The 60948-nt window shown below is 44.1% G+C and overlaps 3 protein-coding genes across 3 annotated transcripts in view; 2 read left to right on the top strand and 1 right to left on the bottom strand.

Moving 5' to 3' along the window:
* Window positions 1–20078, bottom strand: part of fchsd2 (FCH and double SH3 domains 2) — a 51229-nt gene extending 31151 nt beyond the window's left edge. The window contains 3 exon segments of the mRNA XM_079732386.1: window positions 8707–8752; window positions 17307–17404; window positions 19815–20078. Coding sequence (XP_079588512.1) covers window positions 8707–8752; window positions 17307–17404; window positions 19815–19835 — 165 coding nt within the window. The 5' untranslated portion in view covers window positions 19836–20078.
* Window positions 20079–28164: 8086 nt separating this feature from the next.
* On the top strand, window positions 28165–31163 carry p2ry2.1 (purinergic receptor P2Y2, tandem duplicate 1; the record flags this gene model as incomplete). The annotated part of the gene is made up of 4 exons (XM_079733313.1): window positions 28165–28498; window positions 28826–28994; window positions 29200–29536; window positions 30963–31163. 4 exons carry the CDS (start codon window positions 28165–28167, stop codon window positions 31161–31163), a joined length of 1041 nt encoding a protein of 346 aa, XP_079589439.1.
* Window positions 31164–32038: 875 nt separating this feature from the next.
* Window positions 32039–60326, top strand: LOC307073361 (P2Y purinoceptor 2-like). Its single transcript, XM_079733147.1, has 5 exons — window positions 32039–32125; window positions 35475–35829; window positions 36162–36330; window positions 36938–37259; window positions 57669–60326. The coding sequence occupies exons 1-5, from the start codon at window positions 32117–32119 to the stop codon at window positions 57789–57791; spliced, it is 978 nt and encodes a 325-aa protein (XP_079589273.1). The 5' UTR covers window positions 32039–32116; the 3' UTR covers window positions 57792–60326.
* Window positions 60327–60948: the final 622 nt, after the last annotated feature.

Here is a 60948-nt window from a genome sequence, read left to right on the forward strand (position 1 = left end):
TCCATCTCTCTCCTGCCTCTCTACATATCCCTCTCCTGTCCCTCCATCTCTCTTCTGTCTCTCCATCTCTCAAAGTACATCTCCTTCCTTTCACCATCCCCCATTCCTGCCTCTCTCAATCTCCCTCTTCTACCAATCTCAATCTCTCTCCTGTCTCTTTCCAGCTTAGTCTTTCCAAATTGAATATGCTTCCTTCTCCTTGGCTGCTGCCGCGTGTCGTATCTCGCTCTCCCTCTCTCTCTAATCCACTTGCCATCCCCATTATCGTCACACACCAATCCCGTTGCAATTCAATTCCACACGCTTTAATCTGCGTTAATGGGGAACCCTTGATAAGCATTGTCCATGCCCTTTTCATTTTCTTCATCTCCTTCCTCACCTCCTTTCACTCATTATTGTTATGAAACTTTTCCTCTGCTGCTTATGATGACTTCTGCACTTTGTCTTGATTCTGCATACACAAACTGTACACTAAATATCATCTCTCATTATTTCCTTCTCAATGTCTCTGGAGCTCATTGCTTGGCCTGTTAGTGAGGGTCTGGCACGAGTTGCACAAGCTTAGAGAGGGGCCTATGTAGCAGACTATGGTCCCCCCATTTCCAACAACATTATGTATGTTCACACATACACAGACACACATCCCAGTACACATAGAAACACACACAGACAAAAAAAAACACACAGAAATAAGATGGCACAAACAAGTAGAGGTTGTGGAAAAAATGGATACAGTGTAGTATCTCAATATTTTGCGTGCTAATATTGTATAGATACACAGATACCAGCTATAGATTATTTAATTAATTCATTTATTCACTCACAATTATGTTTTGCCCAAGAATTTATCTTTTACTGCTAATACAAATTACTGGTAATATAATACATAAAAACCTGTTGCTTTTTCACTATCCCCTGATGAGTGGGAGGGATTCTGGGATTGATGAAAGTACGATTCACGCAAACAAAGAGAGAGGTCCGGGCTGGCCAGCATTTTTTTTGTAGAATATATCAGTTATAGGATGTGATTTTATGCATAACATTATTGAAATCCCTATCAATCAGAATTGACTATGGATACGTCAGGGTCATTTTAAGCTACAAGCTGCGACTTTAATTATGGGGAGTACTGCAGTCACGCAATATGTCTTCAAACGACTTGTGTCGTAACCCATGCATCTTGATACGTATACTATCGTGAGCTACTTGCCAAAACCCAGCCCCTCAAACAAATGTGAAACGCATGACAACAAACAGTCAACTTCCCTCACTCTCTAGGGAAGGGTGGAGTTGGTGAGAATGATTTTGGTTAAAGGGTGTGTCCACACGTGCGTGCGTGTGTGCATGCGTGCCTGTGCATGTACGCGTCCGCATATGCGCAAGCGGGAAGACTGAATGAGTGAAGGACAGCCATTGAAGGCCGGTGAGGCAGCCAGCCAGTGAGTGATCAGTAACAATCACCGGGCTCACTGATTGGCCAGCTGTGCTTTTCTACCTCCATCCTCTATAAACAACAGCAGCCTTTATATATTCACAGCTCCGTACTGTACCTGTGTTGCGAACATACCCTACTGAGACCAGAAGGAGATAAGATGACCTGTGTATAGGAGGGCTGATCATCAGGATTAGATCAGCCTACACAGCGGACCACTGTACAAAACGCCCACTGGCACTCCCTTTTGGTTTCTCCCTTCTCCTTGAAGGGAAGGGAGAAACCATGAGGTCAGATTCCTGAATCACAGAATAACAGAGTCTCTCCCCAATCCAAATATGGCAGAAGTGGATAGAGATCCCTCCCTGCACATTACTTAGGTCACCAGTTCTGGGAGACCATGGTTGGTTTGTGACATAGGCAGACTAGACCTAAATATAGCATTATAACTTTTTCTTACTCTTCTAATCGGGGCTACGCGATGAGGGAAACATGCGCTACGCAGTCACGTTGCATACTGCGATGTAGATATGACTTGTGATTTAGATAATGCATGGTTTAATAATTACAACATTTAAACCATGCAATCAGCACTACCATGGCATGTGTAAATATACCATTTATCGCAGTTCAGGCAATCAATTTCAATATGGTAATTTTATCACAACGACTATGAAAATATGATGCCGGTCATGATTGGTCAGCACTACTTCTAATACCTAATCCCAATACTGGACATGTGAGGATGAAACAATATTGACCAGTAGAAAGCACAAGCCAATTGTTTACTGTGTTAAGTGTTTTGTATCATCAGTCCCCTAATATTGGCATTTGATTCCCTCCCTGAACACATGAACCATGCCTCTACCACTTTGCTTTGAAACCAAAACTGTTTGATAAGGATCTGTGTCTGTCTACTTTTGCCCGTGTGTCTGTCCGTGTGTCTGCTTGTTAGTCAGAGTTTCTCTTTGTGTTTGTTGGTTTGTGTGGACGGTTCTTGGTTTGATCAGCCTCACCTGGCCCGAGTCAGACTGATTCAACGGTCTAACGCTGGGAAGATGGGTCGGGAGGTAAAACCTGCTCTTACTGCATCAATTCTACCAACTCCGCAATATATCATATAATCTGAAGAACCCTAAATGGCACGTGGTTCACTGCTAGTTTCTCTCTCTCTCTCTCTCCCTCTCCCTCTCCCTCTCTCCAACGATCCCCTCTCCTCAGTGCAGATGTCATCATACAACCACCTGGAAGGGAGGTTGCCATAGCAACCCCGTGCCCTTCCCTGTGTAGTCTAGGTGAGCCGGGGACCGCATGCTTTCTAAAGCACACCATTGTGAAGGCCTGCATGTGTGCAGAGATACAAAAATACACACATAGATATATACCGCAAAACATGTGCACACATGTGTCAATCATGCATCCACAAACGGGCAGGCACACATCCTGTTTTTATGACTCCAGTGACACAGTAGGTATTCAAACAGCCGGATATCCTGAGGTGACAATGAGAAAATGAGTGAGTGTGTATGTGTGTGTGTGTGTGTGTGTGTGTATGTGTGTGTGTGTGTGTGTGTGTTTATGTGTGTGTATGTTTATGTGAATGTGTGTGTGTATGTGTGTGTGTTTATGTGTGTGTATGTTTATGTGAATGTGTATGTGTGTGTGTGTGTGTGTGTGAATCTGTATGTGTGCACACGCTTGAGAGTGTTTGCCGGTGCAGCAGTGATAGACAAGATGTTGGCTAATTGACATTCAGCGAGATAAAGTGGCCGTCTGAACCCACTCAGACTATTGTCTGCCACGATCCTCCTCCTTTCTGTCTCCGACAAAACAAAAGCTTGTCGACCACCAGGCAGAATGCCAGCGTCTGCTGCTACAAATATCCACACTGAACGTGATCCGTCGGTGCACCGATCGAGCAGGAAGAGGAGGGAGGGAGCTCGTTCGGCTTCATAAATTTGTAGCTGTTTGCTGACCAGCCGCCTGTGGTTCACAGTGATCGGCGGAGAGGGGTTAAGACAGGGGGTGCATGGCTGGGTGTTGGACGATCAATCTCCATATCTCCGCCCACCGTTCGATCCTCTGCCACTCTCTCTGCCAGCGAACGGAGCCCCGCCAAGGCACTCAGCACAGTCACCTTGACGCCCTCCAGCTCGCTCCCTCTTGCTCCCTCTCTCTCTCTCTCTCTCCCCCCCCCCCTCCCTCCCTCTCTCTCCATCCAGCGTGGTGCATGCCGGGAGCAGAGGGTGTGAGGGAATGGCGGAACATTTCATTTTCTACCTCCTTGAGACACGTGATTCGCTGCATCGGGAACACTTTTTTTTTCCACCCTTACATACAATTGTTGTGTGATCGGTTTGTGGGGAAAAGTGCGACAGCACCGTTTTCAACCGGTGGTGGGATTCTGGTGGCACCCGTTCTCGACGTGACAGTGTAGCAGGTGTTGCCGCTTGCAGCTGGGGAAGAGAGCAGGGACAATATACAAGCCTATGCCTCCCGAGTTAATAAAGCTATGGTCGTTTTCGTCAAATAAATAGTTTTAGTTAGTAATCGAAAGCTGGGTGTTTATTCACGTGACAGTATCAGGTGTACTGACGATTATAAAAAATGTGGCGCTTGAGCAGGAGCTGTGGAGCCTTGGAAGGTGGGAAAGCCCGTTCAGAACAATTAAACTTGTTTTGCCGAAATCAAGGAGACAAGTGTTTATGTTTCTGGAAGACCCCATCGCAGACACTTCAAACACGAGGATCCAAATAATACCGTTTGCACGAGCACAGGAAGCTGGAGGTGTGATATCGAGCGGCGTGATCTTGCAAATAAAAAAACCTATGCACGCCCAACAGGTAAAACTAGGCGACAGATGTCTTCGAGTGAGGGTTGGAAGCGCAGCTACAGGTGGATCGGTGCGACCGCCCACACGCCTCAGCAGGTCATCCATTGGCTGAGGAGCCGTGGCCTCCAATGGGGGGTTAGCGGACCGGGAAGCCTCTGTGTAGCTTCCAGAGAGCAATTTAACCATCTAAAGCCCCAGGATGGAACAGTTCCAAACGATCCAGTATGCGATAAGGAGCAATGCGATGGGGTTTCAAACAGACCTCTGTGGAGAAGGTGACTGTGATACACAGTGCACCACAGCTCTGTTTAAAGACCAGCACCACTGAATTCTGGTTCCTGTCATGGTCTCACACTGGAGGAACTAACCACGGCTGATGGGCGACTGGCCTTGCTCTAGGGATCGATTGTTTCTTGATTGATGGTTATCTAAACAGATTATTTTTTACTTTTCTGGGAGCTCATCGGACACAACTAATATGGAGTTCTCCTTGAGTCCCATAGGGAGAGCCCACAGAGGAAGAACTGGAGGCCTGATGCCTTGCTCTGTGCGGACTACAAGATGCTCTCAAATTGTCCAACCTGCCGAATCAATTAATGGACTTGATAATCCATATGGACCAAACATACTGTGCTCCTGTCACGGAAGAAACGTGGATAATACTTAACATTCTCAGGGATCGATTTGTGTAAACTCTATGACATAGACATTGACATTCTGTCCCTTGAGCACAGAAAGATTCTGACAGAATGGATCATTGTTTTCTGCTTTTCACTCTCGGGGCTTTTCTGTTTTGTTTTAAGATCATGGATGGGAGTCTATTGCAAAGGGGGGCCTCATGTCTGGCTATGACAGGGGGGAGACTGAGCAGACCAGTGTCAGTGGAATGGGACAGGGCTGCCCACTATGAGGGATGCTCTGCAGCCTAGACCTCCTTTCAGTTCACAGACGCAGCGTAACAGGACTCTCACCACCAGTGCTGCGGCACAGCTCCCTTTTAAAGAACTGCTTATGCAGACATCCCCATTAAGACACAGGAAGATAGCAGGGTAGTGGAAGCCAGCCTGGGAGTGTATTAACAGGCCTCCTCAGCTAAGGTAAACGGGGTTATGAGTGAGGCCTTGCTTAGTGGACCACGGGGAGAGTTGGAAGTTCCCAGACTGCGTCGAAATGTGCAACGGCAGAAGAGAGGATTGAAATTCCTTTGGGGTTTTTTCGGGCACAGGTTAATAAAACAGTGTTCAGTTGTCTAAGTCTAAATGGATGCTGCCACAGATGTTTTAAAGGGAAAGTGTACCTACAGAACCCTGCTTGAGTGAGGTTTATTTAAGACCCAAACTTAGTTCACTGACATGGATGGCTAGATGGACAAATGGATAGAATTAAAGAAAGAGATGAGGGAAGAGTGAAAAGAAAGTGACAGTGAGCTGTGACTCACTGTCACTTTCAGTGACTCACTCTCTCTCTCTCTCTCTCTCTCACTCTCTCTCTCTCTCGCTCTGTGTTCCGTTCCATCCGTGTGAGAGAAGGGAAGAAGGATTGAGGTATGGAGAGAGCAGGGAGAGGAGAGAGAAGGAGGGAGGCAATCTGCATTGCGGAGAATAAAAGGCAGACATGTATAGTCCAGACAGAGGAGAGGAATTCAATACATCTCCATAAATCCATAACTTCATATAAATGAGTTAGTTGCTGCACATAAACAATATTTTTGGAATAGCCTCGGCACTTCTTTGCATTGTAAGAAGGAAGAGGAAATGAGAAGCGTTATCCAATACACAAAGGTACTTGATATTGTGAAACTCTGTAAAGAAAGTCCTGTTAAATGGCAACACACACACACACACAGACACACACACACACACACACACACACACACAGGAGTTTGTTTGGCAGAACTGCACTCACAAAAGCACAAAAGTGAAGACACAAACACAGACACACACAGAACATTCTGGCCTTTTCGGGCAGTCCAGTCGAGTGTGACCCCAGTGTACAACTATTCCAGAAATGTTGAGTATGGGAGGGGAATACAGCACACACACAATCACCATCACACAAACACACACACATAAACGCGCACACGCACAAACACACAAATGCACATTGACCTAAAGCCAGCAGTATCACAATAACAATGCGACGGGCAGGCGTTTGATTGACAGCTGCTTATCCCAGTTGGCAATGGAAAGAAGAATTCAATGACGACTTCAATCTTGGCTTCACTTCTCTGTTATCTTTGTGTCTTCCCAATAATGGTTGCATCTCTTGCTCTCTCATGCAAACTTGCCTCTTTTCCTTTTGCTTCTCTCTCTCTATCTCATGCCTAGGTCTCTTTCTGAAATGTCTTTTACTCCATCAGCGTCTTGCAATCTGTACAACTATTCATCTCTCACTTCTTCTATCCCATTCCCAATCTTGTGTACTCTATGGTTGTTCCACGTTATTTAATCTCTCTTGTTCCGTTTTCTGTCTCCATCTCTCTCTTCCACTATCTCAGTGGGTTCTCTGTGTGCTGTCAGGTGAGCTCACTGTTCAGTGATTTCCGAGTAAAACAGAAATCAGGGGAAAATTTAAAACAAAAATGTAACACCTTCTTCACCTTCACCAGTCATTCTTTTAATTCTCAGGGTGTAATGCAATATTTTCAGCATTCTAATTCATTTTGACAAAATGTAGAGGGAGAAATTGTTTTTTCTTTCATAAATTGTATTCAGTAAATAAGGGATTCAGGTCTGCGCGTGGGAATGGCTCATCTCAGTAGTTTGCATGACAGCATCTTAATTGTACATGTGTGAGGTTTTCAGTATAGGATATGCGTTTGGTCTCAGTTTGGCTGTCAGATGTTATGTGACAGCAAAAGTGCATATGTATGCAAGGTAGGTTTAGATAATGTCCCTTACGGCACATCATATCCTACTTGTATACAAACTTAATCTATACACATGACTGTCTACTTGTATACATATACACATACACACTAAACATGCATGGATACAGAATACATGGCATGCCATCAAAGACAAGCATGAAACAAATAAACACACAGTTAAACATACAGACTGCACACAATAAACAATACACACGTGCATGCGCACACTCAAGCACAGTGTGCTGAGAGAATGGAGGGGACAGTAAACAAGGGCAATTTGTGTGAACAGCTGCACACAGCTGGGAGTGGGTCTGTGCATGAATGTGTTGACAAATTTTGTTTTATGCAGTCTCCCCTGCCACCACTCACTCAGATTGTGTGTGTGTGTGTGTGTGTGTGTGTGTGTGTGTGTGTGTGTGTGTGTGTGTGTGTGTGTGTGTGTGTGTGTGTGTGTGTGTGCGTGCGTGCGTGTGCATGTGTGCGTGTGATTGCCAAGATTGACTATCTATTGGAATGTGCTTCGACTTAGGCTGGGTGCACAGCATGGTTTTGCAGCAGAGAGCTTTTCAGGAGTGCATGCGTGTGTTTGCCTTTGTGTGTCTCTACGTGTGTGCGGTCCTATGAATGTGAGAGAAGGAGCACCTTTGCTGAGCTGCAGCACCAGGGAGTCTCCAGGATGTGAGTGGTGTACAGTTTGGCTGACATCTGCTGCCACTGTACAGTGCGTCGCTCCAGTCTTCCCCCCAGTCTCAGCCTCTGCACGCTGTATACAACCCTCATCCATTAGGCCCACTGCTAGGGTGGTTTTAGACCATATTGCAAAAATCTATTCCCATTTGTTAAACTGGAAATATATGATCTTTCCGCATTGATATATACGGTGTCAAATAAAAGTGGATGGTATTTCATTATTATTGGATTGTTTCTCCTTAGCAAGTTAACGAGAAGCTAGAAGTGATAAAGCTTAACCACCAGGGATGTAAATGAACTCGGCAGGTGGCACAGCAGATGTAAATGCAGATCTTTAAGGCTTTTCTTGTCTAATGGCCCTACAGTTGGTTGGATTAGTTCACCTGTTTGTAGGCATCTCACAACCTTTTAAACCTGCTTTAGTTTCATTAAGTGTTAAAGGGCCAACTTTTTATGTGCCTTTTCAGGGTAAAGGTTTGGGTATCCATAGCACATAACCCGTCTACAGCCTTGTAACTCAATCAGTATTGGTACTCATCCCGGTACATTTCTATTAAGTCTGATGTTAATTTTCAGCTAGCCAATCTAATAAATTTGAAATGCAGTTGGCCACACACAGTCACAATCCTGTGCAGTAGTTGCCTCATTTCTGGTCAGCCCGCCAAATATCTTTGGCTATGTTTATTATGGCAATGAAATAGGGTAAGAATTGATTCAGAGAACTAGCTTTAGTGAGCTCCGCAATTATGTTCCACTGTTAAGATGACCGCCCCTTCAGCTACTTGGCAACAGCGTTTAAGAAACCCATCAATAATAAAATCGAATGTTTGATTGGTTATAACAAAGGACAGATCCAGCACCACATGTTTTGGTGTCTCTTACCTGGGCATAGTCTCTCTCCAGCTGTCCTTTCTTCAGAGTGTAACTCCTAAAGAAAGGGAGACAGAGAGCAGTGAGAGCTTTAGTATTTGTAAACATACAAATCCTTTTCTCGCACAAGAAAGGGCAAGTAAGGTGCATGCATGGTAAAGGCAGGGATGTAAAAACAAGGTGTGGGAAGTGGGTCGTTTCGGGCTAGCAGCCATACCCTTTCGGCCGGACCCTTTTTAGCTCAGAATATATATGGGTTAATTAAAGTTAGAGATCACTTTAATATACAAGAGAGTGAGCTTGGCCACCACCACATGACACAAGAAGGCAGGAAGTCCTGCCGATGAGTGTATTCAAAGAAACGCCGTAGACTGCAGTCCCCCGCCCTGCAGCTCAGTGTATCAGACAGCCCACAGCATCCGGGCAGCATTACCAGGTCTTATCTCAGCTCAGGAATGTCCAAAAGGGAAATATAGAAAGTATGGAAGGGGATAATTGTTGAGATCAAAGGACCAGACATGGCAAGTGGCTCCCATTTTGTTCTAAAGTAAATATAGCATTGGCTATTTCAACAGTTTGTCCACATTTGATGCTTAAGAGATCGACAAATTTCTATACATACGGTTGAATCAGTTTTCATATGGGCTTATAAAGACCTGGACATTGTGGAGTGCCAAAGTCACATTCCTCATGCTGTCCCCTCAAGAGGGAAAACATTAGTCCATGGCAAGAGACAAATAATTTTTTGATCCCGTTTGATTTGTGCCATGAAATACGCATATTGTGTTTGAGAATTTAACAGATCATTCGGAAAGTCAAGAAAGTCAGTTTGTCGTAAAAATATCAAAGAACAAGATGGTGTAAATATGACGCCTGTGTGTTTTTTGTGGATGTAGTTAAACAAGCCACCGGTTTTGCTGGTTTTCTTGATCCCCGGCTGATAAAGGGACCATGTAGTGCACTGAGTTATAAAACACAAAACAAAATGTTACTTTGTTGTTTGATGACAAACTGTAGCATGCAACATTTGAATTTGCAAAAATCATATTGTGTATCATTATAATGCTGGCACATGGCATGGCACAATTCTAACAGGATCAAAAAACGATTTGTCTCTCGCCGTTGACTACCATAAATATTTTTGCAGAAATAGGGTCCCATGGGACAGCGGAATGGGCATGAATAAGTACTCTATAGGGCTCCAGGGCTGGTCCTAATTGGACAATTTGGGAATCCCATCACCCACAGGCCGGCATTATTTCCAGAGCATATACACTCACTTCGCACATGCACAGTTAGCTCTCAGAAAATATAGCCAACAGTGCTACAAGTGGTTGTCCAATGTCTTTCATGTATTTTCTATCGACTCAGAATTAATCACAGAGCTGTGGTCTACATCAATACCCTCTTATCCTTTATTTTATCTAATTGGATATGTATTATAAATCAAATATAAGAAAATTTTGCCATAAAAGGCTTGCTTGAGAAATTACTTGTTTCCTCAACAGCCAGTTGGTTTTCCTTCTCAGACACCCTTGTAAAAACTGAATATATTTAAGAATAGGAGACAGAACATAGGTCACGTGGGTTTGGGGACGTATAGGGTGTGAAAGGCAACAATGGCTTTTTTTCAACTCTATTTGATTTAATTTACGCTATCAAGGCCATCAAAGTATACATCAGCAATCATCTGCGATGTAATTTACATTTTAATGAAAAACCTAAAGGCCAGCCTCCTGGTGCAAACAGTTCGGTCTATCTGTTGGTTTGGGATAATTTTTGCTTTACACAATGGAGATACTTTTCGATTGAACATTTTTGATAAAAGAAAATGTTGCTTGAACGTTGCATGTAACTTTCACCAATAATCAAAACTACTATCTTAATAAATGTTGATTTGTGTGGGCTGCAATAACATACAACCCGAGTGAACATAGCAACGTAAACATACAAAAACCTTTGTTGTTGAACAGGAAGTGCTTTCCTTGTTTGTTTGTTGTTTGTTGTATTCCTGCACCCCTGGTGGTTAGAGGTTCCCTTGGCGTGAGAACTAGTGATGAAGAGGCTGAAGCCTGACTTCTAAATATATCAAATGTGTGGCTCAGCAGAGGAGGTGGGAACAGCAGGGCATTAAAAATAAATAGAGGCCCTCTCAAGCTATACACAGACAGCGTAATTACCGTCAAACCCCTCCTTGCTAATTACAGCTCCAATGCAAAGAGGAAGCCCCTTTTATTGTGAACATATTCTGGAGCCCTCACAAATGGTGAATGGTGGAGCCTCATGTATATTAGGGTATGTTTGTTAAAGGGGAAATATTATACCACCAGGTGTGTGTGTGATTAGCCTTACAAGCCGTTTCGAAAATCGGCCCCATATGAGATCACTAGTGGGCGTGTCCACCTAGATCTTTGCTGGATAGAAGAGCAACGTTTACTTCAGTCAACTGGGTAGGCTGGTAGACTGATCTATCCAGCACAGATCTAGGTGGACACGCCCACTAGTGATGTCATATGGCGGGGCAGATTTTCAAGATGGCTTGTAAGGCTAATCACACTCACACCTGGTGGTATAATATGTCCCCTTTAATGTACGCTAATGTATTTAATTATCACGTCAAATCCCGGATAACCAGGTGGGCAGCAGAATGGCAGAGTGTCTGCAGTCCTTTTTGCGTTGAAGGGTTGCAGCGTGTGCTGTGCACATACTTCAGCAGTCAGATGAAATTTGACTCCTCCCTTCTAGTGGGCTCCCCCAACATCTCAGCTCAACACTCTGAACCCAACATGCTTCACTGAGCGCTCAGGCCGTGTTGGCACAGTAGGCAGAGCGTCAGTCTCGTAAGCTGAAGGTTGTGAGTTTGAGCCTCACACCTAGCATTTCTTTTAATATACATAAGTAGCATTTTGTGTAGAAAATGGCAACTAAAGCACAAACATGCATCGTCTACTTGACCCTGAAATTACACTAAATGAAATTACTTTGGACTCCATGAAGTATGTTAATGAAGTAAATATAAAAAGAAATAAAATATATATAAAGAAATAAATATTGTCTATTTTCATGTGAATTTAGGCATATATTGTCTCACACAAATATCTTGAAGTTAAGCTAAAATATATTGTCATACACAACGTTCAACATATTTTACATAGTATGGAGTAGGGATGCAACCATCATGATACCTCATGGCCGATTCCAGTGGCCGTTTCTTAACAAGCAAATACATGCCTTGTCCTAAACGGGGTATATGTCTAATTGTATCTTTATTGAGGGTCAGGTCAATTCAGGTCAAAAAAAAAGAGGAATTTGCAGGAAAAAAAAGACAATTTTAAATATAATAAATCATATAAATCATCACCTGACCCAAAAAACATAAATGTTTTTTGGGTCAGGTGACCGCGTCCTTTTTAAGATGATGGTCACAGATCACGTGTCAGGAGCAAACAATCGTTGACAGTGGGCTGACCGGTGCATCCCTAGTATGAACGAAGTATCATAAAAAGTATTAGTAGAAAAATGTAGTTTGTATGATGTACCAAATCAACCAATATAAACAGCCAGGCTGTGTTCAATCACAGATTGATGGTGATTAGCATTGGCCTCGATTTCGTGCACTTAAGTCACAACAGCAGCTTTGGAAAAGGCTCTGCTGGGATTTGAACCCAGGATCTCCTGTTTACTAGACAGGCGCTTTAACCAACTAAGCCACAGCGCCTCCTATGTTGCCCAGAAGGATATCACACTTCAGCCAGGAGGACAGGCCTTCAGGCTTTGCTTCAAACCTGGCCTACGGATATTACACCATAATATCACAGTAGGCACAACAAACAGGTTAGCCCAAAGATAAGCAATTAACAGACAAAGTTAATCATGTACAATATTATATTTTATATATATTTTGTTGAAAAAGTTCTGCTTGGATCAAGGCCATGATATGCCTGTCCATTTGACAGGCACTTTAACCAACCAGGCCAGAGTCCTGGCTCACCAAAGCGCAACCAGAGTTCATAATCCAAACCATAATATTTTACTCAAAGTCTCCCATCAAACTACACAAAATGATATATCCCAAGAACATGCCCATGCCCTTTTGGGAATATCACTAGCTCAAATGATGAATGATGAAAATGATAAACTAAGGAAATCTGAATATAAATATACCCAGCTTGACTGTAATCATCCTAAACCTGGGAATGTTTTTACCAAGTATGCCTGCCTTACCCTGCATGTACGGTTACTTTGAATGGTTGTACAACACTCTCACTGAGTGAGTTATCTCTCAAGGGGCCAAAACAAGTAGGTTTTGGCTCAATGCAAGAAAAGGCATATTCATCGTAAATATCCTCCCTTCGTGGGGGAAAACATTGGATAACTTAAAATACAAAAACTTATGTGTGAGATCCAAAGGTTAGCTGTGGTTAAAACCCAACCTGGAGGAAGAGAGGCATTTCTAGGTTCGCAAAGGCAGCAAACACACAACAGTTCCTCTGTGAATCCGCCCGATTGCTGCTATTTATTCTTGCTAAAAACATGTTTTAAAAAACATGTTCGAACATGATGACCAGGAAACATCTGATAAAATGAATGCTAATGCCTGTGTTCTTTCATTATTTCAGGATTTCTCTATTTCTTTCTATTCACAAAAAATATTCTACATGTACAAGAATGCACACTCCACAGCCCGACAAATTGCTACATATTCTAGAGGTGTTAAGTGAAAAGCTTGTCTCAATGCTACCACAACAACCCAGTCTGTAATTATAGGTTCATAAAACAAGCCCAGAATTATGGAACTTGTGTGCATGTGAGATTTAGTCAAATATTTATATTAATCTGCTTTGAACAGCAGGGATTACAGGTGTGGGCAGCAGTCATCAGAAGTCTGAAGATTTAGATATTTTACGTAAGCCTCGTGTGCGATGGATGGCAGAGGAGAATCAGGCCCGTGGGCATGTTGGCAAAGGTGAAACAAGCCTGTTCACACCTTTCCACTGCAGGGTTGACACACACACACACACACACACGTGTGGCTCAAGAAGCCCGATCTACCATTTAATGAAATGATAGGTGTGCAGAACACGGTGAATCAGCCAAAAAAGAGTCATTGTTCTTGCCTTTCCAGGCCTATTTCTTTGCACATTACATATGAACTATGAAATGTGACAACACATATGACATGAGCGCTTGTGTAAGAAACAGAAATGTGTGGGTAACACATTGAAAACTGTGAAGAGGAAAACAATGTAAGCTACACAGCAACAAACAATGGACCACTAGTGGGAGAAAGAAGCAGGGAAGGAAAGGGAAGGACAGAAGGAGATGGAAAAAGAAAGGAGGAAGCCAGAATGGCGTGGTCATATTTTCGTGGCGACACATGCCAAACAAAGTGTGTTCTCACCATCTCCTCGCCAACAAGGGAAGGAGCCACGCGTCATAACTATTGCAGCCTTACCTCCACCCTTCCAAGTGTGCATGCCATTATCATGTGCACTGCATAACCAATCATGGTACCTGAACTTAAGAGTTCAGCACATAATCTTGAATTTAAAGCTTTATTTGGCGTGAACCAAAGATTAACTTTAAATTACCTTATTTGGCCTGAACCGACCAGACATGGCCTTTGTGTTGGCAGGTCAGGGGTTGGTCAAAAGAAAGCTGTGTTAAAAACACAACAAGGGGAACTTAAACGGAAGTTGCTACAATATTCTAGGAAGTGCCTGCTCTGGTCAGTATTACTGATTACATACTGCTGATAGTGATATTGTATCAATCTATTCCGTCTAACAAATTAAACAAAGCCAATACTATTGGACATTTCTTCGAACAAATATGAGATTGCGCTCATATTCTGAGAGGTCTAGATGGCAAGACAAAAAGCAAATTGCTCGGTTGAAAAATTAAAGTGGCACAGATTCAGGGCAAGTATTTATGAGGTTTCTTTCATGGGGTTAATTTACAACCTTCATAAGACAAGCATCAGAATGTCAGCCCACTAGGAGGAAATCCTAAGCGCTTTTCTTCCAGCCGTCCAACAACGCTCATGACAATCTAAGACCACACCACATCTAACCTTACAATCTCATTTTATCCTCCTTGATATCAAAAGGGAGACCGGGTCCCCACGTTTAGGGAGAGTGATAGAGTTTATATGTGTTTGAAGGAGAGAGGGTGTGTGCCCAAAGTGAACGGTTGTCAGGGCAGACATAAGGGTATCAGGGATTCAACTGGATTGAGGACGTTAAGTTGACTCCCTCTCTCTGACTCCCTGCTGTTCTCTCTCTCCCTCCCTCTCTCGGGATAAAGCTCACTGCCCCCCTTTCTTCCTGAGTTTTCTTTGCCATCATGCTCTATGGCTATAGAGTATGCCAGCCAACCGGTAGGCCCAGAGAGCCACATTTACATTTGGTTAGAATATATATATATAGTTTGTGTGAGTGTGTGTGTGTCTTGGATTCAAGAGTAAAAAATGACTGTAGGTTTGCCCCCCCCCCCCCCCCCCCCCTTATGAAATGAAATATTAATACTTGCTTCACATTTTAACTAAGATCGGAGGAGCTAAGGTAATTGACAGCGGCAAGATTGAACTTTATCATGTCTTGTTTTATTAAGCTAATGGAACCAGAACAAGTGGCCCAGCGCAGCGCCGGACAAATTGGTTTCAATGAAGCTGCTGTCCCCGTTATAATCCACTGTGAGGATTGGTGAGGGATTTAAGATCAGGGCAGATACTGGGGGGACGGAATGGAAGAGTATTGTCTTTAGTTGTAATCCCAATTGAAGAGCCACAATTTCATGGTAATACAAATGGACAATTCTGTATTAGTATGCAAATAATTCAGTGTCACATCTGTTAAGATATATTTCACTTTCCTTTCTGTAGAAAAGAAAACATTGTCTTAAGCAAAGTGCGATGCATACACATCTGGAAACGACCATTCCTCTGTAAATGCATAGAAAGATGGTTGTGTTCACACTCCATTGACGATATGGTTAACGCGTCTCCCTTCCAATGTGGCTTTGAGTCATGAGATCTTCCGTTGCATCTTGTATGTGTTCATACCTGTATTTATAGCAGTTTGGGTTGAATTCACTAAAGACGCCAGTTTTGGTCCCATCAGGTCTGTGCCAGAACCGGAGACGAGTCAAACCAGACATATGGTTTCCCCTCTTAGCAAAAAGTGAAGCCAACACTGAAGTTGGCTGCACTCCCTCCAACCCTTGATCATGTTGTTCGGTTGATGTATTGAAATTAACCAACGTGGGAAGTTCCCATGACGGTTCATTCCAATGCATCAACATCAATAGTAATAATACAGTGTTAAAGACTGAAAGCCAATATCTATACATGCAACAGGCATACTGCTTTGCCCCCAAGTATACACGTAGAACAGACATAGGCATTTGTATGAATCCTTTTTTCCGAATCATTTGTTTCAGAATAAAGACTGAATGATTCTGTGCGCTGTAAATAGACAGAACAACGAGAACCGAAAGAGCAAAAATTATGAAGTGATAAATGGAGAGAAGGAGGGTGAGGAATAGAGAACTGAGCATTAGAAGTATACTGTCATAAATAATCAACACTGGGACAGCAAGGGAATAAAGAAACACGGTTTCCCCCACTGCCAAAAACAGGAATCCGCCAGATATTCATTGGACAGCACACAGAAAAATGTACTCAAACACACGTGCGTGCGCACACACACACACACACACACGAACACACACACACACAAACGCACAATACAAAGGGGGAATGAAGAATAAAAACCTTACTGATGAGTTTAAAATAAAGCAACATGATGAAAGTGACACAAAAAAATGAAAACAAAGGAAAGAAAGCAAAAGAGAGACAGAGACAGAGACAGAGACAGAAGCAGAGACAGAGAGAGAGAGAGAGAGAAAGAGCAGGAAGAAGACAGCAGGAAATTCCTTCGTTGTTTCCCCCGGTCTTGTGTGCTTAAGTAAACTGGAATGAGAATACTCCTCTCTTCCCCGCTGCCTCTCTCCATACACCCCTTAAATCTCAACAAAACTAAACTATGACTGTCGACTGAAGTCTGTGTGTGTGTGTGTGTGTGTGTGTGTGTCTGTGTGTGTGTGTATGTGTGTGTGTGTGTGTGTGTGTGTGTGTGTGTGTGTGTGTGTGTGTGTGTGTGTGTGTGTGTGTGTGTGTGTGTGGTGGAGTAATAACAATAACATTGTAATAATTACAATAAACCTAATGGTCAGTCATCACCAGTAGATGGCCAAATGAAGTTACACTTTCCTCCTTCATGTCTTCGTTGTAGATAATTGGGCAGTGTGGGTATTTGAGTGTTATTTGCGACAGACGAGAGAGAGAGAGATGGGTAACAGGATACTGGGATGAGATTCAGAAAAGTTAATTCGTAAAGTAAACCTGCATGTGCTTGCTGGGTGTGTGTGTGTGTGTGTGTGTGTGTGTGTGTGTGTGTGTGTGTGTGTGTGTGTGTGTGTGTGTTTTGTTCTTATATACAACATATATATGTTTTTCTCTGTGCCTGTTTCTCTGGGCATGTATGTTTCTCAGTGTGTGTGTGTGTGTGTGTTTGTGTGTGTCTGTCTGTGTGTGTTGGTGACTGTTGTACCTCATATCATCGAGCAGGTCGCACTCTGTCTGGTGTTTGAAGTGCAGCCTGGTCATCTGGTCTGTGTGCGTGTTCTTCAACTCCTGCGTCACTTTGACCTGAACAACACAACACAAAGTGGTTAAAGCACCCTCGTCCTTTTCATTAAGTCTTCATTCTCAAAGTTTTTACTGTTGAGATGTTTAGCCATAGTGAGTTACAGTGACTTAGTTCAAAACCCATATCATGAAGAAGCCCGTAGGTGTCATCTTGCTTGATAACGCCTACAAGTAGACTGAAGTCATTGGGGTTCAAACCTAGAAACTGGGGTCAGCTGGACAACAGTTTGCACCGGAGCATCTTTAGTGTGTGTGATTAGGAACTAAAGAAAAGCTGATCGGGACACATTCTCAGCAGATCCATGACTGTTATGATCTTCTGGGTGGTTCCCTCCATTTTTACATATACTCAAACGTTGTCTTTTTATTGGCATTGAAGGTTTTGTCTCTGTGTAGTGATGACGTTGTTTTAGACTCCTGTAGTCAGTTTCAAGTAAAATGTATTGCTCAGCTTTTTTTTTTTTTTTTTTTTTTTTCAGGATAACAGTCGGACCAGAACATTTTCTGTCAATGTTTTTTGGTTCTTAGTTTGTTGGCTAAGAAGCTGATAGTGTAAGGTTTCAGGGGCCGATTGATCTTTATGATGATGTGCACAGTAGCTGTATGAACAAACAACGTGCACACACCTGCACGTAATACACAACAACACACAAGCTGAGAGTCACTGGGAAGGTCATTGTTAATTGTCGGGAGAATTCCATTGACTATTCACAGCGGTAACAGTGGGAAATTCATGACGGTTCTAGAAAAAACAAAACACATTACACACACAAACACCCACCCACACAGCTACATAAATTAGCACAAGTATAACCCCACATACTGTGTCAGTTAGGCCTACACTCCCAGGAGACATTACATGCTGGCAAACACACACACACACACACACACACACACACACACACACACACACACACACACACACACACACACACACACACACACACACACACAAACACTTCCTTTATGTCCTTTGCTTTTGAAGATAAGTATGGGGTGGTTCATAACATCATGAAGACTTAAATTACTACTTGGTATTTTGTCTCCTTCAGAGGAAACTACAGGTGGAGTGGGGGGGGGGGGCACACGAGAGAATTGGTCAAGCAAAATAAAAAAGAAGAGAGGAAGAGCAAGTGAGAAAGCAAAAAGAAGGAAGTGATGGCGTTAAACAGACAGATTGAAGCAAACAAGGTTAAAACGAAACAGAAAGACTGGGTTCTCAGACAGAGTGAGTAAGGGTTGTTTTATAGAAAGGTGTTGAAGTTGGAAGCGAGCAAGGTTTAAACATATGAATCACTGCTATTCATGTATAATGAATCATAATGTAATACATTAACTATGACACAACAGAATATGTTACTATACACACGGTGTTGAAAGGAACTTGAGTCAGTATACATATATATATAACCTTTGGTTACACGTGGGTTAGGGTTAGGGGGTGTGCATGTGTGTGTTGACACATTAATAATTCAGTCTGTCACACTCAAATAAGAAAAAAGGAAAGAAAATAGGATGTGCATGTCTTCCTGTGTGTGTGTGTGTGTGTGTGTGTGTGTGTGTGTGTGTGTGTGTGTGTGTGTGTGTGTGTGTGTGTGTGTGTGGTCCATGCAGACTCACACACGCATGATGTGTCACGCTTTTGGTTATTCAGTTTGCAGAATCTAGAGGCACCAGTGGGACTAACTCCTAATTAACAGAAAGCCCAGCAGAGGTGCCACACAAGGGTAATTAGTTATCCTGCATGGACCTATCAAACACAAAATAACATGCATGCGGGTAACAACTGAGCTATATTAAGATTGTCACTTTTTGTTTTGTTCTTATCAAGCAACGCCACCTCAATATACACAGGGCCTAGATCAAATACGATTAGACATTTAGTTGTCTGGGGGGAGAGGGGGTGTTTTCCCGACCTCATGTACATTTCACCGATGAGCATCGCTATGACATTAGCGTTCACGTTATTCTGAGGCTACTGTCTTAAAGCGCTGTTTTCGATTATGTGGATTTTTGAGAATGTGTCTTATCATATGTCACCTTTTGTTGAGTAATTTATTTGCACTGCTGTTGCGCTGTGGCTGGAAAGGTAATGGGACGACAATCACAGCATCTTCTGGGTATTGACTGGCATGTCGTGGCTAAAATAGCTTCAGTAAACCATCCGTGATATTCGTGGATGATTTGAGTCAAAACGCTTTTGATTGTATGCACATGCATGTGCCGTTTTGACTACTACGTTAACTCAGCATAGCTAGCGAATTTGGCTAACATTAGCTAGAAAGGGATATTATCTTTGGCTCTGTGAGCAACAGCAGCATCACATTTAGGCTGAAACACGTCAAATACTACTACTACTACTACTGAAACACGTCTGCACGGTTAGCGAGAAACACTGAAAAAAACTCACCTTCCTCGGCGGTGGTTGCATTTTGGAGTATTGACATGAATGGTATTGCCCCTGCGAAATGTGTTATAATTCCAAATAAATCCAGCTTGGATCCAGTGTTAGTTGCTATAAAACCCCCCAATATAAGGGAGGAAAATAGGAAGTCAGATTTTTACACCAGCGTCCATGATCAGTGATAGATGGCTTTTTTAAGACCAAAAACTGAAGCTATCACGGTAGACTAATCACACTCTGCTTAGTTGCCTCTACAGCCAGAGGACTGTGTTCCACTGTACCGTGTTGTGAAGCTGGATGACAGAATCGCGGAGAAGAAAAGGCAAAGGATATGGGTAAATTAACGGGGAAGCCCACGTCAGCTCAGCTCAACAGCACCACGCTGTGGTGATGGACGAAATAACCTCCGGCTTCCCTTCAAAACGGAACAGATTATCTTTGTTTGCATCTGGTGTCCCATGGTGTCATCATAACTCGAACCACAATCATTATCGTGTTTGAGTAACTCATTTTGACATCAAAATTACGAAGCAAGGAGATGCAATGATCCTTGTTTGGTGTTAATGGTTTTCTTTGTCGATTCATAAAGACGATTGACAGGAGACTGGGTTCCGCAGACCTGCATAGCAACAAGAAACCGCAGTCGATCACTGATAAATCGCTCGATGTATCCAGACAATCCCAGCTTCTTTGGTAGTTTGAGTTGACAGTGGGTCAAAACTATTTTCAGTTCTCAGCTCAAACATTACATTTTTATGTAACACATCTCTTCATTTATTTCAGTATTTTTTGCATCGAGAGTAGGGAGGTTGGAAGGTGCTTCGAACGTTAACAAGTAGGCCGAAATGTAAAGCCCACTTAAATTACACCACATGGAGTCAATCAGCAAGGGCTACAATTAAAAAGGATAGTAAATTATTCACAATGGAAGTTTAACCCACCTATTAAAAAATCGCTGTATTTAAGAACTTAGTGCCTGATGCCTCCATCCCTTCAACCAAACCTATGGGACTGCAGGCGCGTCTCGCGAGCAGGCGGTGAAACGCAGTAGCGCTGCGCCAGGCTGGGCGCAAATGAGGCTGTGAACAATTTCCTTATTTAATAGGGGGTTAATAGGGGTAGTGGCCTAACCGGACCCACTACCCCTAACCCCTACCTTAATGCTATATAATAATGCTTATTATTGCATTCATAGTTCGTTGCTTTCTTTCTAAAGATTAAGGTTTGGTTTGGCATATGCTCTGCGACCAACTCAAGATGCCTCTTTATTTCAAAGAAGAAGTATGGAAATGTGCAAAGTGTTCAGTCATAAATGCGAAGCAACATTTTTTTTTGAGGCTATTTACTAATTTGGACCGATCAACCGGTGTGTGTGTGTGTGTGTGTGTGTGTGTGTGTGTGTGTGTGTGTGTGTGTGTGTGTGTGTGTGTGTGTGTGTGTGTGTGTGTGTGTGTGTGTGTGCACGTATAAAGGGTAAGCTAATAGCTAGTTCACTGTCAAATTACTCAATTGTATATTTTTAGACAATATTCAGTTAGACAGCTCCTCCTAGTTTGTGTGTATGATGTAGCATGGAAGGTGTTGTGATAGGTTGCTGTTATTTTTTGCTTTATAATCAATGTTAGATTGTCTATGTGCACCAGAGGAATCAAGTCCATCCCAGATTCCTCTGGTATGCCGAGAGGGCCAGCAATCAATCATAGCGCACCGAAGCTAAGGTTTAGTTATGGACCATTCAATCATTAATACAAAAAACTTCTGGAGCATGTAAGACATTAAGCACACTCCCTCGCCTCACACAACCACACAGGTATTTGCAGAGATCCAATACAACACCCACGCACTGAGCTTTGTTCCAGTTGCAGAGGAGAGCATAATGGCTGACAGGACTGTATACTCTTTGCTATAAATTCCAGAATGTTTTGATGTTACAATTTATCAACTGCTTGTCAGCCACAAGGAAAGGTAAGAAACGATTTAAGTAAAACTAATACTGCAGCACAAATACGAACATTACAGATGAGATTATTCATTTGGGGTTCCAACTCAAATGTGATTTTAAACGGTTAGCTTATACAAATCAGCCCAATTTTGTTAAATAGTTCAACTTTGGAAGTGCTGCTAACCATATGGGTCATATGGCTCTTCAGACCACTAATTCAAATTTACAATAAGTTTTTGTCAGTGACTCGTTTAACATCCAGCTTTTTATGATGAGAGAGACAATTATTTTGTGGATAATGTACTAAATTCAGCTTTGCTTATATGCTCCTATTAAAATGAGCATATCTTCTTTGTTTTTTCAATGCACTGGCTTTGAATTTCATATAAACGTAAAAGTTTGGTTTGACAAGGAGCATCATGGTTTCATAAATAGGCCACAATAAAAAAAAGTATTTGTATATGTAGAGGTTAGAACGCTAATGCTAATAACCCATAGGAATGTCATCAGGGTTTGTTTTTTTTTACCCAATACACACTTAGGTACCAGAAGGAGATTCATTTACAACTACCATTGTATTTGTTTGGGGAGGGGAAATGTTATATGCTATGGAGTCCCAAGAAAAACATGATTATAGATAGACAGCGAAGAGTCAAATCAAACATCAAGGACAAACATTTTGTTAAGCAAACAGCCTTGCAGCTTGCAGGACTTATACACACAACACACACACACACAGCCAGTCGAACCACTCAAGTAACCCTTCTTCACAGTTACAAACCATCCGAAGCCCCTAAAGGGCAAACATGAGACAGTGGGAGTTCTAGTTTACAAATTTGCATGTTAAGTTTCTCCTTGACTGCGAAGATTCAAATGTTTGCCTAGTTACATGCATGTATTTTGGTTTGACAGTAAAGGACTCAATGCAAGGGAGGAAGGGACTCAAGCAAGCCATAGACTAAAGTGAGTTACAGTTACCTTTATGAAAACAAAATATTGTCTGCTTGGAAATTATACACTCTCCCCAGTCTTTATTCACTGGTAGATCAGGATTTGGAGGAAAACTTTTTTGCTAACAATAGAATGAGAACTTATTTAAGTCCAAAAAAAGGACACACTGTAATGGTTGTAATGTTTACAGTTCTGTCAGGATCACAAGACTATCACCTTACATGTAAGGTGATATTGTTGTGATCTAAAAATGTATAATAGTACACCTAGCCTACATGTTAATTTATTACCACCTGTTTACTCGCACACTTACCCAGTTGTATTAACAATAGCGGAAATGTCTGGCAAAGCCTCTATAGGCCTAGTACACGTGCCTAAAGTTGATCACATAAATGTTATTGTAACATAAAATCTATTGCAAAATGAGATGGGAGTTTGGAGCATTGAAGTTTCGTAAGATTTCGCGTAATCACGTTTGAGACATGCTCAAAGGCAGGACTGGAGACGTTCGGAAAAAGTCAGTAATGCCATGTCCCTCGTTTTCTATTTGCGGCAATACTTAATTCTTTGACACTTCATACCGCTTGTGTTGGCTCTCCATTTACTCTAAGCTGCATATACTTTATGAACAGCATGTTTGCTTTTCATAAGTCAGGAACATCAGTCATAATAATATCTATAATAATATAATAATAACTATAATAATATATATATACAGGGTGCGATTTGTGGAAAAAACCAGAGGGGGGGATAATTTTGAGAAACATTTTAAAATGTTTCAAAATGAAGACGGACCCTGTGTATTTTGGTTGTTAATTATTACGATGTAATGGTGAAAACACTTTGGGTGGGGGGGGATAATTTTTTATCCCCACCGAGGATAAAAATAATTCAGCAGAGGGTAGGACGTGTAAACCAGAGGGGGGGGATAATCCCCACCATCCCCACCGGCAAATCGCACCCTGTATATATACAATAATATCTTCTGTGTTTGTTTGTTTGTTAAGCCTGGTTTTGTTTTGATTTCAAATGTTGTTCAACCATGTGCCATTGTTATAGTTGTGTTTTAAGATCTGGTATCATGACAGATCGATATTTGAGATTCTTTTGTCCAAAGTGGATAATCACTATCTGAATAAAGACACAAAAGTTACATTAGTATGACAACGTTAGGAGAGTACATTTTGTTTATACTATTTGTTACTTATTTTAAGCACATAAGCTGCCCCCACATAGCCACAAGGAAGCAGGATCGAACACACAAGCTGCATTACCTCCACATAGCCGCAAGGAACAGGATCAAACATATAAGCTGTAATTACTAGACATAGCCACAGGGGGAGTACGACGCAACATACAGGCTGCATTAACTACTCCAGCCACAGATGGCAGCACCTTTAGACAGGTGAGGAAGCCGGAGCCAATACGTCACATAGGCCACGCCTACTTCACATAGGCCACGCCTACTTGATACAAACGGGGAGCGGGAGTCAGATGACACATATGGCAGACCCGTTGAGAGCCATATAGCTCTGCGGTGTTTCTCTCCACGCGTGTTAAATACAATTCCTTCCTTTTGCTTCATAGTTACCCTACCGAAATACTTTAACAAATAAAGTGAGTTAAGAGCGACCCGTATTAAACTACTTTCTTCAAGAACACGACATACATTTCTAAAATGAACAATATGAGATACAAACAAACATAACATGATAAAAAATTCTAAACCACTCACACACTAACCCATGCTAACACTATGCCGTGTTCTTTGGAAAACGTTTGGCGAGTCAGGATCGCTTGTAACTCACTTTATTTGGTAAAGGTTCGCTATATCTATGAAGCAAAAGGAGAGGAATTGTATTATGCACGCGTGGAGATACACTTAGTAGGGCATCTGATGGATGCGTTACCTGGAGCGTTCTGGCCCCCTGGGCTATGTGTTGTGACTTTAAAGGGGTAGTTCGGAATTTTGGACATAGGGCCTGATTCCCAAGTTAGCCTTGGTGTTCTTTATCATTGGAGACAGTTTTCAGCACATTTCATTCAGTCCTTCTAGTTGCAGAGTTCGCCCGTGCTAGGCTAGCGCACGGCAACGGGCAATACTAGCCTGCTAATAAAAAAGTCTTACCCTATCCACAGTACACCCGAGGTAAATCAATTATAAAGCCAGACTACAGATGTAAATGTCTGTGTTAGAAATGTAATGTTAGAAATCAAACTACCCTTGCATCGCATGAATCATCGCATTTTGAGGGACTACTTTCTCAGTAGCAGCGGAATATAACCTAGGTATCAGCAAGGGGTAAACAGAAAGATTATAAATTAGCCTACAGCATCCCAATTTTTTTTAATATATATATATATATATATATATATATATATACATTATGAATTTTAATAAGCCCATAAGTCTATTTTCGCACCAGCGATTAACAGTTCTTCCTCAGTGATTGTAACACTACAATGCACATCATATGAAAAGTGGCGACATCAGACCTATGCTTCAGACGTCTGTAGTTCACGTTTGCCCTTTTTCTTGCTGCGGTTGCGCGCGAAGCTAGCTAACTTTAGCTGCAAACCAAATGTAAACATGGATGCATGGCTAGGCAGGAGTAAACGTCCAGCTACCGCTACCGTCGTCCCGGATGCGGGCACAGGGGAGCAAAGCGAAAAAAGGAATAAAGAGACCACTACCAAACACCGGCAGTACAACGAGAAATACATTTTGTATGGATTTAATTGTACATCGTCTGATCCACCTCAGCCTCAGTGCTTTTTTTGCGGTGAAGTCCTGTCAAATAATTCAATGAAACCAGCCCATCTGCAGCGGCACCAGAGAACCAAACACGCGGGAAATGGAGGTAAGACCGAGGACTTATCAAACGAAAAATGTCTGAATTCAAGTCAAGCAAGACTACACCAAAGAAAGCAGCAAATGTGTCAAGCAAAGCATTGGAGGCCTCCTATGCTGTGTCATTACTTGTGGCTAAGTAAAAAAACAAACACATTCAATTGCTGAAGATCTGATTCTCCCTGCCGCTATACTTTTGGTTGAAACTATGCTGGACAAGAAAGCAGCAGATGCGCTGAAAACCGTTCCATTATCAAACAACACAGTCTGTCGTCGGATCGATGATATGGCCACTAATATTGTTGAGCAGGTGGTCAGTGAAATGAGCAGAGCAGGTCAGTTCGCTTTGCAGTTAGATGAAATGACGGATGTGAGTGGGGAGGCTCAGCTCTTGGCCTTTGTGCGCTATAAAGAAGAGTCGGACATACATGAGCATATTCTGTTTTGAAAGAAGTTGACGAGAAGGACAACCGGCGAAGAAATATTTCAGTTGATTGACAGCTTTTTTAACGATAACATTCTGGAATGGAAGTCATGCAGTCACATCTGTACTGATGGCGTGGCTGCAATGACAGGGAAAGTGCGTGGGCTGCATGGGCGTGTCATGATGGTGAACCCCGAAATTAAGTGGAATCACTATTATCCACCGGGAGGCTCTCGCAAGCAAAAGGATGAGCCCTGAGTTAAGTGCTGTTATGGATGACGCAGTTAAGGTGATTAATTACATTCATTCCAGGCCTATGAATCACTGATTGTTTCAGAGTCTTTGTCAAGACAGAGGGGCAGAGCACGATCAGCTGCTGCTTCACACGGACGTTCGCTGGTTGTCTCGCGGCAAAACCCTACGGAGGCTTTTCGAATTTCGCGCCGGAGTGTCTGCTTTCTTGAAAGAGCACTTGCACCCTCTTGCGGTTGTTTTTGAGAACACAGGCTGGGTTGCACGCTTTGCATGTCTTGCCGATGTCTTCTCCAAGCTGAATGAACTCAACCTGTCACTTCAAGGCAAGGACTCACACATACCTACCATGTATGACAAAGTGAATGGATTCATACATAAAGTCACCTTGTGGGAGAAGAAATGTGACAGTAGAGATGTGAGCTGTTTTCCACTCGTTGTTACCCATCTTGCCACCACTGATGCTGAAAAAAATCCTTTAGTCAAAATCATGAGAACGCATCTCTCCAAACTCAAAACTGACTTCAACCAGTGATTCCATGACATCGAAGACAAGTCAGAGCAACTGGACTGGGTGAGGAACCCCTTCAGAGGGACTGAGAGCAGCAGCAGCCTTCCTGCCAGACTGCATGAAAACCTGGTGGATTTTTTCTTTTATCGTGTGCAAAAGATGGCACATGCTGAAAAGTCACTGACTGAGTTTTGGTGTGAAGTTGAAAAGGAATATCCTGAGCTGGGGAAATGTGCATTAAATGAACTATTGCCTTTTGGATCAACTTACATGTGTGAAGTGACCTTCTCAGCCCTGACTCACATCAAAACCAAGCAGAGAAACAGACTGAATGTGGAGAGCAGCTTGGTGGTGGCTGTTGCCACACTTCCCCAAGAACTGTCAAAGCTTTTGAAAGACAAGCAAGCGCAAGTGTCTTATTAAACTGAATAAAAGATTTTTTTTTTCCACTCACAATTATTGTATGTGGTATTATTTAAATGAGCAGTTGGATTAGATATAAAGACAAAAGGTTAAATATAAGTACACATTAAGGCTAATAATCCACATGAGAGAGGGGGTACTTTTAACATGGAAACCAGCTCAAGGGGTACACTGGTCAAAAAAGGTTGGGAACCACTGCCGTAGCCTACTACCAGGAATATAACACTGTTGCTTAGACACAGCAAATCCCTCAAAATGCAATGCAATGCAAGGTTGGTTTTATTTCTAACATTATTCTGTCAACACAGACATTTACATCGACCGTCTGGCGTTATAGTTGATTTGCCTCGGGTGTACTGTGGTGTGGGTAAGACTGTTTTATTAGCAGGCTAGTATTGCCCGTTGCCGTGCGCTAGCCTAGCACGAGCAAATGCTGCAACTAGAAGGACTGAATGAAATGTGTTGAAAACTGTCTCCAATGATAAAGAACACCAACGCTAACTTGGGAATCAGGCCCTATGTCCAAAATTCCGAACTACCCCTTTAATACTGGGCAGGCGTGGACTCAGTTATGTGCTCTGATAGGCTAAGCATGGTGCTGAATTCCCGCCTCCTGGATACCCGTATGTGTACTCTGCGCTGATCCATTGTGGCTATGTGTTGGCATTGCAACTTGGTTTGTGGCTTGGTGCTGACCTCTTGTGGCTATGGGCGGGAATTACACTTGTTTTTGTGGCCTTGAGCGTCTGAGTTTCTCGAACACCAGGGCCGCTCGTATCTCTAGAATTGATACATGAATGAATAGCTTCTTGTATGAGCCGGACGCCTCCCTATGCTCTTCACATGAGAATGAAGCCTCTCTGGTCACCAAGGACATATGTGGCCTGTTGGTATGAATGTGCGAATTATGTCACAACTAACACACACACACACACACACACACACAGGTGCTAAAAGCGAGATGATGACTTTTCTCACTACAGGGGGTCCCGGTAGTCCAGGATGAATTTCAGCAACCAGTCCGCTGTGTTGAACGTGAGCAGCCTCTACTCATGTCGCTTCAAAGAGGACTTCAAGTACCTGCTGCTGCCCATCAGCTACTCTTTGGTCTTCTTATTCGGCCTCTCGCTGAATGCCATGGCGCTATTCGTCGTCACGTTCCGCACAAAGCGCTGGACCCCGTCCACCATCTACATGCTCAACCTGACCGTGTGTGACACCCTGTACATCTTCACGCTGCCCTTCCTCATCTACTACTACGCCGATGCCAACGACTGGCCCTTCGGCGAGCCCATCTGCAAAATCATACGCTTTCTCTTCTATGCCAACCTCTATGGTAGGCTGTACGCATAGTAAACTGTTTTTTTATTATTTTGACCGCATAATAACTACATCTCATATAACTGATAGAGTAGCTTACACCAATACCAATTTTGTGCCTAATTCAACACAGAAGAGCTGTGTTGAACTGTGCAAGTCAGAGATGTGCTCAGAAAACTTGGCTACATAATATTGTGGCACAAAAGTACAACGCACATGTCACATTACCACATTTAAAATGTTAGACTCTACGATTAGCACAGAATCGAATCATGTCCCATCACGTGGTAAAACAAGTTGGATGCATGCTAATGCAGTGGTAACACACCGCCTGTGCCTCCAGGCTCCATTCTTTTCCTGTCTGCCATCAGTCTGCATCGCTTCATTGGTATCTGCTACCCGGTCCGTTCCCTCAGCTGGCTCAGCGTTAAACGCGCCAAGCTGGTGTCCGTGGGCGTGTGGGCCTGTGTTCTCTCCTGTCAGGCACCTGTTCTCTACTTCTCCAGGACCAGGTGAGGAATACACACACACACACACACACACACACACACACACACACACACACACACACACACATAGTTAAGGCAATGCCTAGCATTAGGGAACGTTATTATGTTAAAAGGTTACTATTAGGTCTGCAGATGCAGATGTCTTACCCAGATTAAGATGAGTTGTTTTATTCCTTATTCCTGCATCTGTCATCTAACCATGTACTAGGAGGTATGGCAAAGGCTTGGTGTGCTTCGACACCACGGGCCCGGAGCTCTTCGATGACTTCCTGGTCTACAGCTCCGTGATCTCCGTGGTGATGTTCGCCCTGCCCTTCATGATGGTGATGGTGTGCTACGGCCTGATGGTGCGCAAGTTGCTGGAGCCCAGCTGGGGATCAGGGGAGGGCCAGCAGGGGCCCCGGGCGGCCCACCGCACCAAGCAGAAGTCGGTGAAGATGATCATCATCGTGCTGGTGACGTTCATGTTCTGCTTCCTGCCCTTCCACCTCACTAGGAGCCTGTACTACTCCTTCAGATACCTCAGGAATAGGCACCCAGAGCAGGTCAGTGATGCACACCTCACACCAATTCCTTCTCAACCATGGCTGAGATAACCCCCACTACGAGTCTCGTTGTGGAAATACCAGAGTCGAGAGTCCGACTTGCGTTACAGTCCAGGAGCTCTATATCTAAATAATATAATATAATACATAGATATCTATAAAACATATTATCACAGACAAAAGCTGTGTGCGCCTCCAGACAACATTATGAATCACAAACGACTGCGTCGGGTTCTCCGACGTCTCTGGTTCTTCCACGTTCACGTCAATCTGAAGTAGACTGAACCACGACATGGAGGAGAAAGGGATTGTTGACCGCGTTTGTCTCCCGCCGGAGCCTCGCTGCCGAGGGACCACCGCCTTGGCAGCAGGCAGCGCTTAGGCACCACCGCCTCCTGCAGCGGGCAGCGCCGAGGCGGTGGTCTCTCGGCAGCGGGAAGCGGGGCTCAAGCGGGAGACATTCGCGGGCAACAATCCCTGCCTCCTCCATGTCGTGGTTCATGTACTTCATGGAGTCAAAGCCAATGTTCCTTTCCCCCAATTCCTTCTCAACCATGTCTGAGATAACCCCCACTACGAGTCTTGATGTGGAAATACCAGAGACGAGAGTCCGACGTGTTATGCGCCATAACACCAACAGCAGAACGGTTATCCAAATAACAAAGAAGTGTACAACACTTGAATTACAGTGTGTGTAATCACACACACACACACACACACACACACACATGTGGCGCTCGCACGGTCGTATCTCATTGGAGGGCCAAATTCTCTGGGCTGGCAAGGCAGAGAAAGGGGAGGCGGCATGTCCCCTTATGACGACAAAACGGCGCGTCTGAGCTTCGTTTTTTCAAAGGCGGAGCAGAATGCCTAGCGCTCGTTTTACACCCAATGAAATTTCTACCTACTGGGGGAGCATAGGTAGGCTAGGGGAACTCATATTAATGTTAGAAAACCTCAGAAAGTGAGATTTTCATGGCATGGGATCTTTAAATAGTTGCAGTTTTCAATCGTCCTAACAGCGTGACAGCTTGTAACATAAGGATTACTATTTTCCTGAAAAATATTCATAATCTTCATAATAAGTTTTAAACAAAGTTTAAATGTTTATTTGTTCATTTACCGATACTTTACATTTGATTTAAGTAAGTCAATGAGTGTCAAATCTTATTCAACATTCTCCTCTTTGAGATTTTCATGCCATGGGATCTTTAAATAGCTGCAGTAGAGAAGTAACATAATGCAGGTTTAACCAAAAAAATTAAAACTCAATCTGATGGGCGTTTTTTTACGAGATGACAGGTGATAAGTGATTGACAACCACTGCCACTAACTCTCACTGTCCTGAGAGCCATGCCTCTCCTCATTCATGTGAAATGCTTCAAGCATGTTTTGTTTTGATCTTCCGTCTGTGTCTCTGGATCAGATAACCTGTAAACTGCTGGAGGCGTCCAGCATAGCCTACAAGGTGACCAGGCCGCTGGCCAGTGCCAACAGCCTAATCGACCCATTCCTCTTCTTCATGGCTGGTCAAGACTTCCGTAAAACCATGAAGAGGAAGAAGCAGAAAAAAGCAGCAAATGGCCTTCCAGAATGTGCAAACACAGCGTTGACAACATCCCTGTGATATTTTTTTTATTTGCTGGTTTCTTGTTTCAGTTTTTTCTTATCTGCTTTATGTCACACATTTGCTGTAATAAACACAGAGTGCTTCTGCGTTGGAATCAAGAAAACAAACTGGATCAACTGAGATTTTTCTCGATTTTACCCGATCTAAAAAGCCTCATCCTCTATGAAAAAGCTCTATGACTAGAGCAGTGCTAAAACTCCTGTATGGATGCAAATCACTGCCATAATGTTTTTAATTTTAAAAGCCATTGAATTTTGTATATGGAAATGTTTTTAATTCATTTCATTGAATTTATTCTACTTTGAAAACAAACTCATCTGTATATGTTTGTTAAGTATTCACCAGAAATGCAAAAATGACATTTCAGGAAAAATCATGTTACAAATATTCAAAATAATATTCATTGTTTTCAAGTGGTCAAAATATGGTTTGTCTGTCACATAATCAAAGGAAACAAACGGCTCGAGAATTGAACCCAACAATGGCGAACATGGAGAACTATGATAAGTGCAGGTAACCGATAAGTTGTTTTAGTTTTATATATGTTTAAAATCCCACTTGTGGAGTTGCTGGCATGCGCAACCTAGAATGCCTAGCCGGTCCCGCCATTATTGTGTTGTACATGCAATACCGCCGGTCGCCACATGAGTGGAGGGTTCACCTGTTTATGCGCGTTGTTTAGCGCGACTCCGTTTTCTTATTTGTAAATATATATTGTTTGCTTGTGTTATATAACACATAATGAGCAGCAGAAAATAGGGTATCTGCTGCAGGCGGACCAGGAAATGCTCAAACCTTGTCTTTTATGTTTGCTGACCCATGTGCAGCCAATAAAACCGCTGCACCCAATGAAGAGCGTCCGAGTCAATGCTTCAAGGAAAAAGCACAACGCAGGTTACACAAGGACGAACTAAACGGATAGAAGGACAAAGAAAATTCACCTCTTGTTTATGTATATAGTAAGTATACTCAGTTTTCAATCGTTTTTACAGCGTGACAGCTTGTAACATAAGGATTACTATTTTCCTGAAAAATATTCATAATCTTCATAATAATAGGTTTAAAAAAAGTTTAAATGTTTATTTGTTTATTTAACAATACTTTAAATTGGATAAAAGTAAGTCAATGGGCGGAATCCTCAAATCGGATTCAACATTCTCCTCTTTGAGATGCTACACCTACGTATTTTCAGGATTAAGAATAATTACAGTTTACATTTTATAGTGCTTTCACTCCCTTTCTGAGTAAAAAAATGGGTGTGTATTGCACTGCTTTGAGTGTGCGATGTCACCAACTGATCTAGTGCTGCCTTTCTGCTTCTCAATCAACTGATTTTTTCTTCAACTCTCACTAACAACTTTCACTTCTCATGCACAATTTATGCATCAAAACGTAGAGAAATGTATTCAAGCAGTGGGACTTATACTTTTCGAATTATAAGAATGCTTAAGAAATGTCTACCTTATAGCGCATGCTATATTTGCTGTGAAACCTTTGGGTTGAAATGCAAATATGGAACTTTTTAAACTTTTTTACCTTATCCATACAAATTCCATGCCTAAACTCTTAAGGAAACTCTTCCGGTGGTCATAGTGAAATCTATAGCAGTATGTCCTACAGGTTTTGAGCTATGGTGTTTGAGTGGTACATCTGTATTCTGATGTTATCTGACGTTATCACCAGTTCAGCTCAACAACTCATCATATTTAGGCTCCAGATAGAGGAACACAACTGATTGTGGTTGGCTGTGTGTGCCTCTCTCTCTCCTTCCGTCTCTCTCTACCTCTCCCTCTCTCTGTCTGTCTCTCCTTCTGTCTCTCTCTCCCTCTGTCTCTCTCTTTCATTCCTTCTCTCTCCTTCCGTCTCTCTCCCTCTCTCTCCGTCTCTCTCTCTCTCCCTCAATTTCTGTCTCTATCCTTCCCTCTCTGTCTCTATCCCTCTCTTTCTCTCGCTTTCCCTCTATCTCTCTCTTTATCTCTCCCTCTCCCACTACTACTACTACTACTACTACTACTACTAATAGTAGTGACATCGCTTCTGCTACTACTACTGCTAAATATGGTGTTAAGGTAGACAGGTTGGTGGGCTTCGGCTTAGTTCTGATTAAGTGAATCAGTAAGTGCGAAGGTGCTCTTTGGTATACAAAAACATAGTTTCTAAAAAGATAAGCTGACCAAGACACTCTTCTTAAAGCTTTAATAAATAGGCTAATTCATAATTGAATTCTTAGAAAGTTGCCAATATGTTTTGGCCATTGTAGACCTTCATCAGGGCATGAATAATTCAAATTATAATAATCTAATTAAATTATTCATGCCCTGAGTGTTAATGAAAAAATACTGCTTAAGACTGTGATAATTGGTGTCCTGATACCCCATTTTCAGTTCCGATACTGATACCGCAGCCTTGGCTATCTCCCGATGCCGATATCAGTCCGATACTTTGTTTTACTCTTGAACAAATAATGATAAAATGTATGGAAGCACATTGCTCATGATGGACAATTAGCCACCTCAAAACATCTCACTAAATTTACAATTTACAAAATAAACTATATTCTAGGCAAGGCAACTAAAACTGTTGCCTTGCCTTGCCTATATCTCGGAGATGAAAAACATAAACTTGATCAACAACCTGGGTTTCTTTACTTCAAGCTTAAATATATTTCCTTATTTAAGTGGTTCTTAGCTCTGACGTGGGGTAGGCATCAAACATTTGAGTTTACTTGATAACTTAAATGTTTTTGTATCCAAAAATCAACTGTAAAATGAGATGGGTCTTAAGACAATTCTTCAAGACTTCATACCGCGCGTGTATGGCCTCCATTTTTCCCAAGCTGCATAGACTTGCATAGACTTAAAGCTAGGGTGGGTAATTTTGGAGAAAACAGCCGTTGAGATTCCGTTGTGTTCTCTCTGGTCCCTCCCTGCCACGCTCTACCTGCTGTAGCTCCTCCCTCCGAACGGCAGTTATGCGCGTTCATGTGAATTCAGTTACATTGATAGGAAGATGAAACACCATTGCAACAACGTTATAACAATACATGGAATATCATATGCTACACTTCCCTCACTGTGCTTATCTTGGCAGTTGTGTCAAAGTAGCTTTTACACAAACGTGACTCAGACATTATCCACAGTTGCGTTGAGGCCTAGGCGACGTGTGAGCACAATCTCTGTGTTATTCCGACAGGTTAGTGTGACCATAACTAACACATAAAACGGACCGGAAAAGAACCATGGGCCGATGCAAGACATCCTACGGAACCGTATTGAAACGGTTACATTACAGAACCGTAATGTAACAGTTATCGTGGCTCTGCCTAGTAAAAAAAACATACCAGCCGACAATTTACATATTCCTCACAATATACCATGGAGAGATATCACTATTCCTTACCTGTCTATAAGAAATGTAGCCATCTCAGCGTCCGATTTTACGTTTCTCAGGTCACGTAACTCTCTCCATCGCTCATAAGCCACGCCAATGTTTACTCTGGTTTTATTTCGAGCTCCGCCTCCCTTTTAGTAGCTGTCCTTTCAACAAGTGTCTTTCCTCTTTTTTCGCTGTCTTAACGGTGTTAGTTGTTGGTATCCGGGGAATGGGAAATTTAGGGGCCGTTGATGAAGACATTGCTATTCATTTGTTGTCGCCGTAGTAGTGCAAAACTGTCAGACTGCTAGGCTCGTGAACGCTCACGCAGGGACGCACCAATGTCGTTTTCAAGGTGAACGGACAGTCCAACAGCCAATAAGAACGGAGAATCAGAGCCTCGCTCTGATTGGTCAAAGTGTACATGAGCGGTGGCAATTTTTGGGGGTGGCACACAGAGGCAGGGGAGAGCAAAGTAATGGGCAGATATTCTCAGAGCACTTCACCTACATATAGCTGACTGGCTATTATGACAGTTTTGCCAAATATTAAAGTAAAAAAATGACCCACCCTAGCTTTAAGTCAGGGACATCAATTACAGTTTATTTTGTGTTTGTTTGTTTAGCCTACTTTCGTTTTGTTCTAAAAACTTGTTCAACCATGTGCTACTTTTTTATTTGTGTTTTAAGATCTGGTATCACAACAGATCGACATTTGAGACTTTGGTCCAAAGTGGATAATCTGTAAACAATTAAAAATGACCAGTCACTATCAGAATAACGATACAAATTTTATGTTAGTATGACAACCTTGGGAGACTTTATTTTGTTTAAACTATTAGGCTTCTGCAATGAACAATATGAGATACAGGCAAACATAGGATAATAAAATTCTAAAATTCTAAAACACACAAGATGATGATTTTCCTCACTACAGGGGATCCCAGCATTCAGGATGGAATCTAGCAACGTGTCCGACTCAATGTACGAGAACGACTTCGACTCATGTCTCTTTGAACAGGACTTTGCCAAGTTCGAACAATACGTGTTGCCCGTCATCTACTCTTTGGTCTTCTTATTCGGCCTCTCGCTGAACGCCATGGCGCTATTCTTCATCACATTCCGCACAAAGCACTGGACCCCGTCCACCATCTACATGCTCAACCTGACCGTGTGCGACACCCTGTACGTCTTCACGCTGCCCTTCCTCATCTACGACTGGGTTAACGACTGGCCCTTTGGCAAGGAAGTCTGCAATGTCTTTAACTTTCTCTTCGAAGCCAATCACTATGGTAGGCAGTACGCATAGTAAACAGTATTAAGGCTTTCTTATTCTTTTTATTGTATTATGATGACTGCATAACTACATCTAATATAACTGATATTGTAGCTTATACCAAGTGTGTGCTAAATTCAACACAGAAGAGCTATGTTGAAATGTGTTGAAAAGTGCGATTCAGAGATGTGCTCAAAAAACTAGAGGAGTTGACTACGTAACATTGTGGCCCCAAAATACAAAATATGACACATTAGCATTAGAACAGAATGTATTCATGTCCCATCACGTGGTAAAACAAGTTGGATGCATGCTACTGCAGTGTTAACACCCCACCTGTGCCTCCAGGCTCCATTCTTTTCCTGTCTGCCATCAGTCTGCATCGCTTCATTGGCATCTGCTACCCGGTCCGTTCCCTCAGCTGGCTCAGCGTTAAACGCGCCAAGCTGGTGTCCGTGGGCGTGTGGGCCTGTGTTCTCTCCTGTCAGGCTACTGTTCTCTACTTCTCCGGGACCGAGTGAGGAAGGAACACACACTCACACACACACACACACACACACACACACACACACACACACACACACACACACTTTTAACCAAAGAGACCTCCAGTGTCCTTGCTATAGGTGATTAAAGGAATACGCAGAGATAACTGTAAATTGGCGAATGCCTGTCTTATCCAGGTTCAGACAAGTTGTTTTTAATTCTGTTTCCATTGACTTAATATTTGAGACCCATTGGAACTCCTTTAAAGTGAAGTGCATTCCCCTCACATGAACAGGAGCTGGGCTACTGTAAGTCTGCAATCAATAGAATTGGCCAACCGAAAGCAAATGCTAACCAGTAAACTCTCCCTCTGGACACGCAATTTGGAATCAAACAACTGGTCTGAATCTTGGCAAGAAAGGCAAACGCTTCTTTACAGATATCTCGGCAGTAAGGGTTAAGCATCACTCTCAAGGATGCCATAGGAAGGATTACATTGTGGATCGAACCGAGAACTTTTGGTCTGGGAGTAGACTGCGCTAATGCCACTGCACTATTCTACCTCACCCCACTGTCAATTATGGGTGCCCAAGAAAGCTACACTTGCATTCAACCACAATGCATCTGTTGTTTTCCAGGAAGCACGACAATAGCTGTTATTGCTATGACATCATGAACCTGGAGCTCCCCTGGTTCATGGTCTACGGTTCTGTGATCTCCGTGGTGATGTTTGTCCTGCCCTTCATGGTGGTGATGGTGTGCTACGGCCTGATGGTGCGCAAGTTGCTGGAGCCCAGCTGGAGATCAGGGGAGGGCCAGCAGGGGCTCCGGGCGGCCCACCGCACCAAGCAGAAGTCGGTGAAGATGATCATCATCGTGCTGATGACGTTCATGTTCTGCTTCCTGCCCTACCACCTGATCGAATTCTGGAGACACCTTATTCTATATGATTCAGAAGAGGTCAGTGCAGCACACATCCTTAATCCAATACCTGACAGGATTTGTTTGAAATTTGACACAACTATGTATGTGTTCCTGTTAGCATTCTCTAATTGCTTTAGTTGTAGCTACAGATAAAGCTATCTTATTTTCAGGAGAAAATACAATTATTTGAAGAGAAACATTTGCTGGAGGAATTAACCCATGGATCGGCACTTTTCATTCTTGAGGAAGCTTTTCATTATAATATTTTTCTAATTTTTAACTCTGCCCACTGCGTAATGTGACGTCGGAGTGACGTCTTTTCTGTGTCACTATTGGACGTCAAATTTCGGTCCACTAAAGGGGTTGTTTTGTAACGCCAGGCGCCGACTTTTTTTCGACGTCTACCGAACGTCTAATGTTGACAACCGGGGGACCTCCGTGTAAGGGCTATTTATAGTCCAAATGTGGTCGTTTGTGGACGTCTTTTCAGCATCAAATTTAGACTAATTTTAGACTTCTTTTTTATACTAGTTCTATCATTTATTTATTTTATTTATATGTTTATGGTTGTTGCCATCGGAAAACGAGAACCGGCGATTTATTTAAATGGAGTGTCGGAGAAATTATATGGACCCGAAGTGAACTGACAATTGCAGTTGTCCAATTGAGGAGCATAGTGTACTATGGCTTTAATCGGATTAAGGAGCTATATTATGCTGTTAAACATAGTATTTGAATTCCAGAAAACATGTTTTTGAAGCTGTTTGCTGGAAATAGCTTTTAGGAAAAAAAAAATCTCGCCTACCGCTATTCCTCTCTGTTTCAGTCCCTTCAGAATCCGCTGTTTCTGGTGTTTGCAGCCTTAATGCAAATGAGCTGCTGCCCATTGACCAATGAGCTGTCAGACTGAACCACAGCATGGAGGAGAAGGGATTGTTGCCGTTTGCGGACTCCTGGAGCTCTATATCTGTATAGTATAATATAATAATAATATTATACATGGGTATTTACATAATATTTTATCTAATATCACGGCCAAAAGCTATGTGCGCCTCGGATGATATTATGAATCATAAAGACTGCGTCTGACGTCTCTGGTACTTCCACAACAAGTAAAGACTCGTAGTGGGGGATATCTCGGCCATGGTTGAGAGGAATTGGGGGAAAGGAACTTTGGCCTTGACTCTCTGAAGTCAATGAACCGCGACATGGAGGAGAAAGGGATTGTACTCCGGGAGCTGAGCTGCTGGACTGCCGCCGAGTTCCCCGCGCCGGAGCTGCCCGACTGCTGCCGTCGTAGGAGGGGGCGCCGAAACTGACTCACTCGTTTGGTAACTGTAGGCGGGGTACTTTCAGAAATGCATATCTCACTCAAAAAATTGTGTAGGCCTACAGACTTTTTTCAAAGTTTGTATGCGTCCCTGGAAATCCCAGGAAAAGTGTTGTTTTCATAAAATGGCCCCTTTAAGCTGTGCATGTAAATGTACTGACTGGCACACTTTGAAAAACGCCCTTGATAAAGAGCTGTCCTCTATCCTTGACTTTAAAGTCAAATTCCTGCTGTTGGTTCGTTTGAGATCTCTCACTCTCTCTCGCTCGCTTATCCTTTATTGTCGATTATTGGGGGAAATTCTTTCCCTGCTTTTGACCTATCCGAGAGTGGGTGAAGACATGCACACCGGCATACCCGTAGCAGTGGGCAGCCACAGTGCAGCGCCCGGGGAGCAGGTGGCCACAGAGTGGCCAAGGATGCCCACCACAAGGGCTGGCATGGCGTCACAAACTTTTCCCACAAACTGCATTTCCAAATAAATAAACAGATAAATCTATGCATAAATAAATAACTTGATAACTTAAAATAAATAAACCAGAAAAATGCATAATAACAAAAAACATAAGAAAAAAATATTACATCATTTATACATTTCCTGCACCTGTCATAGGCGTCCAAATGACGTCCAAAAAATGTAGGCTACCCAGTTCAAAGGTCAAATGTTGAACGTCAATATGACGTCCAAGTTGGGTCATGGTTTGACATCCAAATAGTGGACCTAGTTTGGACGTCAAATAGATGTCCAGAATTGGTCATGGACCGACGGACCAAATATAGACATGATCTGCACGTCTATCTGACGTCCAATGTTAAGTGGGTGTGTTTTCACGAGATGATGATTGACAACACCTAACAATTACTTTCACTGTTTTGAAAGCCCCCCCATGCCCCTCTTCTCACTCAAATAAAGTTGTTGTTTTTTGAACTTCCTTCAGACATGTAAAGTGAGCGAAGTGTTCTTCATAGCCTTCGAGGTGACCATGCTGATGGCCAGCGCCAACACCATAATGGATCCCATTCTCTACTTCATGGCTGGCCAAGACTTCCGTAAAACCATGATGAAGAAGAAGCAGAAAAAATCTGAAAACACCCTTCAAGATTGTGAAAATACAGTGTGGACAACATCACTGTAATATTTTACCAGATTCTACCCAATCTAAAAAGCCTTGTCCTCTTTGAAAATTCTCGATGCCCAAACACAGGTATTAAAGCAAATCTCTGCCATAATGTTTTTAATTGTAAAAGCAGGGTTTCTACAGGTCCTTGAAAAGTCTTTAAATGTCTAAAATCCAATAACCTTAACTGTAGGCTTTTAAAATGTCTTAAATACGACTCTTACAGGTCTTAAAATGTAATGGATTATGGGACCAATAACCACTAATGCAAATTGTGCAACCAAGTAAGGACAGTGACGTGCAGTCAGGGGGGGCAGGTGAGGCAGAGCATCACCTGTCATCATGAAAAGAAAAAACTAATTATGATAAAAATTAAAAAATGTAAAAAATATTATATATTTGTATTTGTCTACTAATCTGTGGTCTAAATGTAATTAATGTACGATTCCAATAATTTAAATCATTTTTATTATCAAAATAGCTGAATTTGCCTTTTTCCTGAGGGGAAATACGCTGCCTCACCGAGAATTGCGCAATCCCTCACAAACTGGGTAGAGCGCATGCGCTCAACCCAGTTTGCTTTTTCACCGTTGTCACCAATGTAATTGTGGTAACCCGAGGGTAATGACGCACGCACACTTGGAGCTCAGTTAGGGTACTTTACTGGAAAACATATCACCGTACAACAGCCCAGCATGGACCATGCATTCCTTAGACGGTGCAACACTAAAACCGGCCGGTAGAGTACACGGGTAAAGGCACAAAGGTTCCGGGGTGCAATATATAAATGAATGCAACATTAATTCAATCTATAACACTTCTCCCCCTTTAAATAAACACTTAGAATACGGTTAAACAAATAAACTGACTTTGCATGTATGTACCCTTGTAACCAATACATAAATACTATTGCACTGAAACCAACTCCAATTCACATTTCACAACAAGCCATCAACAACATCCGGTATTGCACAACATTTTTCTTTAACACAACAGGCAACAACGACCGATATGGCATAACACTCTTTTTCTTTTAGTTTAACAGTTCAGTCTCTCTGGAGGCTTGTGTTGCCTCTCTGACCTTCTTAGTGAAACATTAGAGTCCACAGCCTGGGCAACAGACGGTGCTCCACTGGGAGGAAGTTGGGCAGGGGCAGGTGAGGCAGTCTGCTCAGACAATTCCTCAGGAGGCAGCAACCGTCCATCAATGCACACCGGTGCCACACAGTCCGTAGAGCCGCTCACACTGTCCTTGTGAGCAACACTCTGAGACCCCTCCCCCTCTGCATCAGTGCGGGCCCGCACGTGATCCTGGTGCCGGCGAACCTGCCTGCCATCAAACAGGTCCACCACAAAAGAAACTGGACCAGACTGGCGGTGAATAACTCCTGGCAGCCATGGTGAGCCAGCGGCAAAGTTCTTCACATACACACAGTCCCCCTGCTGCAACAGCCTCTCCCTGGCATGTTGGTCCCGTCTCACCTTCTGGTTCTCCTGTGACCGGGCAACTTTTGCCCCCACATCCGGGCGAAGGAGGTCCAGATGAGATTTGGGCTTCCTCCCCAGCAACATCTCTGCTGGAGGCAAGCCAGTGGTTGTGTGTGGAGTAATCCGATACTGGAACAAGAAACGTGCAAGCTTTGTCTCCAGCGTGTTCCCCGACATTTCCCTCAGTCCATCCTTCAGCGTCTCCACAGCACGTTCTGCTAAGCCGTTGGAAGCAGGGTGGTATGGCGCAGACCGTATATGTCGGATTCCATTCTTCTCCACAAACTCTTTGAAAACCTCACTGGTGAAAGTGGGCCCGTTGTCACTGACCACTGTATCCGGTAGCCCGTGGGTGGCAAAGATGCTTCTGAGCGTGTCAGTGGTAACAGGGGCTGTGATATTTGACATGATGTGTGCCTCCATCCACTTTGAATGAGCGTCCACCAGCACAAGGAACATGCGACCCATAAACGGACCAGCAAAATCCAGGTGGAGCCTGGACCAGGGACGGACCGGCCACTCCCATGGGTGGAGAGGCGCCGGTGCGGGCATCGTCTGGTTACTTTGACACTGTGAACATGCTTTGACCTTTTCTTCCAACGCACCGTCCATCCCTGGCCACCACACAAACGACCTGGCGAGGCTCTTCATCCTTGACACCCCAGGGTGGGCTTCATGCAGCACTTCCATTACCTGAGCACGACCCGCAGGTGGAATAATCACCCTGGAGCCCCAGAGGATACAGCCATCCAGCACACTGAGCTCCAGCTGACGCTGGACATAGGGCTTGAGCTCCTCCCGCTCAACTGTTACCGGCCAGCCCTGCAGTAGCCACTGCTTTACTTGTGACAGTGCCGGGTCTCTTTCAGTCCACTGTTTGATCTGCTTTGCGGACACCGGAGAGTCAGACAGCCTGTCTAACAAAAACACAGTCTCTGGAAGGAGGTTAGCTTGGCTCGGTGACTCTGGGAGGGGAAGACGGCTGAATGCGTCTGCATTTGCATTTTCACTTCCTGCTTTATACACAATGTGATACTGGTACGCTGACAAAGTTAATGCCCAGCGCTGCACTCTTGCTGACGCCATGGGTGAAATACCTTTAGTCTCACCAAACAGGCCCAGCAGAGGCTTGTGGTCTGTGAAAATGGTAAATGGGCGACCATAAAGGTACTGGTGGAACCGTTTCACAGCAAAATCTACAGCTAGCCCCTCCTTCTCTAGCTGAGAGTAACCCCGTTCTGCTGATGTGAGAGTACGAGACACGTACCCAATAGGCTTCTCACCTCCGTCGTCCATACGATGCGAAAGGACCGCCCCCACGCCGTAGGGTGATGCATCACAGGACAAAACAACTTCCTTGTCTGGGTCAAAGTGCACGAGCAGCGTTGCAGAGTGCAATAGTCCTTTTACCTGCTGGAACGCTGTCTCCTGATCCTGCTGCCAACTCCAGGAACAGTCTTTGTGCAGAAGCTGATAGAGTGGAGCAAGCACAGTGGACAGTTCAGGCAAGAACTTCCCATAATAGTTCACTAAGCCCAAGAACGACCTGAGTTCTGCCACATTCTTTGGGCTAGGAGCCTCCTTTATCGCCCTCACCTTCTCCGTCATGGGGGAAAGCCCCTGAGCTGAAATCATATGACCCAGGTAGGTGACACTCGGAGCCTGGAAAACGCATTTACTGCGCTTTAACCGCAGCCCGGCCCCCTTCATTCTCTGCAGCACCTGGTCGAGGTTTTGCAGATGCTCCCCTTCGGTCTTACCCGTCACCAAGATGTCGTCTAGGTAGACAGCAACATGGGGAATGTTCTGCAGGAGGTTGTCCATGGTGCGCTGAAAAAGGGCTGGGCTGGACGCGACGCCGAACACCAAGCGATTGTACTTGAACAGACCCTTGTGGGTGTTGATGGTCACGTATTGTTTAGAGTCCTCGTCCAGCAGCAGTTGTTGGTACGCGTGACTCATGTCCAGTTTTGTAAACGTTTGTCCTCCTGCCAGTGTGGCGAACAAATCCTCCACTCGTGGCAGGGGATAAGGGTCCAGTTGTGAGGCTTGGTTGATTGTCATCTTGTAATCACCACATAGCCGCACCCCACCATCTTCTTTCAGCACAGGCACAATTGGGGCTGCCCAGTCAGAGAACTCCACCGGTTCAATGACACCTGACCGCTGCAGCCTGTCCAGCTCCGCTTCCACCTTAGCCTTCATAGCGTATGGCACTGTGCGTGGTTTACAAAAACGTGGCTTTGCGTTGGGGTCCACGGTCAACTTCACTGTTGTGCCCCGGAGGGTGCCAAGCTCATCCTTAAAAACGTTTGCATACTTTGATAGGATGTCTCCAACCACCCTCATGTGCATGATCTCCCCCCAATTGAGGCGGATTCTCTGTAGGAGGTCCCGCCCAAGCAGACTAGGTCCCTCCCCGTCTACCACTATCAGCTCCCCTTTAGCTGACTGGCCTTCGTACATAACGTCTACTTCTATAGCTCCAAGTAGAGGAATGCACTCACCAGTGTATTGTCTCAGTTTAATATTAGTCTTTCTTAAAGCGGGCGCCTTTCCAGAGCCCCACAACCTGCAGTAGGTGGTATGACTTATCACTGAAACTGAGGCACCCGTGTCCACCTCCATGGTCATCTCTTTTCCATTTATTTGCAGCGTTGTGCAGATTGGGGCTGCCCGGGGTTTACAGAGGTCCATACTGAACATGTTGAATGACCCTTTGCTCCTCAGGTGCAAATGATGCATTTTCATTTGGGGTTTTGACTCTTCCCACTCCTTTTTCCATTGCTTTTTAGCACCTCTGCACTTCTTGGCTATGTGCCCCTTTTTCTGGCAGTTATGGCAAACAGCATCTTTAAAACCACAGTCATTAGCGAGATGCGCTCCCCCACACCGGTAACACTCTAATGACTTCATCGGCTTGCCTCTCCCCTCCTTAAACAGACGGTGAACGGTGCTCTGTGGCACACTGGCATTAGCTGCTTGAATGTCTTTTGAGTTGTTAGCTGCCGTTTCCATCGCATGAGCGATCTCCAACGCCTTCTTGAAAGGTAGTGTAACTTCACCCAGCAATCGGCGTTGAATGCTGTCATTATTGATACCACAGACCAACCTGTCCCGTAGCATGTCGTCAAGCCCCGGTCCAAACTCGCAATATTCCGACAGTTGTCTCAGCTCCGCCACGAATGCAGCAACTGAAACTCCCTCTTTGCGTGAATGGGTGTGGAACTTGAAGCGCTGAACAATCACTAACGGTTTGGGGTTGTGATGCTCCTGCACCAGGGTCACCAATTCCTTGAATGACAAGTCACCTGGCTTCCGTGGGGTTGCTAAGTTGCGTATCAACTTGTACGTCTTGGCACCGCACACACTGAGGAGAATCGATCTCTGCCTTTCCTCCTCCTCAATGCCATTCGCCAGGAAAAAGTGCTCCAGTCTCTCGACATATTCAATCCAGTCACCATCCAGCTCGACGAACTCACTGAGCGTGCCGACCGTAGCCGCAGCCATGCTACAAGCTAAAACTACACGGAACTTCTTCTCTGACCCTAACCACACGACACTCCGTCATATATGTTTTAATCCTCGTCGCCAAAAGTGTGGTAACCCGAGGGTAATGACGCACGCACACTTGGAGCACAGTTAGGGTACTTTACTGGAAAACATATCACCGTACAACAGCCCAGCATGGACCATGCATTCCTTAGACGGTGCAACACTAAAACCGGCCGGTAGAGTACACGGGTAAAGGCACAAAGGTTCCGGGGTGCAATATATAAATGAATGCAACATTAATTCAATCTATAACAGTAATGTTTGTAGGCACTTTTATTGTATGATCGCCCTTTACTTAAACTAGTTAATGTATTTGATGTATGTGTATAACATATTTAGTCTTGCAGCAAGACTAAATATGCTGATCTGACATAAAACCGCGCTGAAAAAGCATGAAATGAGGGGGCTCACTGAAGGGGGCGTATGCGTGAGCCCATAGGGGTTTACAGGACGCTTCCGTTAACTTCTTTTAAGCAGTCAAGTGCATAACATCAGTTTGTTTATTTTAAAAAAAAAAACATTTCTGACTGCAAACATGGAAGATAATGATTCAATGCCGGTACTATATAACAATTGGGTTCATATATTTGTAAATCTGACTGAACAAGTCAGTGCCTCACCAGCCATGGACCTCACCGCACGTCTCTGCAGTTTGAATTTATCCGAGCACACCCAGCTGGTGTGTTGTGGAGGCTAGTGCTGTCCCCTCTCGTCAAAGAATAGCGTCTTGTTTCTGTTAACGTTAATTTCATCTACTATGGGTAAATGCATCTTCAACAAGATCAGGCTCGAGAACAGTGCTGCACCTTGTGCAAGAAAACGCTAAAATAAGGAACTTTAGGTAATGAGGCATTATAGTCACATGTGAAGTCAGAAAAACATTAAACTGCTGTAAAAAGCCACCGGCAAACGCCTGCCATCACACAATATTGTTCAGCATTCACATCAGGAGCATCAAAGTCCGGTCTCAGCACGACCCACCCCGGCTCCTGCAACTCTGTAAAGGTGCGTTCACACCAAACGCTAACATACAAAGTGAACGTAGAGACACGAATCGGGCGAATTATTCGCTAGAGAAAAGCTGCGACAAGTTTTGATTTGTCGCGCCACACTTTCGCCCTGCACAGGCGAGCGCGTTCACGAGGATTTGTACCGCAACAAATTCGCTCGAGTTTAAATATTTCAACTTTGCCGCGACATTCGCGTGGTGACAGTGGCCAGCGTTCAACAGCGTGGCCACTGAGTGACATGTGTACCGTAACAGCCATAAGCGTTCAACAGCGTGGCCACTGAGTGACATGTGTAACGTAACAGCCAATCAGCGTTCAACCGGCAAACCATTCCCTGCAGTGCAGCAAATTTGCCTGACAAAACTTGCACAGCGATAGTTTATGATTTGTCACGCGACAAAACTTGGGCGACAACGCGAACGGGCGACAAATGTGTCTTTTGGTGTGAACGCACCTTCATGGGACCCAAGCTATCTGGTTCCCGATCCTGTGCATGTGGCGAGCACGAGCATATTTACTGAGATTACCTAGATGAAGCGGAGCTCACATCAGCATATTCGTTGAAATTCCACAGACCCACCTTTTAGTTTGTATGTATCGTATCTCGTTATTGTTGTGAGTAGGTATGTCTTACAGAGTACTGCATTAAAGGCACTTATAACTCATGAATATATTAAGTATTTGTCTTCTTTCTTATTAAAAAAGGAGCTGGATTCGATCACGCTCTCCGATACTATAGTATAATGTTCAGGGCACCTGCAGGTGGTCCTACGCCAGCTGCAGGTGGTTCTACGCCAGCTGCAGGTGGTGATACAGCACCGAGACAACCTTAATACACCTGGTTTGTGTAATGACAAGAAGCCACATTACTATGGAGGGAAAAATTTTGCTTGGGCTTGTTTCAGACATCTGGTTACCTGTTTTCACAACGTTTTAGACTTTCTCTGACCGTCCAGACATACAGCAGCCGACTATAACAGTTAGATAATCACTAACTACAGACATTTTATGTCGTCTACAATGTAGGATCTATGTTTTTGTTCAATGAAGCATCGCATATTATACTTGTATATATTATACAACTGTGTACACACAGTTGTGTGTACTCTACATTTTGTTGAATGTAAATACATTTACTTACTTTGCAAGGAATTCTGAGACTGGAATTTTCCTTCATATCCTTCATACTTTTTTTGCCAGAATGGAGGTGAATTAGTTCTTACGTTGCATTCATAATGGTCAGAAACCCTGAAAAGCCATTGTATTTTGTATGAGGAAATGTTAACACCTTTGAAAACAAAGTATCTGAATCTGTTTGTTTTGTATTAATCTCTTTGAAATTCAAACATTGTATTTCAAGAAAAAGACGTTTGCAGATATTCACAGAGATGGGACAAAGTCACTGTTTGGCAAGTCCCAAGTAAGTCCCAAGTCTTAGCAGTCAAGTCCGAGTCGAGTCCCAAGTCAAGACAGGGAAAGCCAAGTCGAGTCCAAGTCAAAGTCACACCAAAGCCAAGTCGAGTCCAAGTCAAAGTCACACCAAAGCCAAGTCGAGTCCAAGTCCAAGTCCCAAGCTTTATGAAGTCTTGAACAAGTCACCATATATATTTTTTCTTAATAATGTCATTATTAGGCTATTGATCTTAATTTCAACATATCACTCTAATGTACAGTCATTTCTTATCAATACAGTTATAATATGTTCATTTTTTCTGTCTTCAAATGTGTTATGATATGCGCATGCGCCAAAATCTTATGTTGTTAAAAGTAGCCCAATAGGGTGGGAAAACCGACCAATCTGGCAACACTGCCTGAACGTCCTCAAAACGTATGCCAATAGGACGGTAAAAACGCCCAATCTGGCAACACTGCTGAACGTCCTCACCTCCAGCGTCAACGTAAATCAATGAGACAAACTGAAACTAAGCCAATATGAAACTTAAACTGATTCTGAAGAAAGCATGAATGATATCAAAATTCAGTTTGATTGAACGATGGTTGAATAATGATTTAGTTATGATGTCTTAAGTGTCAGAGGCTGGCCAGACGGCTTCAATGGGACCAACTCAAAACGCAGCTGATATGAAACAAACTGTTATTCTGAATAAAGTATAAATGATATCTATATTTGTCTTCGCTCGCTGTTTTTATTTTCATCTTGGAAGTGAATGCGTCTTGGGTGTCTAGCCCTCTAGGCGGGAAATAGGTTAGATATCTAAAACAATAAATGTTTTTGACTCAGGACATGTCGAGTCATTACAAGTCAAAGAGGCAAAGTCCGAGTCAAGTCTCAAGTCAATAGCAGTCAAGTCTAAGTCGAGTCGCAAGTCATGCGTCATTTTGTCAAGTCGAGTCTGAAGTCATCAAAATCATGACTCGAGTCTGGCTCGAGTCCAAGTCATGTGACTCGACTCCACATCTCTGGACATTCAAAACAATATTTATAACATATGGTGGTAACACAGTGGTCAAAACACAGTCTGTCCGTCACATAATTAAAGTAAACGGCTTGAGACTTGAACCCAACAAATCGCACATGGAGAACTATGGGTAGGGGTGTTTAGGGTTTTAAAAAACATCTTAACAAAAAAGCTATGATGACAACTCTTCCCTGTGGGTGATTATAACTATTGGCTAAATACTTGATTCAGTTATCAGGTCCAGTGGTATTAATCTGTAAACTAGCCCCTTTTTGGAGAATTTACACCTAGATTTCATTTCCAAATATATCAGCATAATTAATTATATATGAATATATTGTAGTATATTTAAGCAATCCATGCTCAATTATGTAAATTAATTGCACTTAGTTATATTTATATTACATTTACGTACAATAACTTTGTTATTGTACGTAACTGTGAAATCATTTTTTTTCCTTATCCACAAATGCCATGTCTACAGTCTCTAGCAAACTCTTACGGTGCTCAATGAAGCATGATGTCTTGGTTCTTCCCGCCGTTCACGTTGTGTACATTTAGCACACACACACACACACACACACACACACACACACACACACACACACACACACACACACAAAATAAGGTCGTTTAGCAGACAAGACACTTCAGTCACTTTTAACCAAAGCGACCTGCAGTGTCCTTGTTCTAGGTGATTAAAGGGATACGACATCTGTAAACTGGCTGTCTATGAAAACTGGCTGTGTCTGCGAGCAAAATCGTTAACTTAACGATTTAATTCATTTTTAATTAATTAATGCATCAATAATAAAAAAAATAACAAACACTTTATGTCTCTTTATCATGAATAAGTAATAATCTCAATAATACATAGCCGTTAACCCTAACGCTACCTCGCAAATCACAGCCGGGTACATCATTCCAAACGTGCCAATCATGGTCGGTGAGACATCGGTCTTTGAGAAACCTCCGAGGGATACGCACATTGATTCGGCGACACGGATATTGGTATTTGACCTGCTCTTTTCTTTCAACCATCTGTTTGGATTGACTTCCAATACACATCTGCTGCAGTTTCTACATTCGTTCTACATTTGTTGGGTTAGTTTTAAATAACGCCTATTTTTTCTAATTTAAAGTTGCTTTCATGTTAATGGAAATTGGGATTACTTTCGGTTTCTTGTAAACATTTGGTTAATTGATTGTCCTTTTGCAAATTCAGTTTTAAAACAAGCTCTGAAGGCAAGGAGTTGGCTCGGGAAACCATGGGCTTATGGCCCTGTTGTAGTGGTCAGCAAGGCGCTGTGCATGCTCATACAGGGTATCATCAGTGGCACCTTACGTTTCTGGATTGGATACCCTGAATAAATTCACTGGTTTCACGCAGAGCAACGAACCTCTGCAGTAGCTGATTGATAATAATGTCCAGGCTGGCATTAAAGACATTGACCCTGAAGTGGCTCTCACAGGATGAGCCCCTTATCCTCAACGCAGATAAATTTGCTTGAAATTAGACATTCCCCAGAAATTCAAGTTCAATTCAGCTTATATTTCAACATTAGACTGGTATTGGCTAAATACACTCATAATTACAACTTTGAAGGGTTTCACAAATGTGTGAAAACAGGAAATGCATAAAAAAGCGATTATTTCAGGCAAACTCTAAGATGAATGTTGCAATAAATAAAAAAGATGAATGTTGCAATAGTGTGGGGGAGGGGAGCTCCCCCACACTTACACATTTTCTGGATTTCTTATTCCTTACAAAAATACTAAACTAACAAACTAATCTTCAATTTCACTTAAATTCTATTCCTCCAGTGTTAGATTTGTCTCACAGTATCACATACTACAACACGCCAGGGCAACACACTAAACTAATAGACGTTTTTCACGCATTGCTGTTTTCACAAATTTCTGTTACCTTTCACAGTTGTAATTATAAGTGTATTTACTCAATACCAGTCTAATGTTGACATATAAGCTGAATTGAATCTGAATTTCTGCCAAATGTCTAATTTCAAGCTAACTTTTCTGCGGTGGATATTTAGGCGTTCCCCCTTTGGATGAGGACAGGGTGGAAGTCTCATCTGGGCAGCAGGGTGGAGTTCACAACTTTTGGGTGCGGAAATGGGGAGGCAGCTCTTAAGGGAGGGATGGAGACATCCCCCCCTTAAGGGCTCTTGTCTCTCTCTTTCCCCCTCTCTCTCTTTATTTCTCTCTCCCCCTCTCTTTCTGTGAATCATTCTCTCTATATCCTCGCCTCTATCTCTTTCTCTATCTCTCCCCCCCTCTCCGTCTCTATCCTTCCCCCTCTCTATGTATCTATTCCTCTCTTTATCTTTCTGTCCCTCTCCCTCTCTCACTACTGCTTCTACCACTACTACTACTACTACTACTACTACTGCGGCTGCTACTACTAATAGGCCACCACTTCTGCCACTGCTGCTACTATTACTAACATGTGTCTGCGAGCAAAATGGTTTTTGATTGCCTAACTTTTAATCAATCAGCCCATCAATAATAACGATTTTAAGATCAAATATCTAATATCTCTTTAGCATAAATATATAATAATCTCAATCATACATAGGCGTCCCCTCTCTCTGCTACACTGAAAAAAGTGACTTTTTGGTGCAGTAAACTCTATTAGAGTAACTGTCATAATTTCTACATTGTAGTGCCGGAGGAAAAGGAGGACGTAGGCAACGTAATAATAACCAATAATCCAAAACGAAAGCAGAACAATCACTCGCAGTGCATGGCTAGAACAACTCGTGCAACCGCCAAAACCCTCCCTAGACCCCCGTGTCTCATAGCCAGTTCCCTCCCACTCGATCACTCACAGTAAGAGGGGAACACGAACCCATAATGTAGTCACTATAGTGACTACATTATGTGTTGCCAGATTGGGCCAGATTTCCCGCCCAATCTGGCAACACAGGCTTTCCCCATGACGGCAGAGGGAGGGTTATTTTCATTTTAAATTAATCGTAATTATAATGTGCAATTAAACAATATATATTACTTACTAATTGTCTATAATTATAATATTATAGACAATAATACAGTTTCTCCTTTTCGGATGGGATCCGCTAAAAACATAACCCCGGCTTCATTCCTCGGCAGTTAATACATCCAATCGCACATCAACTATCTGGCATATCGTTTTCACCTCAAAATACCAACTTTCGTTCGTACGGTAAAACTGGCGACGTCCTGGCAGATCCTTGATTAGGTTAGTTGCTAGAGAACGTTGTTCTTGCCCGCCAGCCAGTCGTTGTGACGTCACCTGCAAAGTATTGTAACGACCACCTCACGTGGTGCAGCGTTGAATAAACAGTCGATGTCCGGCTTACAATCCTGCTCTTTATTTGATAAATCCACAGTTTATCTCCGATCACTGTTGGCCGTGACCACTTGTACATCTAGCCGTAACACAGGTCTCACTACCACCACCCCCCGCTTCCGGACCCTCCCTCACGTTGTGCCCCCCCCCATTCTCGCGAGACAATCCCTAATTAACCCCCACTAATAACATTAGTGCATAACCCAACACATGAGAACATTTGCATTGCTGCTGAACGCATAATAACCGAACTACATTAACCCAGCTCGTTACACAGCTCCCCCCCACCAAAGCCCCTCGTCCCGAGGGACTACACAAAGTCTCTGAAACGGGCCGGCCGACGTCCCTGTCTCCGCGGCCGCGTGGGGGACGCAGGCGCTTCTGCCGGGTGGTTGGGGCAACGCCCCTGTGCAGTGAAAGGTAACTGTGGTGGGAAGGGGGAAGGAGGGATGTGAACAGGGGGTTTAGTCACTGTCTCTGGGGAGGTATGTGCAGGGGAAATGGGACTTCGATAGGGCTCGTGTGCCCCTGTGTAGCCGCGTGCAGCGGCTGCGCCGTTGCCCCTCCGGGCGGACACCTGTGACTCCGAGCTTGGGGAAGGGAGAGAATCCCCTTTGTACGGGGCCAACCTGTCTCTGTGGAGCGCAACCTTCTTTCTCCTTCCTTGCAGCTGACAAGGCCCCTCCCAATGACAGTCCAACTTGGGGCACCGTCCCTTCTTCCTGCGGGGGCGATACACCCACACCAGCTCTCCAGCTTGGAAGTGTCTTCCCCAACCTTATGTCGTAGTTCCTTTTTTGTTTCATGCCCGCTTTCTCCAGCTGGTCTCGGGCAAAGACATGGGCGGACTCCATCCGATCCTGGAGTCTCCTGGCATACTCTCTCCCTGGAGGAACAGCAGGGGTGTCAGGGGGCTTGCCAAAGGCCATCTCCACTGGCGTTCGTATCTCCCGCCCCAACATGAGGAGGGCAGGCGTGCATGAGGTGGACTCCTGAACAGCGGACCTGTAGGCCATGAGGACGAAGGGCAAGTGCGTGTCCCAGTCCCGTTGATGTTCCGCTGTGAGGATTGCCAGCTGCTTTCCTAGGGTCCTATTGAACCTCTCGACGAGACCATCGCTCGGGGGGTGCAGGGCTGTGGTCCGGGTCTTATGCATGCCCATGCGCTGACACATGGCGGTGAAGACCCGCGACTCAAAGTTCCTCCCTTGGTCACTATGGATGGTTTCTGCCACCCCGAACCTGCTGAACATGCCCTCTACCAGAGCGTCAACCACCGTCTCTGCTTTCTGATCTGGCATTGCGTACGCCTCAGGCCATTTTGCAAAATAGTCCATGGCGACCAAAACATACCGGTTGCCTGCGTCCGTGCGGGGGAATGGGCCCATGACGTCCACAGCTACTCTTTCCATGGGAGCCTCCACCGCCTGTTGTTGTAGTTGCGCGCGGGACTGATCTGGGGGTCCTTTGTAGGCGGCGCAGAGGTCGCAGCGGCGGCAAAAGTCCTCTACGTCCCTTCTGACCCGCCCCCAGTAAAACCCCTGACGAAGCCGGCAGAGTGTTTTTGCTACTCCGAAGTGCCCCGCTCCTGCAGTCCCATGGGATGCTCTCAGCACAGCGTCTCTCAGTGAACTGGGGACTATCACCTGCCACCTTTCTTCTCCCGTAGCAGGTTCCTTCCAGGCTCTCTGCAGCACTCCATCCCTCACTCTCAGCGCCTCAAACATAGTCCACATGCCTTTCGATGCAGTGGAGCTCCCAGTCACCTCCTCCCAGGGTGGTCTCTTTCCTGCCTCAACCCACTGTCGCACCGGTTGTATGTCCATGTCCTGCTCCTGTTGTGTCTGCCGCGTCAACCATCTGCATTCTGCGGCAGACTGGTCCGGCCCCCTCGTGCATGGGGCATGTCTCCTCCTCGATACGGAGCTCTCTCTCACGTGCTTCTCTCCGCTCACAGTACTGGCACCCTCCCAGTGCGCAGGGGCGGCGGGACAAGGCATCGGCGTTGGCGTGGCTGGCTCCGGCCCTGTGTACCACTGTGAAGACATAGGACTGCAGCGTTTCAATCCAGCGTGCAACTTGGCCTTCTGGTTCTCTGAAGGACATCAGCCACTGCAGTGCCGAATGATCTGTCCTGACAGTGAAGGGCCGGCCACCGAGGTAGTATTTGAAGTGCTTAATCGCCGCCACCATGGCGAGGAGCTCTCGGCATGTGATGCAGTAGCGGCGCTCAGCCTTGTTGAAGGTTTTGCTGAAATACGCCACCACTCTCTCCCCCTCTGGCCCCGCCTGAGCCAGCACTGCACCCATTCCCAAGTCGCTGGCATCCGTGTCCAGAGTAAACTGCAACCCAGGGTCCGGGGGGGTGAGGACAGGGGCCTCAGTCAGTGCCTTCTGGAGGGAGTTGAAGGCTTGTTGGCACTGTGGCGTCCAGGTGAAGTCCCTGTCCTTCTGCAGCAGGTGGTGCAGTGGGGCAGCTATTCAGGAGAAACCTCGCACAAACTTTCTGTAATATGAGGCCAGACCGAGGAAGCTCTTCAGCTGTCGTTGGTCAGTTGGTGTCGGCCAGTCTCTCACTGCATGGACTTTCTCCTCCAGTGTGCTGATGCCTTCTCCCCCCAGTCTGTGACCCAGAAACTCCACCTCCTTCCTCATGAAGCTGCACTTATTCGGGTGTAATTTTAGGCCCGCCGCCGCCACTCTCTGCAGCACCAGCCTCAGCGATTCCAGGGCCGTTTGGAAGGAGCTCCCATGGGCCAGGATGTCGTCCAAATACACCAGACATCTCTGACGGGGGATGCCAGCCAGCACCCTGTCCATGAGTCTCTCGAAGGTGGCTGGGGCGTTGCACAGGCTAAAACTGAGGACCCGGAACTGCCACAACCCCCTGTCCGTACAGAAGGCAGTGTTTGGTCTTGCTTCAGGGCTGAGGGGCACCTGCCAGTATCCACTTCGCAGGTCTAGTGAAGAGAACCAGGAAGAGCCAGACACCAAGTCCAATGACTCATCGATCCTGGGTAATGGATATGAGTCCTTTTTTGTCACACTGTTCAGCGGTCTGTAGTCCACGCAGAATCTCATCTTGGTGCTCCTCTTTTTCGACACCATCACCACTCCCGAGGCCCAGGGGCTGTCCGACAGTTCAATAATGCCATCTCTTTGCATCTCTTCAACCGCTCTGTCTGCAGGCTCACGGTGAGCCATGGGGAGACGCCGGGGACGCGTCTTGATCGGCCGTGCATCCCCAGTGTCTATTTCGTGCTGAACCAGGTGTGTCAGGCCCACTTCATTGTCTGTTAGTGCAAAAATGTCCATAAAGTCAGATAACACCTTCCACAGCTCCTCCTGCTGCCATTGCTCCAATTGGCCACAGTTCTGTCTCCATATCCCTCTCACCGCCGACAACCTGTCCGTTTCCCCCACCGTAGTTGACTTGGCTGGGGAAGATGATTCGGCATGTGCAGAGGGGGGCTGACCGTTGCTGGGGGCATGGGGCACTAGTGGCAGGAAGCTGCTAACAGGGGGGGTATTTCTCTCTACTGGGGTTTTTGTGTCATGGCAGTGTGTCTCCATGGCTGTCCTGACCAGGGGGTGTGGCTTTGGGGACTGGGTGGGCGGTATCAGCTTAACACTGGGGCCCCCGGGAAATGTCAATGTGTTCTTCCCCAGGTCCAGCAGACAGCTTGCAGCCCTCAAAAAGTCCAGCCCCAGTATGCAGGGGTCCTGCACCTGCGCCACCCATACAGTGAAATCCACTGACAGACCTCCCACATTCAACGTCACCCTCCCCTTACCAAGCATAGGGGCCAACTCCCCATTCACTGTCCTCAGCTGCACTGTAGTCTGCTCCAACTGTGTCCCTGCCGGAACTACATCTGGCCTCATCAGTGTTGCTGTGGAGCCCGTGTCCACAAGGGCTGTGTGTGGGGCCCCGTGCATGGTGACGGGAACATGGCAGAAATTCCCCGAATGAGTCCAATCCACCACCATCGTGGATTCTGTGTTATCGTCTGCTTCAGGGGGGAGTGGAGCCCCTCTCCCCCGTCTGTGCTGTTGGGCCCCTCTATCCTTTGCGGCAACAGCACGGGACACCGTGCCCAGGGTCCGTACTGTCCCATCTATACAGGCCCCGGGCCGTTTCCCTGGTCTTTGGAATGCTTGGAGCACTGTCTGAGGAGATGGCCAGGTTGTCCGCATCCCCAGCAGACCAGGGGGCGTTGGCGATGTTGTGTGGCACTTTGCGGCGAATGCATGGAGACAGCCCGTATTAATTCGGTAATTTCAGCCACCCATGCAGGCTTTACTTCGGCTGCATCAGTGCATGCAGCGGTTCTCACTGTAGGACCACTCTCCTCAGGGCTGCCTCCCATGGTCCCGCCCCCCACAATCTCCCTCTCCAGAGCCAGTTCCAGAGCCTCTTGTATGGAGCGGGGATGGGCGAGCTGGGTCTGAATGCGCTGCTCCCTGGGGGTTATGTCTTGGACGAACTGGTCCCTGGCAAGCTCCGTCTGTATTTCCGGGGGCATGTGGGCATAAGCCCTCCTAGCTAGAGTTTCAATGTCATTAGCTAGCACACGGAGGGGCTCCCCAGGCCGCCGGCGCCTGATGGAAAGTTCAGAGCGTAGGAGACCGGGCTGTTCGCAATGTCCAAAACGCCTCTGCAGAGCCCCAACAAGAGCCTCATAATTATTTCGTTCCTCTGGGCTGAGCAGTAACAGGAATGCCAGTGCGTCGTCCGTAAGGCATAACGCTAGCTGTAGCGCTTTATCATCCTCCGACCAGCCTGCAGCTTGTGACAACAGTTCGAATTGGGCATGAAACGCCTGCCAGTCTGCCTTACCGGAGTACTTTGGTGTTTTACACGGGGCCCGGGAAGTATAGGCACCGCCCCTCTGACACGCAGGCTGTGCACTCCCTCCGCTGTCATGCTCTGGAGGAGCCGACGTGCCTGCGACCGAGCCTCCGCCATATCCTCTGCTCCGTCGGGGGTCGGTGGAGCCCATTCCCGCGTCGCATGCCATGTGCCTCGCCGTCTCCCTCAAGCGGGCCCTGGTCTCCGCAGCGCGCTCAAACTCCGCCGCCAGACCCCCCGCAAGGGCATAACCGTAGCTCCCCTCCTCCTCCTTAACTTTCGGCCGCGCTCCGCTCCCGTGTGCCATGTCCGTTGGCGGTACAAACAGCAGCACCCCGTGGTGGGTCCGCAAGACGCTAGGATAACGGCGAACACCGGAGAAGAACCAGTCCGTCGTTTTACTTCTGACACCAGTGTAACGACCACCTCACGTGGTGCAGCGTTGAATAAACAGTCGATGTCCGGCTTACAATCCTGCTCTTTATTTGATAAATCCACAGTTTATCTCCGATCACTGTTGGCCGTGACCACTTGTACATCTAGCCGTAACACAGGTCTCACTACCACCACCCCCCGCTTCCGGACCCTCCCTCACGTTGTCAATCCCTTATTAACCCCCACTAATAACATTAGTGCATAACCCAACACATGAGAACATTTGCATTGTTGCTGAACGCATAATAACCGAACTACATTAACCCAGCTCGTTACAGTATGAATTCCGGTAGTTTGAACATTGAGCCCACTTTCTGGGTTGTTTAGGATGAAATAGAGTGGTTAACACCGAAATTTTGAATATTGGCCCTGTCTCGAGTATTTGGCTAATTTCGAATCGCCCCTTCCTGCTTCACAATGGTTGTCTATCTCGGCATACAAAAACGACCCTAAACGTTCGTTTTCAAAAATGTGAAACTCATCGAGTGGTTAGTGGTGTTCGTTAATGTTCCTTATCCAGTATCGTAGCGAAATACAGTTGTACAGTTGTCGTGTTTTATTTGGCATTTTGTAAATCGGCATTTTGTAAATGAAACGGAAACTGGACTGGAAACGGAATCGGGTAGTAGTAGTAGTAGTAGTCTTTTCGCTCGGTTCTAGCCCTACTGTTGGTACGGAGAATTGAGCGAAAAGACTACAACCAACCTATACTTCCGTTTCCGGTTCCAGTCTGGTCTTTAAATTTAAGAGGAAAGCAGACAAAGGAAAAGAGATATTCTTGTCTCTTTCTTCTTCCCTGATAATGAAGTCATTTCGAATGATTCACGCAGTTCTATTATTTGTTTCTCAATAACATTCTTCCTTTTTGTTGTACATTGTATGCAGGAGGACAGCCGAAGTGATGTCAGTAACCACATCCTCAAAATACTCGTCGTCCATGGTGCTGATGAGGATCCAGTCGATGTCTCCCTGAAGTTGTTTAGAGCATGTTTGTGTGTTTTAAAATGAAAATAATCATTTAATCAAGTTTAATTTCATTGTAATTTAGTTGTGTGATATGTGATCAATATATATTAAATGCATAGAGTATTGGTTAAATTTATTTGGTAACATTTATCAAAAGAAAACTGGCAATGATTACCTAATTTTAGTAAGTAATGTAACGTAATGCAACCAAGTAAATTAAAATGTCAAGCACAAGAAAATAATTAAAATCTACTAAATTACGTCATAACAGCAAATACTACAGATATATCAAATTAACTTAGAATTTTGAGGAAAATGATGTTCTTGACTATGAAAAACAAGTAGACTTTACTTAATTTGTTTAAATAAATATAACTTAAAACTTGGATGTAATTAAGTAAATGTTACTTACTATTTTCACAACTGTTATGTTTTATGGTAAGTAAAATTTACTTGATACTGGCAAGTTAGTGTTACTTGATATTGCAGCATTACATTTTACTTGAATCATTTGCGTGCAAATACATACAATACATTTTTTAAGTAAATCTTATGAGTTATTTTTTTCAGTGTAAACAAGAGGGATCGGCTTTGGAGCCATCCTCTGATATCCGCCAGCCCTTCTCCGCACAGTAGGAGCATGTTCCACAGATTAGAGGCTCCATAGATAACCTTGTTTGACCGTCTTCATCTGACAAGTTCACACTCTATTTCTCTCTGCAGATCACTCTGGTCTTGAGCGCGGTTGTAAGAATTTTTAAAATTTGCTAAATGATATAGGAAACAAATCAATGATGGAAGGGACTTAAAGTTCGAAGAACTGGCACAGCAGTCTACAACAATGGCTTTAGAAAGCTAAGCTTTTGAAACAATGGCGGAGCCCAACCTTAGTGTAGCAATCCACAGATCTGTTTAAATAAAATAGCCCAATGTTAAAAGATCTGCAGAAATTTGTAAGTAAGGTTTTTTTTTGAGGAGAGTATTTTTTTGCTTGACCTCCAACAGGAGTGTCACTTACTTATTTAGTCTGATTGTTAGTCTGAACAATACAAAAGCACACCCATATGTGGAAATCAGTTGCTGCCCAGCCAAGGCCATACTGGTGTTCGTTGCAAAATGCAACACTGAATATTTGCTGTCACACAAGCCAAACTCTGTCTCTCTCTCTATCCTGGAGTTCAGTTGAAGGCAGTAACCACAGCCACTATGCTTCGCCAATCAATGCCAGGCCGCAATCCTTTTTTCCCAAACAGGTTTACGAAAATCTCATAAATATTCATGAGCTGAGCTACAAAGGTAGTATTACGCATGCAAGTCGACTTGAAAGATGTACAGAGCCCGATTGAGTGAGCACGCAAAGCTGCTTTGCTTTAAAGTAGTTTACATTATGTTATCAGCAATGGCGGCGACTACAACTCTCATACACGGTGGATTTCACCCACACCCAACCATCTCCTGTCCTCAAGGACCATCCTGATAAAGATCATTGATAAACATTGTGTGTGCCTATTGTGTACTCTTATATGTGTGTGCATTTGTTGCTTATGTGGTCGTACACACGTGTGTGGGTATGTGTCTTTGTGTTTGTGTACATTTGTGGTTGCTCTGGTGCATGTTTGTGCTTCTAAGTTGTTTTTGTGTTGTGTGAATTGGTCTATACAAGTTGGTGTGTTTGCGTGTGTGTGTGTCGCCCTGTGAGTTCTGTTTGTATTGTGTGTGATTTTTGTTAGTTCATTTTCCCCTCGCTGCCCCCATTGCCAAAAAGCTTGTTTGTGTGGAATTTGTGTTGATAAAAAAAAGAAAGAATAATGATGTTTATGCTTTGCTTCTCGTGTATTAAGTGCGTAGGTACAATAATTTGTGAGTCATCTCACTCTGTGTCTCTCTCTCTCTCTCGGTCTCTGTGTGTGTGTGTGTGTGTGTGTGTGTGTGTGTGTGTGTGTGTGTGTGTGTGTGTGTGTGTGTGTGTGTCTGTGTGTGTGTGTGTGCGTGTGTTTGTGTTATAATTTATAAAATTGAACATATTAAACCAATTCTTAAATCGTTACATTGGCTTCCTGTAGGTCAGAGAATTGATTTTAAAATCATGTTGCTAACCTATAAATCCCTACATGGTTTAGGGCCAAAATATTTAACTGATAGGCTTCCACTACATAACCCTTCTAGACCACTAAGATCTTCTGAGACCAATCTGTTCATTATCTCCAGAGTAAACACTAAACATGGGAAAGCAGGATTTAGTTACTATGCAACAAATTGCTGGAATGAACTCCCTGAGGATTTAAGACTTGCCCCAACTCTGGCCACTTTTAAAAAAAGACTGAAGACTTTTATGTTTGCTTTTAGCTTTCTGCTAAATCTCAAATACATTGCACCATCTAAAATGCTTTTTTAACTTTGCCTTCATTTTCTATTTTATCACTAAAATTATGATTAAATTTTTAACGTTGCATTTATTTTCTATTTTTACCAGAGAGATACATTATCTGATAACAGAGAGACTGTTGCAGAGAGATAACTTTGAAGGGTTTGAGACCCGAGTTATGTCTGGGTTAGAGCCCCAGAATCCGGGTTGGAGTCTCAGAATCGGGGTTGGAGTCCCAGAGAAAGGACCAAGTTCCTTTGGGGCGGGTTAGAGTCCCAACGTGGGTACCAGAGAGACTGTTGATCTGATCTTAAATACATTGCAATTTCTAAAATGCTTTTTGAACTTTGCCTTTATTTTCTATCTGTTTTCTTTTACTTATCTATTATTTTATTTTATTATTTGTCAATGTTTCTATGTGAAGCACTTTGAGTCTGCCTCGTGTATGAAAAATGCTATATAAATAAAGTTGCCTTGCCTTTTGGGCTTTAATATGTGGATGTGTGTGTTCATAGGCTTCAGTAAGTGTGTATAGTCGATTGGTATCCTTTTTGGTTGTGATAGAGGTACGCACATTTTCCACGTTCTCTTTCACACACGCACACACACGCACACACACGCAACATATACACGCATGTACCGTAGGTAGCAAATTCATGTTTTGGTTTGTATATTTTTCCACATAGATATATTTCTATATGACATATTTTTATTGACAACGAATTCACTTACAGTTGGCTGCACACTTATTTCACACGTGCGCTACATACAAACTCTCTCTCTCTTTTTCTCTCTCTCTCCGTATCTCTTTCTCTTTCTCCAAACACACACACA

The sequence above is a fragment of the Pollachius pollachius genome (assembly GCF_949987615.1).
Source record: "Pollachius pollachius genome assembly, chromosome: 3".
In the NCBI taxonomy this organism is placed as follows: domain Eukaryota; kingdom Metazoa; phylum Chordata; class Actinopteri; order Gadiformes; family Gadidae; genus Pollachius; species Pollachius pollachius.

Coding starts and splice junctions, on each gene's coding strand:
- LOC307073361 (XM_079733147.1), top strand. Junction 35,830..36,161: donor CTTCGAAGCCAATCACTATG/GTAGGCAGTACG, acceptor CTGTGCCTCCAG/GCTCCATTCTTTTCCTGTCT. Junction 36,331..36,937: donor CTCTACTTCTCCGGGACCGA/GTGAGGAAGGAA, acceptor GTTGTTTTCCAG/GAAGCACGACAATAGCTGTT.